Source organism: Sarcophilus harrisii, chromosome 3 (genome assembly GCF_902635505.1).
Source record: "Sarcophilus harrisii chromosome 3, mSarHar1.11, whole genome shotgun sequence".
Taxonomy (NCBI): Eukaryota; Metazoa; Chordata; class Mammalia; order Dasyuromorphia; family Dasyuridae; genus Sarcophilus; species Sarcophilus harrisii.
The window spans coordinates 154747485-154819573 of record NC_045428.1 but is presented as its reverse complement, the minus strand read 5'-3'; positions in this window follow the sequence as shown (position 1 = coordinate 154819573).

The following is a 72089-nucleotide window of genomic DNA, read 5'->3' as shown; positions in this document are numbered from 1 at the left end:
GGAGTGAAAATACTATGTTGTGATACATATTCAGTTCCCCAAAGTCCTCTCTCTGGGTATAGATAGCTCCCTTCATCACAAGATCATTGGAACTGGCATCAATCAACTCATTGTTGGAAAGATTGACCATTTATCAAATGGGGAATGACTTGGATTCTTATAAATTTCACTCAATTTTCTATGTATTTTAAAAATGAAGCCTTTATCAAAAACATGTCCCATAAAAATTGTTTCCCAGATTTTCACTACCTTTCTAATCTGGGCTGCATTGACTTTGTTTGTGTGAAAACTTTTAAATCTAATGTAATAAAATTATCTGTTTTGAATTTCATGTTTTCTATCTTCTATTTGGTCACAAATTCTTCCCTTCTCTATAGATCTGATCTTCTGATTTGCTTATCCTATCATTCTTTATGGGTAAATCAATCACCCATATTGACATTATCTTGTTATAGAATATGAGGTATTGCCTAATTTCTGTTATCCTATTTTCCAGTTTTCCCAGCAGTTCTTGTGAAATAGGTAAGTGTTGATCCCAGAATTTGGAGTCTTTGGTTTATTATAGTCATTGACTCCTGTGTTTTGTGGTCCTAACCTATTCCACTGATCCACAACTCTATGTGTTGGCCAGTACAAAAGATTTTTGCTGATTACTGGTATATAATATAATTTTAGATTGGTATGTCTAGACCTTCTTCTATTGCTTTTTTTTCTCATTACTTTCCTTAATATTTTTGATCTTGTGTTTTTCCAGTTAATTTTTCCAATATTAGTGGTGTATGATTCATCCCTGACCATATGGGAAATGCTTCTATTTTACAGGTAATATTTACTGATGATTTTAGATAGATATTGCTTATTACTTTAAGGGAATGTCCAATTCTTCCTACAATATCTAGTGGTTTTTAAAGAGCATGGATGCTGTATTTTGAATTTACTGAGATAATCATATGATTTTGGTTATTTTTGTTAGTGAGAGGGTCAAATATGGGGATAGTTTTCATAATATCAAACAAGTCTTGCATTTCTGGTTTAAATCCCACATGGTGGTATATTATACTGGTAATAAAGTTCTATAATTTCTTGGCTAACATTTTATTTAATATTTTTGCATTATAAGTCATAGGGAAATTGCTCTCTATATTTTTTTCTGTTAGGCTCTTCCAGTTTATGTATCAGTAGCATAATTGTGTCATTAAAAAAGAATTTGACAGCATACCTTCTCTTGTTTTTCTAAATAGTTTGTATAGTGGTAGAATTAATTATTCTTTAAAGGTTTTGTAGAATTCACTTGTAAATCTATTTAGCCTTGAAGATTTTTTCTTAAGGAGTTCATTGATAGTTTGTTCAATTTTTATTAATCTAAAAATGGGACAATTTAAACATTATATATATATATATATATATATATTATATACACACAAATGTATATATATACATTTATATATAAATGACAAATACACACATACATACAAAGAGTATTGATATATTTCATTATCCATAGTACTTTTAGCAGTAAATAGTTTCCTTTCTTGTCTCTTTTCATTAGACCTATCTTTGTTTTTGCTTTATTTAAAATCAGAATTGCTATTCTTGCTTTTTTTTTTAACTTTAGCTAAAGCATGACATATTCTATTTCAGTCTTTTACTTTTACTCAGTGTGTAGCTCCCTGCTCTAAATGTGTTTTTTGTCAAAAACATTTTTGTTTTTAATAATTTCTGCTATCTACTTCTGTATTATGGGAGTTCATCCCATTCACATTCACAGTTATGATTACCAGTGGTGCATTTCCTTCCATCCTATTTCCCCTACTGATTATACTTATTTGTTCTTTTCTCTTTTCCCTCCCTTCTCACCAGTTTTTTTTTTTATTTCTGTCCAAAGCTTCCTTTAGTCCTCTCTTCTCCCATCCCTTCCCATTTTTTATTTTGTCTACAACTTCTGTACATTAAAGTTCAACTATAAATCATCTCCCTACTTTTTTGCCCTATCATTTAATAGGGTTCTTGTGCCTTTTCATGTGATATTATTTAGCTCCATTTTATTTCTTCTTTTCTCTCATCTCAATATGCTCCTTTTTTCCCTCCTTTTAAATTTTTATAATATCACATTAAAGTCAACTTATATCCTTACATTCTATCTAAAAAAATACAGTTCTCAAGAGTTACAAATATTGTCTTTCTGTATAGGCATGCAAACAGTTTAAGCCTTGAACAATATTTTTTGTTTTGTTTTTCCTTTCCAGTTTATCTTTTTATATTTCTTATGAGTCTCCTATTTGATGATCACATTTTCTGTTTAGTTTTAGAAATGATTCAAAGTACCCTATTTCATTGAGAAAAAAATATTCTCAATTTTGCTAAGAGGTTGATTTTTTTTTTCTAATCCAAATTTCTTTGCCTTGCAGGATATCATTCTCAGTCCTCCTAGTTTTTCATAGAGAAATTGCTAAGTAATGCATAAAACTGACTCCATCTCCTTAATATTTGAATTGTTTCTTATTGACTGCTTGCAGTATGGCCTTCTTGTACTGATAATTCTGGAATTTGGCTACAATATTCCTTCATGTTTTCATTTGAGCACCTCTTTCAGGAGGTAATTGGTAGATTCTGTCAATGACTATTGTATTCTCTGATTTTAGGATATCAAGGCAGTTTTCTTTGATGATTTCTTGAAAGATTATCTCCAGGCTCTTAGTTTTTTGTCTGATTTTTGTTTGGTTTTTGATAATGGCTTTCAGATAGAGTCCAATAATTCTTAAATTATTTCTCCTGGATCTATTTTCCAGATTGGTTACTTTTCCAATGAGATAATTTGCATTTTCTCTTATTTTTTTCATTTTTTAAATTTTGTTTTAGTGATTCTTGATGTCTCATAGAGTTATTAGCTTCCATTTACCTAATTCCAATTTTTAAAGAATGACTTTCTTCAATTTGCTTTTTGTGCTTCCTTTTCCATTTGGCTAATTCTATCTACCTTTCATGGAATTGTTGTTGCTGTTGTTTTGGTATTTTTTCTACAGTGGATTTTCTTTTTTCTAATTTGCCAGTTTTCTTCAATCCATTTTTGTTCTTCCTTTTCAATGATGCTTATGTTCTCTCACATCTCATTCTTTTTCCAACTTTTTTTTTCCTTCTACCACTCTTATTTGACTTTTAAAATCCTTTTTGAGTTCAGTTTTTAGACAAATTCATATCCCCTTTGAAATTTTGCATTTAGGCATTTTATCCTATTCTGAATTTGTGTTTTGACTTTCCCCTTTTACCATAGTAGCTTTCTATGGTCCTTTTTCTTTCTTTTTCTTTTTTTTGTGGCTTTGAAAGTTGAGATCTGTTCTTGGGTTACAGGGGGCATTGCTCCAAGCTTTTTGTGTTAGGGTTCCAGGGTCTGGTCATTGCCTTGGACTACTGGTGTTGCAGATCTTGGTGACTTGCTCACTGAGCTGAGGTAACCTAAACTCATTACATCTTTTGTTTGCTGGTTTCCATGTCTGGCATTTTGTCCTGTGTGCTGGGACTGGATCCTCCATGGCTGATCAGCTCTGCCACTGTTCTCTTAAGCCATTACTTAGGCTCTTCTGTGCTGTGGTTAAAGAGTTTCCTATTTTCTTGTCCAGACACTGTCAGCAATGGACTGTGCTCCCCTTTTGTGGAAGTGATTCATACCTTTCCTAAAGCCCTTCTGAGTTATCTGAAGCCAGAAACTTATTTCTCTCCATTTTTAGTAAGTTCTTTCACTCCAGAATCTATTTAGAGGTTTGATTTAATGCTGTTCCCAAGAAAAACTGGGGAGAGCTTAGGCAACTTCCTGGTTTCTTTCTGCCACATGTTGCCCTTAACTAAGCTTTCAACATAAGATTATAAGAAAATCCTTAAGAATAATATGGAGAATAAGGAAGAATATGAGTTGGTTCATTTAACTTTTTTTGAAAATTTGAGAATATGGAAGATAAATGTTAAAAATAAGAGTCTCTTTTGCCTAGGAGAAGAGAACTTTATTTACTTACCCTTGCTTGACAAATTTTAAGGGTTCCTAACTTTCCTTGGATACTCACAGAAAGTCGGTATTTATGAAGTTAGAAATTCTCTTATCTGATCACAATTTACTGTCATTCCTTCTCATCTTCTGCCTTTAAAACCCAAATGCTGTTCTTTGTCCATATCTCTTTTTTTTTTTTTAGCAGTTATCTCTTAGGCCATTTGCTCGGTGTGCTAGAAATTTTTTTCTGACCCCTTTGGTGAACCATTTCAGTTCTACAATGTTCACTTATCTAGAGTCCTTTATCCCCTTTTCATATTGCTGTTTGTGCCCTCAATAACCTTGATTTGGATCATTTCCATTATTCACTGCCTTCAATTTTCACTCTTATACAGGTGCTGCTAAATGAAAATGGAGAAAAATCAGACAACCATTCTAATTTGTTCCACTACATATTTATATTATATAATTCCATCTGAGCCCTAACTACTCCAAGACAATAATTTTACACCAACATATTTAACTCACTACTGCCCTCCACAATGCTCTTTCAAATTGTTTCTTCCCTCCTCAAATGTCTCATGATATTCCCTACCCTCACCTTCTCAGTGAGAACCTTCCCTCATAACTTACCCTCATATTATGAGATGCCTCTTCTTTTTTGCTAAAGCAAACCTCTCTACCTAAACAAATGATTCAATTCCCTTTCATCTCCTCCAGTAAATTACAGACCCTGAGGAATTCCCCTCCCAGATTCATTCATTCATTTATTTATTTAGATTTTTTTTGGACTAGGTGAAAGAGGAGACTCTTTGTCTCAATTGCCACCCAGCCTTAATCATTGAACAGGTGCAGCCTTAGTCAGACTGATTTAAAAAGGTAGAGGTCCCCCATTGAATCCAGGGCCATCTCCAGCCACCTTGATTCATATCTGGCCACTAGATCCAGATGGCTCTGGAGGGGCCTATCTCTTAAATCCATCACTTAAATACAACTCACACACATTTCATGGAGTCACCTCCTGCATGTCATGCAACTCTTTGAGAATGAAGGATGAACAATTACCGCAAAACATCAGCCCCCTCTATCAACCCATTCTCTAATCTATTTTCAAATTCTTCCTGCTTTCCTGCTCCCTACACACATGTTCACAAGACCTTATCCAAATAAACCAAATAAATAACAACAAAAGCTCCTCACTTGGCCCATTCAGCCTTGCCAATTATTGTTTCATAGTCACCTACAAGACTAAATTCTTTGAGAATCACCTACAATAAATTCTCCAGTCCTTTTTCTCATACTTGCTTCTAAACTCTTTGCAGTTTGGCTACTAGCCTCATCACTCAATTGATTCCAGCATTTCCAGTCATCTTTAACCATCAAACAAAACTATATAAACCTATATATATATATATGTGTACATACATGTAATAGCTTACATATTTTTTTAAGTTTAAAAAATTTCCACGAGATCTTATTCAAGGTATTGCACCATGCTTTATAGTTTCTAGGAAATAGTCAGAATGAAAATAGAATGAAGAATAAAATGGAAGCTTTAATTGAAATACTGAAGAATATAGAGTCATAATACTGGCTAGATTTGTCATTATTCAGTGGGAACACAATTTTCAAGTGAGTCAGGACCACTAAATCACTAATAATGTAATGATTCAATACTCACATCAATCATCTCCAAATGAATCTGTACACAAACTTAAAAGGAGATAAGTATAAGAACTGTACTCCACCAATGTTTTTATTGATATCGAGAACTCCCTGAACTCCCTCTACCAATGCAAGTCAGCATCTCTGTTCCTTAGAGGATTATCTGGAACATGCATTAGTTAAATAACTTATCAAGAATTATTGCCAGGATGTAACAAAGGTGAAAAGTCAGCTTATTGTCTAATAAGTCACACTAATTCTCACATTCCTGTGATGCAAACAAAATGCCTTCTGTATCTTGTTTTTTCTCAACTACTCTACTCAGTATATTATTGTTGCTTTTCTTAGTTATCATTATCATTGTCATTAAAGACATTATGGTGTACCAGGTAAAAACCAGTCCTTGAACAGGAAAGCAGAGGTTAAAGTTTTATCTCCAACATACATTGGCTGCATCACTAGAAAAATAACAACTTTTTATTTTTAATGCAATTTCAAAATTATATATTACAGAGAAGTTCCTGACCTTCTGCAAGTACAAGTACCAGCGATTTCTTCAAGGAGTTCCTTATGTCGATGAAATCACATATTATTCACTCTCCATCTCCTAATATTAATTTATAATCAATCTTAAAAATATTTTTCATTAACGTTCATTTGCATTTTATATATCTTCAGCTACTGAAATGAATTATAGAGAACTTAATAACAATAAATAAATTATTTTTTTGGAGAACTCTCCTCTTCTATTTCTAAGATTTCTTACTTGCTCCTCAACATAACAGTGGAATAAGTCAAATATAATTTCTATCTATGAAGAAGTAATTTGAGTCTTTTCTACATTTCCCCAAAGTTGTTACTTTGCTTGTCAACACAAAAAAGCAGAGTAAAATGAATTTTTCATTGATAAATAATATATTTATATTTATAATATAAATAATATATAAAATGAATAAAAGTTGGTGGTCTAGGTTTTTAATATTACTGAATTTTGAGTCTGTTTCTTCCTATAATCCCACTGTACCTATTTTGTTGCATATTGTTTTAACTTTATTTTTAAGGGCATACACAGAATCAGTATTTAATAAATGCTTTTGACTGACTTATTTGCTGACTGGTGACAACAAAGAATGTTCCATCAATGTGGCAAGAATAAAATTGAAGGTAGTTAGAAAATAGGGATACACATATATAATCAAAACAAAAGGTAAGTCTTCTATCTACGGCAGATGAAAATTAAACTTCCTTTACATCAAATAGAACAATTTTTTTTCCCTAGTCTCCATTAGATTATTATACTTTTGCAACTATTCATTGCTCAATGGAAGGGGGGAAATTATTTATTTTTTAAGAACAGAATTTTATCACCTGCTTTGAATTTTGCTCATAAGAAGCAGAAATAAAATGCAAAACATTTGAAGCCAATTATGACAGAAAGTAAAAGGGTACTTAAAAAGGAATAAATCTGGAAACACTTGGTCACCCTCATAGGAGCATTAGACTTCGAGATACTCTAAAACTGTAAAAGCAAGAGTATTCTCTCAGGGCATAAGACTGCTGAATTTAACCAAAGGCAACATTCTCCTGGAATAAGATCATATGAATTTGGTAGGTGAATGGGAGGAGTGAGTTAAATCAAGAGCCACTTTGATGTAGGGAAGAAGATTATTGCTATGAAAATGATGGGAAATAGAGGTCTTGCTTGAAGAAATGAAGCTTTATATAATGTCTCTATGTGGAAAAAAATTTTAATTTTATATCCATTCTTGACCTCTAATCTCAGAATGTATTAAATGTTCTGTAAGTTAAATCATGTTTGCCCTTATTACACATGGTTAAAAACTTATTTAGTCTACCTCACAGATGTTAATTATATCTTCCAAACCAATATTAAAAGAAGATATATATGTACAGATTTAACATATGTATGTACACACATCCCTGCACATAAACATATATATATAACATATATATATATATATATGATGTTGACTGTGAATTATTAATTTTGAATCATATGAGAAAATATTGCCAATTTAAGTATAAGGTCGTAGAAACATATCATTTAAAAAGGTTGTTAAGAGATTATTTAACACCCTCCTACTGGGCACCTTAAAGGAATATGGACATTCCATATGTCTTGTCACAGATAAAGATTTAGCAAGTTTTCTCTGAAATTTTTCTTTTATAAATGAAAAAGAAACAAATTACAGTTCTATAGCTTCCCCCTCTTAGCTATGATGCTATTTATTTTTATTGCCATTCTATTCTTTGGATAGATCTTATGAGGTATTTATTATTTGGGGATACTATAGTAAAGAGAAAAGGAATTCCAGACTTTGAAACTGTAATATCTTGGTATAGTGTTAGTTTTTTAACAGTATATAATCCTAAAGTGCTGATTCTTATTAAATTTCAAACTTACTGTCTATTAATACTTTGATAGGTGTATTTCATTAGTGTAGAGTCAGCTGCTACCTCTGATGACTTCCATATTTCTTTTTGTCCTACAGATAACCTTAACTCACAATCACAGCTTTCCTGTCTTAAATTGATACTTTGAATTTAGTTAATTTTGTTAAATGATGAAAACATTTTTGTTTGTTACTTAAAGCCCCATATAGATTGGCTCTCTCTTAATTTTCTAAACTAATATTACATAACCACCAATCTCCATACTATAAATTTCAGGCAGACTTGCCTGATTGTTGCTCACTATGTATAATGTACTACTTCCCAATTCTTTTTCTTTGCATAAGCATTTCACAATGTGTGAAATACCCTATACATCTCACACACACACACACACACACACACACACACACACACTCTTTCACATATACCCCTAAGACTCCTTTTTGTGAATTTTCCATCTCCTGTCTCTGTCTCTGTCTCTTTCTTTCTCTCTCTCTCTCATTTGTCTCTTCTGTTTCTCTCTTTCTGTCTGTCTGTCTCTGTCTGACTGACTCTCTCTTTCTGTCTATTCTCTGTCTCTCCCCAGTATTTACTATCTCCTTCTCTGATGCTTATTATGGTTCTCATGTCTCCTTAAGAATACAAAAACTGCTCATTCAATAATCCCACCTAACTATTATCTTATGCATCTCTTCCATTTCAATGCTAAACTCTACTAGAAAATTTTGGTGCTTACACATTTTGTAGTACTTCTCTTCCCTTTTCTCTTTTTTTCTTCTTTAATTTTTGGTGATGTGATCAACAAGTGACTCCAGTGTATACATTTGTCATCTTTATGCATTTGATTCCTGGATATATGTATTGAACTTTTGTCATATTCCTGAGTTTCAGCACTGCAATATCAATTATCTTCTTGAACATTTTCTAATTTGTAGTCCCATAGAAATCTCAAAATCAACATAATTTAAAACAAACAAGAAAGCGAGCAAACAAACGAACAAAAAAACCTTTTGATCTTTACCCTAAAACTGGTTATGAGCCAGAACTTGAAACAAGGTGATAACTCAATTCCATTGAGAGTTCATACATTAGCTCACACATTAGTTCACAAGTTCACAAGTATATATATATATATATATATATATATATATATATATATATATTCCAAAATGTCTACCATTTAACCATTTTGCTATTTTTGAGATGTTTCAGTCATTTCTGGGGTTTTCTTGGCAAAGACACTGAAATGCTAAGTCATTTTTCTCTCTAACTCATTTTACAAATGATGAAATTGAGACAAAAATATTTAAATGGCTTGCCCACTTTAACACAGCTAGCAAGTGTCTGAACCTGTATACCTTTACTTCTTTTCTACAAACTCTATCATTCAATCATACTGATCTGCTTACAATTCATCTCTGAAGTTCACACCTTTGTCCTGGTCAGGTAAAGTGCAATATCTTCCCTTCCTAGCTCTATGTCTAAGGCTTATTTGTCTTCTTTCAAGATTCAACTTGTATCAGAGACCTTTCCTACTCCCACTCCTTCTTCTATCTCCATTAATGATTTTCAGGCCCTTGATTCTTTCCTTCTTAGATTACTGGCCATCTATTTTGAATATGTCTTCTATGGAAATAATTATTTTATATATTGCCATGCCAATAAAATGTGATGACTTTTTTACATCATGGGCTGTTTTTGCCTTTCTTTATATTCCCAAAACTTAACATGGTACCTGTCACACAGTAAAAGCTTAATATGTACTTGTTTATTCATTAAGAATAAAACAAATAGTCTTATAACAAATGTCTTACAACAAATAAAACTGCTTTTCTTAGTCTATTATTGTCAAGTACATTTGACCACCAGTTACTGTCTCAGTATAGTATGAAGGTAATCCTGGATTTGTGAAAATTATGCCAGCCGAATATGAGATTGGGCAGCTCTTCCAAAGCTAGAATATGATAACATGAAACTGCTGATGGACTCCACAAATTTCATCTGATGACTATGCCAGCTCAATTTAGAGTGACTGAGAACCAAACTGACCATAGAATAAGGCATTTTTTCAACGACAGAAACTCTTGGAGACAGTTTACTAATTTAAAACGGGCTTAAGAATTATCATTAGCCGCAGAAATAGTTACAGCAATGCAATAACAAAGGTCTTGCATATTAAAATGAGTTCTATTTCATCACTGAGGTATTGAATTGTTCTACAACAACAGATTACTTAGTGGTTTTCAATGGAATAAAAGAGTTAATTGACTGATAAAAATAATCAACCAGGTCACACATGGATCATAAAGCTTATAGATTATAATTATCAAGGTTTTTGCACTCTCTCATTTGCTTTCAGCACAGTAAATGACAATTGAACAATCAGTTACGAGTCTAAATATTGTATTAGTAATAAATATATATAGAATGTTTGATATTATTTTGTTGGTGCTGTCTCATGAAAAAGGTTCAGTGAATTTTACTGTTTAATTTTAAATTGGGAATCAATGAAATAATATATGGAAAGTACTTGGAGCCCTTGAGAACATAAAATCTAAAGGGGGGAAAAATACCATTCTTCTTGTTATTATTTCCAAAATGGCTATTATTATTTCTCAAATCTCATTGCAATTTATGGATCATTTTATTTCTGTAACCTGGAAATAGAGCAAAGTCTATTTGTTGTCTTCCCATAAAGAGTTTTACATGGTTTACAATTTATTTCAGAATGATCATATATTTTATGAATTATAAATTCCATTTTTCAAACATTGAAACTGAGGAATTGAAGTCAAAGTGGAAAGATTTTTCTCCCCTTGTTTGCTTAATTCTATTTTAATACTTATTAAAGGGATTTCCACTAGATAATTAGTTTGTTACTGTTTTCTTCATTCATTTTAGTTCATTATTTTAGATGATCACCATTAATTAGAATTACCTTTGTAATCATTCTCTTCCTTGTTGAAAGACAAGGCTGACAATTTAAAACAGTCAGTTGTCTTCAATTATAATTTCAAAACAGTATAGCAAATTGAACTTTATAAGCATTCAATAAATATTTCTTGAATGAATGGATCAATGAAAATAAAAATGAGAGTTCTGCTTTTTTTGATAAAAGTATATACTCAAGTCTGTATCATGATATTAAAATTTTATTCTCAGTTATTAAGTATATGATATGCTTAAGAATTTATCAGTTAATCCACAAGTATGTATTAAGCACATTTTATGTAACCAACATACAGATAGTCTTTAATATATTCTTATTTAGGTTTCATGCTAGGATTTGGAAAGATTATAAGAAAACTTTGAAGTTCCCTTCTTTTATCCTACAGGTCAGAGGTGTCAAAAATAAGGTCCAATGTGGCATACAAATGAAGCCTAGACTGAATGAAGCCTAGACTTTATTAATATGTACTTCCCACTTAATTTAATTTGTTGACATATTATTAAACTCCTCCCCAAAAGAAACATTTTCTAAATTAGTTTGCATTCTTCAAGGATCTTTAAATATTTTTTAGTGATCCCTGTTTCCATTTAAGTTTGACATGACTACTATAGACCAACTGAAACTCCTAGGTTTTATATTCAATTGTGTAGATCCCCCTCAATTTCTAACATCATGCACTCACTAGGGGCATGAACTTTGCCTACTTGTTCTAGGAGTCAGATCATAATAGATTATATATTGAAACAAACGAAGGGAAGAAGAATGGGAAGGAAATGAGTGTTTATTAAATAACTAACGTGCTCAACATTATGCTGAGAACTTGTTAAATATTATCTAATTTCATACAACAGCCCTGCACGATAGGTCCAATTTCCTTATTTTCTACTAAAAGAAAATTTAGCTCAAAGACTAAAAGAAAAAAAAAACTTTCCCTTAATACATAACCTAATGCCTAATATATAATATGCCTTGAATAAATATCAGTTTAGCTGAGTTAAATTGGATTTAAAAAAAGAATAAGTGCTTATTAAGGGAAATCTAAGGATTATATTAAAGATAAATTTTCATTTTTAGTTAAAGTTATATAACAACTTTCTGGCATGACAATTACAGAGAAAATATATCCTGAATCATTTCCTTCCCTTCTAAAAGCCCCCATACACACACACACACACACACACACACACACACACATATACACACAAGTCAAAGGTGGCACTGGGTAAGGAAATAGATCACATTTTGACACTCATGCATTTGTCATACTTTCAACAACTTGCTAAGAGTCCATAATAGGGCAGTTATTACATTAAGTATTAGAGATATAAGAAAAAGAAAGAAAAGAACCCTTGTAATTAAAGAGGTTACTTTTTATTGGGGGGGGGGCACCATATGGAGTCAGATAAGTAAATAAAAGCAATTCACAGTGTTTTGTTGGAAGCTGGAGGGAACTAACAAGAGATGTAGATGTAGAGGGATTACCAAGGAACTGGAAATTATATAATGCAAAGAGATGCATAAATCTCAACGAGAGGGAGAGGTGAGGAATAAGTAACAATCCATTTGTAGAGAACGTGGGTATCAAGGCATAGAATCAGAAGGTAAAATATCCTGTCTTGGAACTAGCAAGTTTGATGGAATGTAAAATGTATAAAGGGAAAAAATAATTTCAAAATACATGAAAAGTAAGCTAGAGTCAGACTGTAATTATCTTAAAATGCCAAAATGATCAAGTAGGGAGGCAATGAATCTTCTTAGATAGTGTGATGATAAAGATGACATATGGCAAAGCATCAGGAATACTAATATGACAGCAGGGTATGGAATGGACCAGAAAGGGAAAAAACTGGAACAAGACAGACTAATTAAAAAACTATTATAGTAGTCTAGGCAAGACCTGATAAGATTTAGACCTATGACTTTGGTTATGTTAGTGGAAAGAAATGAACATATGCAAAAATTACTGTGAAAGCATTTAATAAATAAATTATTTAATTCATTATAATTTATTAAAATAAATAAAAAGTATATAATGAGTTAGATTTAAGAAATACTACAATCTAGTGTTATCAGTTGCTACAGGATTTTTTTTAATGGATACCTATGGAAGGCTTCTCAAAATTTTTTGTCTTCTAATGCCATTGTTAACATTTTTTAAATACTAGCCTATCCTAGCCTATCCATATTATGAAGTAAATATTAGTTTTAATTCTATAGAAGCCTAATTAGATAAGGTGTTCTCAAAAGCAAATTATTCATTCAGTTTCCTCTTTTTCCATTTGGAATTCTGCACAAATAAATTCACATCTTCTAAATTTGTGCACTTTTTAGAATTTTCTTTATGCTTCACACTTCTACTTCTATAACTCTTTAGACACAATGAATTTATATTTGAATTAACTTCAGTATGCATTTCTGTGATTGGAAATAATAAATGAAATACATATTTGTAACATAGGCTGACCAAAAGGAGTTCCAGGTTTAAATAAAATGTATGACATTTTTTTGTCTCAGAGTGATAGATACCAAGCTAATATTATTGAATTATGAGCTCTATCATTATAATAATGCTGATGTGATAGAGTAAAAATTAATAACTGTCAAAGCTATTCAAAGAAGTCAATATCTAAACATTATAATTAGATAATCTTTGGTTTGCCTGACTTCTGATCCCCATTTCAAGATAATTTTACCCCAAAAATTGATACAGTAAGATATTTTTTGCAGACTGAAAGATGTTTTAGAGAATCTAACACAACTCTTTTTTTTACATATGAGAAAAATGAGAAACAAATGGGCAAAGGACACAGCTAAGTATTAGGGCAGAGAAGTAAATTCAGATATACTATGTATAAATTTTCTCTATTTTTCAATACATCAAGATTTAATTAAGGAGATATAATATTTGTGGGAATCAAAGTAGAGGAAAGGAGTGGAAAATAAGATAGTTTCTTTAAAAAATAAAATTTTGTAAATATATTTTGTTTTTTCATCTTTTTGGGTTTTTTTTCATGTATTACTCACTCCCCTGTGTCCCGCATACCAATTATGAACACCAAAGAATAAAGATATTTTAAGAGAAAAAATGCTGGGGAAAAAACAAAAATAACAACAATTTTGATCTACATATCAAAAAAGTCTGAAAATATATTCAATTTACCACATCTGTAAAGATAAGTTTTCATAATATTTTTAAAAAGTAATTTGTACTTATTTCATAGGAAATGCACATACACAAGCGCATATGTATATATATATATATATATATATATATATGTGTGTGTGTGTGTGTGTGTGTGTGTGTGTGTGTGTGTGTATTCATTGAAATTTTTAAAAATCTAAATCAGCACTTAGGTAGATAATTTGGTTAATCTTAGAAATAAAATTTTAGAGTTCCATGCCTTAACTCTTATTTCTTTACTGTCCCAGCTGCTGTTTCTTTTCCTTTTTTTTTTTTTTTTCATTTTGAAATCTGAATTGTCATCTTTCAACTCTTCTTACCCTATTTTCTTGCAACCCAATGTTTCAGATTATCAAAATGATTTATCAAGACTGAAAATCCCCATGCCTTGGCAAATTTGCATGATGAAAAGAAGCAGAAGTAAAATATTTGTTATTACCATATTCTACCCCCCCCCAACAGTGTCCTGCAAAATGTCCTAAGTGTCTACAGTCTTTGTTTACCTCCATACAAATAAGTTCATTCAATTACAACAGCATTTATGGATTGCAAGGTTGTAATGTATTAAGGAGATTTGGTTTGGGGGTGGGATATAACAATCACATAATGCTCATTCTCAAGGAGCATAATTCTTGATGAGAAAAAAAGAATGGAGAAAATTAGGAAAACATTAAATAAAATATAATTAAATTCTAACTTGGGTAGTTCAGATTTTGTATGAGGAAAAGATTCTGTGCTATAGCTATGAGGAGTTGATCAGATGAGCATAACCTTAAAGGGTAATTAAAATTTATGAAAGGAGTATGAAGTATATTTCAGGTTAAAGGCATAAGTGAAAGAAACAGAAATGAACAAAATTAGTTCAGGAGAAAATAGGGAATTAGTCTGACCCAAGTGGATGGATCTTGTGAAATAGTGAACAAAAATGTAGACAGACTACTTAGGATGAAATATTGGAGAGCCTTGAAAGATTGACAAAGGAATCATACTTGGGAAAAAAAAAAAACTGTTTCTTATAATGAGTTCTTAATGAGAAGAGTTTAATGCAAATAGTGTTTAAGATATGTAGTTCCTCCCAAATAAGCAATATAATTATAGCTTGAAATATATCATACAAATCTATTTCTAGCACTTTAAAAAAGTACAACTTCTATAGGGAAGAATTAAGACTATTTGTGAAGTTTTACAAGCTATTTAAAAAATCTTATTGTTGTTCAGTGTTCAATAACATATAACCTGTTTGAAGATAGCAAAGTACAAATAAAAATACTATATAAAGCCCAGATTATATTTGTCCCACAACATTTAAATGAGTATTTTAAAAAAGTATACTGTAGCATATGTTCAGGAGACTGATCCATCTTAAATGTTCAAATTGTTCAATGAAAACATGTTTATTAATTGATAAGATTAAATATTCACCAAATGGACTTTTTAAAAAAGTGAAACAACCAAGATGGCTAACCTTTACTTATGACTTAGGTCATGATACTAAGAGGTTAATGTCCACCAGGACTGATTGACAAGTATGGCTGATACAAAGTACAAAGACGATGCAAAATCCATATGGGTCAATGTCTGTTGATTCTCCCTCCTATGTATCTCTTACTCTATTTCTTCCTCTCTACATGTATCATAATCATTCTTCATTTATAGTGATCACATTTTGAATATTCCTGTTAAAAGATTAATTTTTAATATTTTTAAGATGTTAAAGTCTGCTCAACATGTATTGTCTTTTTTCCATTTAGTCTAAATAAATGTATATCAGATTGAGGTTTTTGACACAGTTTGCCTTTTCTGACCCTTGTCAATGAATCAAATGTCTAACACATTGTTTAGTTGTCTGAAAAACAACCAGCACTTAATAAATTTTTATTGATTGATAAATGATGGAAAGGAATGAATTCTGATTATAAATTGTTTGGTTTAAAAGTCTTTCCTGTGTTTTGAATATTTCTTTCTATCTTAAAATAAAGTATCCAGATTTATTTCTAATATTTTTCAATAATTTACACAATCATAACATTTCCTCCAGGAAATTAAAAATAAATGAAAGACAAATGGAAGTTATTATAATGTACATTTTAATAACGAACTGGACAAAGATTAAAACATAATGAATGAATTATTAATTTAGGGGACTTTTTGCCTGACTGGAACAATCAAATCTTGTTACTTTAATAAAGGAAATTTTTAAAAATGGATTCCTATATAACCACTTTCATCATATACTCAAGAATTTTTGGTGGCTATCAGAGAATTTCAATTTACTTGATAGACGTTTCCTAATTTCTGTGCTAAGAATCTTTTTGTAAAATGAGAACAAGTGCATTGTATATAAGAAATCTTCCATCTCAAATTCCTTCACAGAATGATAGGATTTAAAACCATGAGGTACTTTAGAAATCATCTAGTTCTTCCAATTGATTTTAAATTTGAGGAAACTGTTTCCCCCAAAGAAGTGAGATGACTTATTCAAGATAATAGATATAATATGTATATCAGAGCTGGAATTTAAGCTAAGTTTCTTCATATATTAAACCTATTAAAATTTCTAAGAAAAAAAAGTTTAACACATACTACATTTATTTTGTTTTCTGTTCATTTGCTATAGATCTTGAAAAGCATGCTCCTGTAGCAAATGCTAAAGAATCTTCTAATTGGAATAAACACAAACTATTGACAGTTGTAGGTAGCAATTGATATAATTTTCCTCCCTCTAACTATTCCAGATACTTCCTCCCACACTCATTTCTTTACCCCCACCTTCTCAGTTGTTAGTTTCCTCTCTCTGTTTCTGCCACATTATTATTATCTTCAACAGCCCCTCTCTATCGTAGCCCTTATCAAAGATTGAATCTCTGTAGATCCTGAGAAATGAAAGCTTATAAACATTGTACTCATCAAATGTCTTATCCCTTTGTTCTCTCATCTCTTGCATTTGTTAAGTCTGTAATGTCTGCTACTAAATAGTGCTCTACAGAGATAACTCTAGGTATTTAAAGTTAATTTTGTGAAACATTCAACTTCTGGAAAGTCATAAAATAAGTACTCATAATCATTTTTAAAATTAATGGTTATAAAAAAAAATGATGGTTATGGATTGCTTTCTGTCTGGTGGGGAGGGAAGGAGAGAGGGAGAAAAATTTGGAACACAAGAACATCTTTGCATTTATTTGGAAAAATAAAATTAATGGTTATAGCATGACTCATATGGAAATATGCTAAAAAATGATTTGTACATTTGAAAGCTACATACTAAGCTTTCCAACTAATGAAGGGTCCAACTAATTTAACCAAAACATTGGTCTTTTAAGCCAGCAATGGAGGAAAACTTCTTCCTAGTACACATCAAGATAGCCTATATGGGATTGGTTCTTTTCTTGGGGAGTGAGGAGGGAAGGAAGGGAGGAAAAATTAGGGAAAAAAACCTTGCAAAAATAAATGTTGAAATTCTCCTTACATATAATTGGAAAATAATATGCTATTTAAAATAAACTTTTTAAAATAGTTCATGATTATTTTGACAAGTGAAAAATCTTTCAAATTTAAATAAATTGAATAATTATTCAAATATGATGTAACCTTTACATGATGTTCTCTTAGCAGATGTTCTCTTATAGGAAACAAAGTGATGCAGTCAAAAATTCATTGAAATTGAATAAAAGACACTGGTGTTTGAATTTCAGTTTTACCAATGACTGCCTGTATTATTTTGGTTAAATCATTTTATTTCACTAGAGTTTGGTTTACTCATCTATTCTGTGGGGGCAAATGTATTCTGGTGTTGCTTTCAGTTTTAACTCTAGGAACTTATGAATTCTCCCTATACATGTATTTATGTCTCATAAAAATCCTGTAAATTGTGCAATATGTTATCTCTATTTTACCAATAAGGAAAGAGAAGTTCAAGAATATGAGATTTACCCTCAGGTAACAGAGATTAAATTTCAGACTGAGGACTAATAAATGTTTTTCTGCTCTACTAGTATATCACTAGCACACCTAAATATTTATTCAAAATTTATTTGAAACATGTTTTTAACAACCTACTAAATGTGGAACAATATATTGCATTCTGTTATATTTACTATATTTGTGTGTATCATGCTATCAAGCTATTATATTCCCACAGCAGTCATATAGCAGCTGGTACCCAAGAGGATTTTAGACTGTTACATAGTCTAAAGGATATAATATAAGTCTATATTTCTAAAACTAAAGATTATGAAACCCACCACTTAACTTAAGTTCAAATAAATGGATAGTAAATACAATTCATTCAAAGCAAAGATGTTCACAAAGATCTCATACGAAGTTTACCTAAAAAAATTCTTATCCCTCCAGATACATGAAGGAATCAGTAGGGAGAGTAGGAACAAACTTGGACCACATTGGAAGCAGTAGGGAGTACATGTGACAAAGATAATCAACATCTCCAGTACTGTGGAGTTTCAATGTCCCCGCTCTTTTCATAGTGACTTCACATAGCTCCTCTCAGAGTATAGTGACTTTATTAAGCACCTTGTGTCCCCACAATTCAAGTATTAACTTCCAGAGCTAGTTATCTGTTAAATCCCTTGTCTTCTCCTTCTCTTCAACCAGATATCATTTTCTTTAAATCTTTTTTCCTTCCTCAGACTTTCCATATTTCTGTGTATGCTCCCTGCTGAATTAAGTTCCAAATACAAAGTAAAATGTGATGCCCAATTGTAGGAAAGGGAAAAAGCACTACCCTCAATTCTGCTCCCTGCTAGGTATCCAAGGGACATGCTTTTCTTGCTTCCTGCCTCAACTCTTGCCATGGATAGTAGATTTAGCTTTTTAAAAGCCACCAGAACCATGGCCAAGTGTATTCATCTAATACCAAACTCTCATCAATTCAATCTATTTTTTTTTAATTTCATAAAAAGCAAAGAAAGGGAACACAAGTTTCAGTCATTTGTTTAATATAGTAACAGCATGCTATCACCTATCTCTTAATTTCTGTGAATATATAAACTCACATGTGTTTGTAGGGAACCAAGTCTCTTTTACTATATACGCTGTATTTTATCTAACATTTTTTTGCCTCTATCCATATTATATATGTTCCCTAAAACACACCGAAAGAAGCAATTATAAAATTTTTGAATACTCTCCACTCTAATGTCAAACAGCACATCATTATTATATTAAATAGTTTTCATTGAATTTATTCTGCCTTTCAAGCTGTCTAAATATTTAACATAGTGCTTGGCATATATGAGGCACTTAATAAATGCTTTTGCTAATTGAATTTAATATAAATTTAAAAAAATAAAAATTTCCTGAACACCATTATAGAATCATAGATTGGGAGTTAGAAGAATTAAGGTCTTATAGATTTTTTTAATCCATAGATGATCTGTCTTGAACTCTTTAAAATTACAAATATAGAATTTTGGAACCAAGGAGAATAAATGGTATGCAGATATCTTGACCCTAAAGACAATAGTCTTTCTACTTCACCATACTTTCTCTCTTCAAAGTAACTTTCAGAAAGCTTCATATAACCAAATTATTATTAAATGCTTATATACATATACTTGCTATATATTCCAAACACATATTCACATGTTTATGTACACACATATATGTGAATATGCATAGACATATACATATAGGTTTATAGATATACATATATATCCCTATGAATTGGATATGTGTATTGATTTAGAATATATACAAGCAGGTTTTATTACATTGCTTTTATTTCTATCCCCAGTAGCTAGCATAATGCCTGACATATTGTTATTATTATTTTCATTAATATAAATATTTTAAATCAATGATTTAAAATATACTTAAAATAAATCTATATTCCCAGAGGAGACATGAAATTTCCATGAAAACATTTATTGAAGGAAATATCTTATTTTCAGTGACAGATTTTTTCAGCTATTATTCTGCATTAACTCTTCTTTCACTTTCAAGTGGAAACTTTAGCTAATATTTATGATAGAAGACGATAATAATTAATGTTTAACCTATCTTTTTCAACATCTGAGTTTAAATATATTCCCTTGAATAAAAACAATTACATTATAATAAATCTATTGGAACTGTAAAAAAATTTCAAAGTCTGTTTGTTAATATTCCCAACTCTTCTAAAAGTGGATTTTTGAGACACAAGAAGTTTTCTTAACAGTTTTATTTTTATTTTGTTATTTAGGCAGATATAAAATCACTGAGTCCTGGATTTTATAGGGATATTAGATATTATTTGATCTAATTACCAAGCTAAATGATACATGAATACTCTCTGTATTATATCTGAGAAAGAATTTTGGATTTTTTGGTAGAAACATCTGAAAGATTAATATAGTCTTTAGAGGAAGAAAAATAATTAAATAATGAGAATGGAATTATTATATGATTTCCTTTTACAAAGTATGCTCTCAAGGTAGAAAGCAAACAAATAACATCTCTGCTCAAAAAGCATTTTCATAAGCTATCTAGTAGATACCAAACTGCTTACATTGCAGTATGAGAATCAAGATTATTGACCTATTTGCTAATTTTTTGTTATGTAAAATCCCTTTTCTGAGATATACAAACTTTTATATTATTTCCCCTATGGATATTTTCTCTTCATTCTCTGAAAGAAGGCTTTATGACTTCAGCACATAACTTTGTATCTTTGTTTATATTTCATAAATTATTTTCTTTATTAGTAACTTTGATTCTTTGTTTATCTTTCATAAATTATTTTCCTTATTCATTATAATAAAGCAGTACCTATCCTTACTTTCATTTTCTTTTCTGGTGCTATAGCCACACCAAGATAAAAATCTAGGGAGAAGAAAAAATAGTTTTTTTTTTCATTAAAACACAACTTTCCACACCAATTCTTTCATCTGTAAATTTTCAAAGGATGATGTTTAAGCCAACACAAAATTTTATGGACCTCACCTTTCTAATTTCATGGAATTGTTCACATCATGGGGCAATGATGTTGTGTTTTCAAGAGACTGTTTGCCTCTTGATTGATTCTTTCAGAGGACTATATAGCAAAAATTAAGATGAAAGGTTCTAAGAATCCATTTTTAATAGCATCCCCTAAGTGTATTGAAAATGTAGTCTGACATAAAGAAGCAAAGGGGTTATCTTGAAAGTAAACACTTACTGTTAGCCAGACAAACTTATTTGTCTTAAATTTATTTCTGATGTATATTAATAATATATGGTAAGCCAGTAAATATATATCCACATTTATTTACAAGACCTTTAAACATAATATTACTTTTTAAATTTTATCTGATTTGTTTGAACCTGAAAATGTACTTCCTTTGTGTATAAGATTGAACCTAATGATCTATTTTATATAAGGAAGATATTACTTTTTTACATTTTCCCACTTGTGAGGATGGGATTTTATTTCTTTTATTCATTCATTCATGCATACATTCATTCACAGCAAAGCAGTACATAATTATCATATTATGTCTGAGGGCCAATGTTTGGTGCAGTGTTGAAGGTGAATAAAATAGTAAATTTCATTACTCTTTCAGTAACTTACACTCTAATACAAGTGAAAGGAAATGCAGGCAAACATGCAATGTGAGTTAAAACTTAAATCTGGATAAATGTAAGGTAATAAAGTCAGAGACTCACCAGAGTTTTTCCTCAACTCTTCCAAATACTTTAAAATAATGACTCCTAAAAAATCCTAGTGCAATTGAATCCACAAAAAGATATAATAAAATGATTTTCCACTGCAAGACAACTTAAGAGTTTGGTAGGAAGGGTCTGTTGCACTATAGTGAGAGAGGAGCACAGCCCAATACTGTCCATGCCAGCCCAGAGCAAAGTGAGCCCCAGAAAACCAAGAACAAGTCACTTAATCAGTGATAGCAATGGTGATTTCCAGACCTCTCAGCTCACAGATGCTAAAAACAACTTAGGAGAAAAATTAAAGTAGCTGAATTGTTGAATAATTAACCTGTAAATTCTACCATTGAGAACCCAGTCAAGATTAATTATAATCAATTAATTAGCTAGGAACATTTTTATTCATTATATTTTATCAAGAAATAGAAAAATTCAGACTTATTCCTAACCTTTATAATCTAAATTTCAACAGGAATATAGCATTCGCTATATATTTTCTGCAAAACAATTCAGATATTTTGAGAGGAAAACATTATCATTGTATCTAAAGCATGATGAAGGGAAGCATCATAAAAATGGGCAAAATCTTAAAATTCATAAGAATCACAAGATTCCAAAACTAGGACGGAACATGTAGATTTTACAATGCAAGTTTCTCATTTTGGAAATGATAAAAAAAAATAAGATCTACAGATAGCAAATGACATAACTAAGGTCTTATTGCAAGTCAATGGGAGTCAGAATATCAAACCACATCTTCTGATTCCCATGTTCATATTCTTTTTATCAAACAATATTCATACAATGGACTTGTTTTAATGTAAAAATGGAAGTTTGCATATATATTGCTATATTAATTTTAATTAATAAAAGGTAAATAGCTAAATTACATTTTATTAATACAAATAATACTACACCTATTCTATTGATTCACATAAAACCACAGAGATCACTTAATTAGATGCATAATCACTTCAAAAGAAGACTAATAATTTGTACAGGGAAAGCCAAGTTGATTTTTTTTTTTTAAAAAAGCACATTTTGTACAGAATATAAGATAAATTTAAATGAATAGTGCATTGGTTTAATCCATCAACAAATACAACTTAGCGAGACAGTGAAAATGAACATATTGAACCCTGAATTGAAGAGTTAGGAGAGAAGTCTAAATGGCTTTTGAATAATTTGTCAGTGCTTTCAGTAGCAATGAAGGAAGAAGGAAGGAAAGACACAAGGAGTGGGGAGAGGAGATAAACATTAAGTGTCTACTATATTCCAGACTCTGCTCTAAGTGCTTTACAAATATGTCATTTCATTCTCTCAACAACCCTGGAATGTATGTGTTATTATATTCATTTTAAAGATGATGAAATTGAAGTAGACAGTGACTTGCCCAACTAATAAGTAAATTTAAACTCTGTTAGATTGCTAGTTTCTTGAAGTCAGGAGCTACTTTTTAGCTTTTTATATATTCTTAGTGCTTAGCATAGTATTTGGCATATAAGAGCCACTTAAATGCTAGTTGATTTGCCAATTGACTCCAAGCCCAGCACTCTAACTACTTCACCACTTATTCCCTAAGTACTTATTAAAGCAGCAAAGGAATTTTTTTTTATTTAAAACTTCTGTTGATATGATATGATATGAAATTATGAAATAATATAATCTATTAAATATTATTAGTGACCCAAAGGGAAATGAGTAATATTTTGTAAATAAACAAATGACAGAGTATTATATAAGAATCATAAAAATATTACCCAAGAAATTAAAAACTGAACATAGTGGAGGACAGATAATATAACAAAGACTAAGAATAAACAAACAACGATCATTCCAAATGTTGCAGTAATACCAACATTATATATAAAAAAAGACTACAAAATATCTCCCCTATACTATGTAGGGAGAAACTTTATGGAGGATTTATCAGAGGACATGAAAAAAAATGTACATTATGGGACTATACCTTTGAGTTTCTTTTTGTAACATCAGAGGGACAACTAACAATCTAGACAACTATGGACCCAGTGAAGTATAGCCTGGGCACAAATTTCACAATATGTAAATAAATTACTTGCGTGGGACCCAGATTACCTCTTTGTGAGATGTACAATTTTCTTAAACTCCTCAGGTTATCATATGATTAGGATATCATTGTGCCCCAAATCAATGACCTTCTGACGTTCCCAATAATTTCTTTCCTGATTTGTATCTCTACCATTAACTTCCTGTCTTATACTATTCTCATAAAATATTTTCTCATAACATTCTGCCTTTACCAACACCTGATATAACAATCCAGTTGCCCTGCCTTTCAGACTTTGTTCTTTCTGGTTAATCCCAGCTCCATAGCTTGAGATTTGTAGATGAAAATATGGCATGGAACATCAATCAATCTTGAATTTATTGCTATGATACAATAGAAAAGGATGTCTATCTTCAATTCTATATTATTTTTTGCAATTAGTTTGGTGACTCAACAGTTTCTAGGAAGAAATAAAACATAGGGTATCCCTTTGCTCTATAGTAGGATGATAGTATAGATATAAAATCCACTGAAGGAAGAGTTTGTGATAATTCCATTCATTTACTGCTCCACCTTAGACTAAGCTAATTTTTTTTTTTAAGCCTACAGTATACATAAATTACCTAGTTCTGGATTAAGATTAATTAGTGGTTCCATGAGAATACCCAATAAAAATGAATAGTCAATAGAAAGAGCAGGTTGAAATAAAAATGCAGATTACACTGAAAACTTCTGGGTAATATGAGAAATGAAATGAAATCGTGAAATCTCAGTCTGACAGATTCAGAACTTATTAATCACAAAGTATATCTGAAATTGAACAGACTCAAAACTTATTTACCAAAAAGTGTACCTGAGTAGAAATCACTTCCAATATCTCAGAATAAATAGGAATTCAATCATTCAATCTCTATTTTCTCATCTTTGGATCAATGGAGAGTAAATACAGAGAAACAGGAATACATATATATATATATATATATATATATACATATTTATTTATTTATCAGGTCATAATTAATAGAACTAGTTATTTCTGTGTTAACTAAGGAAAGATGACATTTAAGGAAAATAATTATTCACATAAAAATAAGTGTTGACTTCATATTTTGCCTCTAAGATCAGTTTCTTTATTACTCTGTACAGAAGAAATGTTGTTTCTTACACATTTCAGAAATAAATTTTCCATTCCTAACTGCCAGTCATTTCTTCTACTAAAAGGTTGCATTTTCAACTTCTAATTGTTATTTATGGAGTTGTCAGAGGTGTTAATAAACACATGCTAATAAAGCTCCTGTCTGAAAGAGAATACTGAATCTAAGTTTAGAATAGCAGTCACCTCCATCAACAGAACTGTGTGTATGTGTGTGTGTTTTGTAAGTCCTAGATCTTTTCCCCTCAATTAGTCCTCAATGCAGAATTTCTAGGGCTTATGGTAGGATTACAAAATGTGTACTTCCATGCCAACACCAACTCTAATGCAACCTGCAAATTTTTGACCAAGTAAGTCATGTTATGGAAAATGAATGTTCACAGACTTCATTATTTTTGCTATTCAGAAAATTAACCTTTTTTGTTGCAGCTTTAGTATTTTATGATGTTTTATATTTATATTTTATATTAATTCCATTTTAATTTACATTGATAAAGATAGAAATCCAAATATATGTGTAATAAAATAAAATGGCAAGTGTTCATGCAAGTTGAAATAAACACATTATTTTAATATGATTTTTTAACTAAACATTTCAGTACTCAAAAATAAGATTGAGATTTGTATTTGAAACAATTAACATTTTAAATATATATTAATTTTTAAAAGGTAGCAATAGAATTGCCTTTTGTGTACTCTTTCACATAGAGTTTTCTTCATACACATTTTCTAAAACAGGAACTTGTATGTAATTGCACATATATTGATGATTATAATCATTAACTTCACACCTAAAGCATATGGATATTGTCGTTAATAGTTATTGGTTAAGTCTTGTTTTCAACATCATCCTTTTTTTCCCTTTTCTTCTACATGTATAATGTGGATAGATTACTATTATTTTTACATTTAATTTCCATAGATGGGGCGGAGCCAAGATGGCGGAGAAGACACACGCGTCTTTCTAAGCTCTTCTCTTACCCTCTTTATCAATAATATATCAAGCCTCAAAAATAGTCTTGACTGCTACAATTCGTAAAGATAAGAAGTAGAACAACTCACCAGCCGAAAAAAATCTGCAGTCTCGCCAAAAAAGGTTGGTTCCGGGGCCAGGGGGGAGATCGGCGCAGACTGGGAGAGAAATTAGGTTCCGAGGAGAGTCTCAAACCGAGGGTGAAGGCACAGATCTCAGCACAAGCGCCAGCCCCAACCCGCAGTAAGGGGCTTTTCCTTGGGGCAGTTGTGATCCTGCACGGGAGAGGACAGCCTGGGTTAGCCTCCAATCTGCAGGGGAGCTCGGCTTGGGGCCATAGAGCTTTTTTTTCCAGGGCCGATTTGCATCAGGCAGAGACACTGGGCAGAGTTTGTGGCTGTCTGCGTTCTGCGGTCTGCAGTCAGCTGCTAATACTCACAGTCCCACAAGAGGCTCGGGCCTGGGCGGTGACACTTTCACCACTTAGTCTCTAGCCGAGGGCAATCGATAATCCACTGAGCCCTACTAAGCAGTTTGATAGCTCGGCCAGTGCTGAATCCACCTCCTGTTGGGGGAAGGGAAAACTCTCACCCAGAGCACTCCCATACCTTGGAGCGGAAATCAGTTTACATCTTCCCTGCTCTGCAGAGGAAGCTGGTAACCCCCTTGCCTAGGAGACCTACCCTAAAGGCTTTAAAACATGAATAAAAAGATGAAAAGAACGATCGACAGCTTCTATGCAGAAAAAGAGCAGGTCAGCAAACCTGAAGAGACCTCAAACAGCAAAAATGCATCAGACTGTCCTCCTTTACATAATGCTCTCATAGAAGAGGCCATTAAAAGTCTCAAAAGAGAGTTAGAAGATAAATGGGAAAGGAAAGAGAAGCCTTACAAGAGAGCAACAACTTCCTGAAATACGAATTGGAAAAAATAAAGAATTCACTACAAAGTAGGATTTGTGATTTGGAAAAGACAAAGAACCTCTAAGAAAGTAGGATCCATGAATTGGAAAAGACAAAGAACACGTAAGAAAGTAGGATCTGTGAATTGAAAAAGAAAATAATTCACTAAAAAAAATTAGTGAAAATGGAAAAAAATTCCACAGACCAAAACAATACATTCAAAAACTCAATTGGACATATACAGAAAGAAGTAAAAAAAGCTATTGAAGAAAATAATTCTTTAAAAATTAGAACTGAACAAATTGAAACTAATGATTCATTGAGACAGCAAGAATCAGTCAAGCAAACAAAAAAATGACAAACTGGAAAAACCACGAATTATCTACTTGCAAAACGACAGACTTGGAAAATAGATCTAGGAGAGATAATCTGAGGATTATTGGACTTTCTGAAAACTATGATGAAAAAAGAGCCTATATACTATTTTACAAGAAATCATCAAAGAGAACTGCCCAGATGTAATAGAATCAGAAGGTAAAATAGGCATTGAAAGAATTCATCCAACACATTCTGAAAGAAACCCTAAAATAAAAACCCCAAGGAATATTGTGGCAAAATTTCAGAACTATAAGATTAAGGAAAAATTTTACAAGCAGCCAAAAAACCATTTAAATACTCGAGGTGCCACAATAAGGATCACCCAAGATCTGGCTGCCTCTACATTAAAGGAAAGAAGGCCTGGAATATGATATTCGAAGGCACAAGAACTTGAGATGCAGCCAAGAATAAACTACCCAGCTAAGCTGAGCATTTTCTTCCAGGGAAGAAGATGGACATTTAATGAAACAAATGAATTCCATTTGTTTCTGAAGAAAAACCAGAACTAAACAAAAATTTGATCTCCAAGAATAGAACTCAAGAGATGCAGAAAAGGTAAAAATAACTCTTGAGAATTGTATTTCTGTTGTGGATATACAAAAAGAATACATGTATAATTTGATTGTACTGATATAACATAAAAAGGGAAGTAGATATGGAAAAGGGATGATGGCAGAATAAGGTGGGAAGGAGGGATAAAAGAGGGGAACCACATCCCACAAAGAGGCTAAGGAAACTTATCATATCTGAGGGAATTTAGAGAGGGGAGGAACATTGTGTGAATCTTACTCTCATCAGAGTTGGCTCAAAGAAAAATAATTGACATTTGTTTTAGAGAAAATTCTCCTCTGCCTCATTAAAAACGGGGAGAGGAAAAGAGAAAAGAAAAGAGTAATAAGGGAAGGAAGGGGAAAGACTCAAAGGGGGGAGGGAGGATTATAAAGAGGATAAGTATCGTGATACAAGAGGGGTACATAAGTTTAAAAGGGGAAAGAGGGTTGGGGAGGCAAGAATAAGTAAAGCACAATCTGGGGTTATTAGGATGGCAGGAAATACAGATTTAGTAATTCTAACCGTAAATGTAAATGGATGAACTCCCCATAAAGAGGAGGCAGATAGCAGACTGGATCAAAAGTCAGAACCCTACAATATGTTGTTTACAAGAAACACATTTAAAGCAGGGGGATGCATATAGAGTAAAAGTAAAAGGCTGGAGCAAAATCTATTATGCTTCAGGTGAAGTCAAAAAAACAGGGGTAGCCATCCTTATCTCAGATCAAGCAAAAGTAAAAATTGATCTAATTAAAAGAGATAAGGAAGGTAACTACATCCTGCTAAAGGGTAGCATAAACAACGAAGCAATATCAATATTAAACATATATGTACCAAGTGGTATGGCACTCAGCTTCCTAAAGGAGAAGTTAAGAGAGTTGCAAGAAGAAATAGACAACAAAACTGTAATAGTAGGAGATCTCAACCTTGCACTCTCAGAATTAGACAAATCAAACCACAAAACAAATAAGAAAGAAATTAAAGAAGTAAATAGAATATTAGAAAAATTAGGTATGTTGGATCTTTGGAGAAAATTGAATGGAGATAGAAAGGAATATACTTTCTTCTCAGCAGTTCATGGAACCTATTCAAAAATTGACCATATATTAGGACATAAAGACCTCAAAATTAAATGCAAGAAAGCAGAAATAGTAAATGCTTTCTTTTCAGATCATGATGCAATAAAACTACATTCAACAAAAAGTTAGGGAAATAGACCAAAAAGTAATTGGAAACTAAACAATCTCATCTTAAAGAATGATTGGGTGAAGCAGCAAATTATAGATACAATTAATAATTTCACTCAAGATAATGACAATGATGAGACATCATACCAAAATTTGTGGGATGCAGCCAAAGCGGTAATAAGAGGGAATTTTATATCCTTAGAGGCTTACTTGAATAAAACAGAGAAAGAAAAGATTAATGAATTGGGCTTGCAACTAAAAAACTAAAAAAAGACCAAATTAAAAACCCCCAATCAAATACTAAATTGGAAATTCTAAAATTAAAAGGAGAAATTAAAAATATTGAAAGTAAAAAAAACTATTGAACTAATTAATAAAACTAAGAGTTGGTTCTATGAAAAGCCAATAAAATAGATAAGCCTTTTGGTAAAACTGATTAGAAAAAGGCGGGAGGAAAATGAAATTAGTAGTCTAAAAATGAAAAGGGAGAACTTTCCACCAATGAAGAGGAAATTAGAGAAATAATAAGGAGTTATTTTGCTCAACTTTATGCCAATAAATTTGATAACCTAAGTGAAATGGATGACTACCTCCAAAAATACAGACTTCCCAGACTAACAGAGGAAGAAGTAAATTGCTTGAATAGTCCCATTTCAGAAAAAGAAATAGAACAGGCAATTAAACAACTCCCTAAGAAAAAGTCCCTAGGACCAGATGGATTTACATGTGAATTTTACCAAACATTTAAAGAACAATTGGCCCCAATGCTATATAAATTATTTGATAAAATAGGGAATGAAGGAGTCCTACCAAATTCCTTCTATGACACAGACATGGTACTTGATACCTAAACCAGGTAGGCTGAAAACAGAGAAAGAAAAATTATAGACCAATCTCCTAATGAATATTGATGCTAAAATCTTAAATACGATATTAGCAAAAAGACTACAGAAAATCATCTCCAAGATAATACACTATGATCAAGTAGGATTTATACCAGGAATGCAGGGCTGGTTCAATATTAGGAAAACTATCAATATAATTGGCCATGTCAATAACCAAATTAACAAAAACCATATGATCATCTCAATAGATGCAGAAAAGCATTTGATAAAATCCAACATCCATTCCTATTAAAACACTTGAGAGTATAGGAATAAATGGACTTTTCCTTAAAATAATCAGCAGCATCTATTTAAAACCATCAGTAAGCATCATATGTAATGGAGACAAACTGCAACCATTCCCAATAAGATCTGAGTGAAACAAGGTTGCCCACTATCACCGTTACTATTTAATATTGTATTAGAAACGCTAGCTATAGCAATAAGAGCTGAGAAAGAGATTAAAGGAATAAGAATAGGCAATGAGGAAGCCAAATTATCACTCTTTGCCGATGACATGATGGTATACTTAGAGAACCCCAGAGATTCTGCTAAAAGTTATTAGAAATAATCCACAACTTTAGCAAAGTTGTGGTTATAAAATAAACCCACATAAGTCATCAGCATTCTTATATATCACTAACAAAATCCAACAGTCAGAGTTACAAAGAGAAATTCCATTTAAAGTAACTACTGATAATATAAAATATTTAGGAATCTATCTGCCAAGGGAAAATCAGAAACTTTATGAGCAAAATTACAGACCACTTTTCACACAAATTAAGTCTGATCTAACCAATTGAAAAATATTAAATGCTCTTGGATAGGGCGAGCAAATATAATAAAGATGACAATATTACCTAAACTAATCTATTTATTTAGCGCTATACCAATCAGACTCCAAAAACTATTTTAATGACCTAGAAAAATAACAACAAAGTTCATATGGAAAACAAAAGGTCAAGAATTTCAAGGAATTAATGAAAAAAATCAAATGATGGTGGCTTAGCTGTACCAGATCTAAAACTATACTATAGAGCAGCAGTTACCAAAACTATTTGGTATTGGCTAAGGAATAGATTAGTTGATCAGTGGAATAGATTAGGCTCAAGGGATAAAACAGTCAACAAATATAGCAACCTAGTCTTTGACAAACCCAAAGATCCCAGCTTTGGGATAAGAACTTACTGTTTGATAAAAATTGCTGGGAAAATTGGAAACTAATATGGCAGAAACTAGGCATTGATCCATACTTAACGCCATACACCAAGATAAGGTCAAAATGGGTTCATGACCTAGGCATAAGAATGAAATTATTAATAAATTAGAGGAACATAGGATAGTTTACCTCTCAGACCTGTGGAAGGGAAGGTTTTATGACCAAAGCAGAACTAGAGATCATTACTGATCACAAAATAGAAAATTTCGATTATACCAAACTGAAAAGTTTTTGTACAAACAAAACTAATGCAGACAAGATTAGAAGGGAAGCAATAAACTGGGAAAATATTTTTACAGTCAAAGGTTCCTGATAAAGGCCTCATTTCCAAAATATATAGAGAATTAACTCTAATTTATAAAAAATCAAGCCATTCTCCAATTGAAAAATGGTCAAAGGATATGAACAGACAATTCTCAGATGAAGAAATTGAAACTATTTCTAGTCAATGAAAAGATGCTCCAAGTCATTATTAATCAGAGAAATGCAAATTAAGACAACTCTAAGATACCACTACACACCTAGTCAGATTGGCTAAGATGACAGGAAAAATAATGACGATTGTTGGAGGGATGTGGGAAAACTGGGACATTGATTCATTGTTGGTGGAGTTGTGAATCGAATCCAACCATTTTGGAGAGTAGTTTGGAACTATGCTCAAAAAGTTATCAAACTGTGCATACCCTTTGATCCAGTAGTGTTACTACTGGGATTATATCCCAAAGAGATTATAAAGAAGGGAAAGGGACCTGTATGTGCACGAATGTTTGTGGCAGCCCTTTTGTAGTGGCTAGAAACTGGAAACTGAATGGATGTCCATCAGTTGGAGAATGGCTGAATAAATTGTGGTATATGAAAATTATGGAATATTACTGTTCTGTAAGAAATGACCAACAGGATGATTTCAGAAAGGCCTGAGAGACTTACACGAACTGATGCTAAGTGAAATGAGCAGGACCAGGAGATCATTATATACTTCAACAACAATACTAGATGATGACTAGTCCTGATGGATCAGGCCATCCTCAGCAACAAGATCAACCAAATCATTTCTAATGGAGCAGTAATGAACTGAACTAACTATACCCAGAAAAAGAACTCTGGGAGATGACTAAAAACCATTACATTGAATTCCAGTCCCTATATTTATGCACACCTGCATCTTTGATTTCCTTCACAAGCTTAATTGTACAATAATTCAGAGTTGGTTCTTTTTGTACAGCAAAATAATGTTTTGGTCATGTATACTTATTGTGTATCTAAGTTATTTTTTAATATATTTAACATCTACTGGTCATCCTGCCATTTAGGGGGGGGGGGGGTAAGAGGTGAAAAATTGGAACAAGAGGTTTGGCAATTGTTAATGCTGTAAAGTTACCCATGTATATATCCTGTAAATTAAAGGCTATTAAAAAAAAAAAAAAAAAAATAATAATTTCCATAGATGTAGTCAGTGTATATTTGTTTTGTTTCTTTCCTCACTCTTCCTCAGTTCATATATACATATAATTTTTGTTTAAAATGTAATTTACATTATATTTTGTCAAACATTACCCAGTAAACAGACATCTTCCAGTTTGTAGTGGTAGTTGTAAGAAGAAGCAAGAGGAGGAAGATTAGTAAAAGGAGAAGGAAGAAAAGAAGTAACAGCAGCAGCAGCAGCAATAAAAGCAGTAGTTTTCCATTGTAGTTGTTACACAACCTGCCATGAGAAACATTTTTACAGTTGTTTTCTCCCACACTTCATTATTGTCATTAACTTCTTTGAGTTATTGTCCCATCAGTCATAACACCAGGTTAAAAAGGACAATTAAAAATGTGTCTATCATCCTATATTTCAATATTTTTCATTCGTGAAGGGAAAGGGACCAACATGTGCAAAAATGTTTGTGGCAGCCCTTTTTTTGGTAGTGGCTAGAAACAGGAAACTGAGTGGATGTCCAGCAATTAGAGAATGGCTGAATAAATTCATATAAATTGTGGTATATGAATGTTATGGAATATAATTGTTCTGTAAGAAATGACCAGCAAGATGATTTCAGAGAGGCCTGGAGAGACTTACATGAACTGATGCTAAGTGAAATGAGCAGAACCAGGAGATCATTATACATGGCAACAACAAGATTTTACAATGATCAATTTTCATGGAAGGCTCTCTTCAACAATGAGATGATTCAAACCAGTTCCAACTGTTTAATAATGAAGAGAGTCAGCTACACCCAGAGATAGAACTATGGGAAATGAATATGGACCACAACATAACATTTTCACTCTTTCTGTTATTATTTGCTTGCATTTTTGTTTTCCTTCTCAGGTTTTTTCTTTCTTTCTAGATCTGATTTTTCTTGTATATCAAGATAACTGAATAAATATGTGTACATATATTGGATTTAACATATATTTTAACATATTTAGCATGTATTGGGAAGAGGGGAGTGGGAAGAAGGGGAAAAGTTGGAACAAAAGGTTTTGCAAGAGTCAGTGTTGAAAAATTATCCATGCATATGTTTTGTAAATAAAAAGCTATAATAATAATAAAAATTTTAAAAATAATTTAAAAATCTATTTTTCTCTCAGAGGGTTGAACTATGTCACACCTTCCCAAGTGGTATAACATTGGGTATATTTTATCATGACAATGCAAGAAGGGAATTTTGTCATATTTTATTAAATTGGCAATTTTATAGAAGCATTAGATGAAGTTTCAATATGTTTTAATTCAGATTTTTGCTATAAATTGAAATCTTGAAAAACTTTAGATAGTTGTTGAGAATGTTTCTTTCAATAATCCTTATCTATATGTGTTCCCAATCATCAGCTGAAGAATAATTCTTATTTAAATCCAGTTTTGTTAAATTTCAAAGTACAAGTTTCATGTAAAAATGAAATAAGAATTTAACATAAAATTTTCTTTTCTGACATTATTCTGAATGCATTGCTTTTTACAAATTTTATAAAACATTTATTTTTATATGAACAAATTGAGGATTTTTTTAATCTCTTTAAATTTCCTGAAAGATAGTTTAACTATTAACTTGCTTTCAATATTCATAAAATAATAAGACCTTGAAGTCTGGGAGGACTTTTTTTTTTTTTTTTTAGAAAATTTGTCTATTTAGAATTTATCACAGTGCTTGGGATAAACTTTTAGCATCCCCCCACTAAACCATCTTCAAGGAATATCCAAATTATTTAGAACGATACATCCTGTCCACATTTACCTAAAGCACATAATAGTATGCATCTGACTCAAGGTAATTATTTTCTCATTCATTCCACTGAAAAATTTCTTTATTTTGAAACAGGCAATTTTTAAACCATTACTTTTTTTTAATACAATTAAAGAACTAGTGGCTATTTTTTTCTCTTTTTTTGACTTTTATTATTTTCATATAAATGATGTTTCCATTATATCTAAATTTAAATTATATGCTATTTATAGTTTGATTAGATCATGAAACTTATGGATTATTTAAAAATTATCATCATTTTTACTCAGCTCAAACCAATGATAAATCAAATTAATTCTATCTAAATATTTAATTTTATTTGTTTCTGGAAAAAAACCCACAATTTTATAGTTGATCTTTTTAAAAGCATATGTGCTTTAAATATCTGAAAATTACTGAAAAAACAGAAATATATGTGTATGTACAAATGTATACATATATATATATATATATAGAGAGAGAGAGAGAGACAGAGACAGAGACAGAGAGACAGAGAGAGAGAGAAATAGACACAGAGGGAGAGAAGGAGAGAGAGAGGAGGGAAGAGACAAAAAGAGAATGAATGAAACTGGAACAGAGACAAAGAGAATAATATATTAAGGAGAGGGGAAAAAATCAATAAAAGAAGGAGGAGGAGGAGGAAGAGGAATGGAGAATGAAGAGGAGGAAGAAGAGGAGGAGGGGAGAAGAAGAAGAGGAACAGGAAGAAGAAGAGGAGGAGGAGGAGGAACAGGAAGAAGAAGAACAAGAACAAGAAGAAGAAGGGAGGAGGAACAGGAAGAAGGGAGGAGGAGCAGGAAGGAGGGAGGAAGAACAGGAAGGAAGAAGGAGGGGCAGGGAGGAAGAGGGAGGAGGAGGAAAAGAAGATACCAGAAAGAAAATCTCCATTAATTTTCTTAAACCTTTCTTATGGCTTGACTAATCTTTCTAAAGGTGATATAAATCTAAGAAAAGAAATCTTGGGTCTCCTCCCTTTTAAGATCATTTGGTCCTCTGAAAAACACCTCTGTCTTTGGCCTATAAATATAGTCTTTTCTCTTAAGATTAAGAAAATAAAAGCCTAAGACTATGGTAGGTTAAAAAAAATCAGGATTTAAGGTACCTTGGAATCTCTGCATCCCAGGACCCACTCACTATTCAGTCCAGTATTGTTGAATTAATTTGTGAAGAGTGACCTTTAGGAATGACTTTTGGAACCAGCAATAATTGAAATGAAGATTTACTCTGTAACAGTGCCACAGTTTTGGTTTGAAATCAGTAAAATGAATGCTACCAATGAACTGAATTAATTTTTTTTCCTCACAAACCATAATGGAACTAGGAAGAGTGGGCTTTTGTTTTTCTTTCTTGTCCTTTTTTTCTTACCTTTTAGTTTTTCTCTGTATTCTAAGTAACAACATTTTGTAAATGTTAAGGGGTGTTAAGTAGAACTGAGGATTGTGTAATTAACAAATGTAGATAGAAAAGGGGACACATGACACAAGTAATAGATGCTTGATCTGCTAAAAATAGAAAAGACATACACAAAAATTTTCAGGGAATTTTTAAACCTCCAAAGGGGCAGATATAGCTTGTCTATATCTATGAGATTAATTCAAAATATATTTAATAAGTTTGCAAATGTGATTAATGTTTCAATACATGTGTTTCATGTGCTGCTATCTGCGTCATATTTGAATAATCTTGGAATGTGATGGCATTTACAGGTGGTAGATTTCTACATTCATAATCTTCTTTATGAAATAAACATTATGAATAATCTTTATGTTTTATATATATATATATATATATATATATATTTATTTATTTATTTAATAGCCTTTTATTTACAGGATATATGCATGGGTAACTTTACAGCATTAACAATTGCCAAACCTCTTGTTCCAATTTCACCTCTTACCCCCCCACCCCCTCCCCTAGATGGCAGGATGACCAGTAGATGTTAAATACATTAAAATATAAATTAGATACACAATAAGTATACATGACCAAAACGTTATTTTGCTGTACAAAAAGAATCAGACTCTGAAATATTGTACAATTAGCTTGTGAAGGAAATCAAAAATGCAGGTGTGCATAAATATAGGGATTGGGAATTCAATGTAATGGTTTTTAGTCATCTCCCAGAGTTCTTTTTCTGGGTATAGCTAGTTCAGTTCATTACTGCTCCATTAGAAATGATTTGGTTGATCTCGTTGCTGAGGATGTCCTAGTCCATCAGAACTGGTCATCATATAGTATTGTTGTTGAAGTATATAATAATCGCCTGGTCCTGCTCATTTCACTCAGCATCAATTCATGTAAGTCTCTCCAGGCCTTTCTGAAATCATCCTGTTGGTCATTTCTTACAGAACAGTAATATTCCATAATTTTCATATACCACAATTTATTCAGCCATTCTCCAACTGATGGACATCCATTCAGTTTCCAGTTTCTAGCCACTACAAAAAGGGCTGCCACAAACATTCGTGCACATACAGGTCCCTTTCCCTTCTTTATAATCTCTTTGGGATATAAGCCCAGGAGTAACACTGCTGGATCAAAGGGTATGCACAGTTTGATAACTTTTTGAGCATAGTTCCAAACTACTCCCCAAAATGGTTGGATTCGTTCACAACTCCACCAACAATGCATCAATGTCCCAGTTTTCCGCATCCCCCCAACAATCATCATTATTTTTCCTGTCATCTTAGCCAATCTGACAGGTGTGTAGTGGTATCTTAGAGTTGTCTTAATTTGCATTTCTCTGATTAATAATGGCTTGGAGCATCTTTTCATATGACTAGAAATAGTTTCAATTTCTTCATCTGAGAATTGTCTGTTCATATCCTTTGACCATTTTTCAATTGGAGAATGGCTTGATTTTTTATAAATTAGAGTTAATTCTCTATATATTTTGGAAATGAGGCCTTTATCAGAACCTTTGACTGTAAAAATATTTTCCCAGTTTATTGCTTCCCTTCTAATCTTGTCTGCATTAGTTTTGTTTGTACAAAAACTTTTCAGTTTGGTATAATCGAAATTTTCTATTTTGTGATCAGTAATGATCTCTAGTTCTGCTTTGGTCATAAAAACCTTCCCCTTCCACAGGTCTGAGAGGTAAACTATCCTATGTTCCTCTAATTTATTAATAATTTCATTCTTTATGCCTAGGTCATGAACCCATTTTGACCTTATCTTGGTGTACGGCGTTAAGTATGGATCAATGCCTAGTTTCTGCCATATTAGTTTCCAATTTTCCCAGCAATTTTTATCAAACAGTAAGTTCTTATCCCAAAAGCTGGGATCTTTGGGTTTGTCAAAGACTAGGTTGCTATATTTGTTGACTGTTTTATCCCTTGAACCTAATCTATTCCACTGATCAACTAATCTATTCCTTAGCCAATACCAAATAGTTTTGGTAACTGCTGCTCTATAATATAATTTTAGATCTGGTACAGCTAAGCCACCTTCATTTGATTTTTTTTTCATTAATTCCCTTGAAATTCTTGACCCTTTTGTTTTTCCATATGAACTTTGTTGTTATTTTTTCTAGGTCATTAAAATAGTTTTTTGGGACTCTGATTGGTATAGCGCTAAATAAATAGATTAGTTTAGGTAATATTGTCATCTATGAATAATCTTCATGAAAAACAATCTAAATCATGTTTCTCAGGAACATATTTTAATGACCAATATTATGATGATCACAAAGAATATCAAATTGTTGTTAAAATATATTGCATTCTTTTGAAAAGAACATTTTACAAATTAAAGCAATCTATCAAGTATTAATTAAGCACCTACTACATACAAGACATTGTGTTCATTGGACAAAATGTAACTATCCATTCCCAGCAAGTAATGGTTTCTAAGTTGTTCTTTAATACAGGATTTTAGCCAAACCAGCAAAAACAATCATCCAACTCTTTTTTCAATGTTTTCTTCTTATCAGGATATGGCCTTTATGATATATGTTTCTCTGTTTAATTTTATTTATCACTGCTTTAATTGAAATCTAACCTACATATGACTTTTACTTATCAATCATTTGATGTAAAACAAACTTCCCCCTCCCACCCTCAACTAATCAAGTTACTTTTTGCTTTAGAATACTTCTTCCAATCCTGAGTCTGGTATATTAATATCCTTTCCCCATAATCAAAGACTGGCATTTATTTTGAACTACACGGGACTAATCTGATCACTTTTACTCTTGACAATCAAATAATTGTTAATTAACACAGATTTCCAGTAAATTTAGAAAATTACTCTTTAGTTCTAGTGTGACACATTAAATAGGGGTGGGAAATAATGAGTAAAAGACTGAGGGAAAAGGGCCAAATTGTTAAGTGACAAGGACAAAAATTTACCTATAAATCATCATATATAATATGATTAGAAAAAGGATTATTAAAATATGCATAACACTAACTAGCTATGTGACCATTACCAAATAAACTCTCTGAGTCAGTTGCTTCAAACAGAAAGTGAAGAGAAAATAATACTCATATTGCTTTCCTTACAAAGTGGTTGTGTAATATAAGAAAGAAAATTTGAAAATTTTAATGATGTCTAAAGAAATACCATTTGTTATTTTAATTATTGTCACTATGACAATTATTATAATTATAATTTTTAAAGTAAAGGTTGCATAGAAAGCATTTATTTTGTAGGTTCTATGTCTTGTGAGCCAAGGAAAATAAAGTATATTTGAAAAAGCATGTGATGCAAACTCAATCATCTTTTTTTTTAAGATTCTAGAAACATTACAGAATGTCAAAAATAGATATTATTTTAGAGGTATTTGATAAAATTTTGAACACAATTAAATTTTTTAAATATTAATTTTTGTTCATTACTTTTTTTTTCCTCTTCTGTCCTCCTTTCCTTTCTTCTTCATTTAACAGAATTACATATTCTTCAGTACACTATTCTTATTATCTTTGGAACAAGTTGGATAGTTTTTAAAAACCAGATGACAGGTTTGTCAACACTTAGACAGCATAAGCTTCCTTTTTGTCATTGAATTTCTTTAAAAGAACATGTGTGCTCTTGGTGTTACAAGACAAACATAATTTAAAAAAACATATTGTATATAAATTGGTGTCTAAATCAGAGTTATCTATTGCTGTTGAAAAATTGTCATTTAGCTCTTCTTGAACCCAACATAAAGTAAGACTGCATTTTATGAGATACAATATTTTAAGCTGGAAGAAAAATCAGATGATAAGAAGAAAGTATGGTATATTGATTATTGGGATATTTTGATCTTGTAAGAAATGATAAAAGAAATAGCTTCAGAAAAGACCAAAAAAACTAGAATGAACTGATTCAGGGTGAAATGAAAAGAACTACTAGAACAAATTATAGTAACAATAATGTAAAAAATGAACAGTTTTGAAAAATGAACTACTTAGTATAGTGACTAACTTAACACATGGTGCTAATAATTAACACACAATGCTAATAATAATAATAATTATGTATATTTTACAAAGCTCCCTCTGCATGGGGTGGGAGTAGGGAGAGGAGAAGGGAGAGGAAACTAAAGAAACTAGATGCTTGTTAAATTTAAAAGAATTAAGACACAAATATCTAGATCTGTCAATTGCTGTTTGTATGATCTTGAACAAAATTAATTCATATCCCTATGTCGCCTCCATGTTTCCTCACGTATAAGATCTCAGATCAGACTACATGGTTTCTTGTGATATTGTTCAGTAGTTTTCAGTCTTGTCTGACATCTGTGACCCTATCTGGAGTTTTCTTTGCAAAGAAACTGGAGTGGTTTGTCTTTTTCTTTTTTTAACTGAGGCAGTTGGGGTTAAGTGACTTGCCCAGGGTCACACAGCTGAGAAGTGTTAAGTGTCTGAAATTGCATTTGAACTCAGGTCCTCTTGACTTCAGGACCGGTTCTCTATCCACTCTGCCATCTAGCTGTCTGGTTTATCATTTTCTTCTGCAATTCTTTTTACAGATGGGGAAACTGAAGTTAACAAGTTAACAAGTTATCTTGCAAATTAACTTGGAGTCTAAACTGGTGTTGTCTATGTCATTGACAAAATCAGTTATTTGCTGGCTGACATAGTGACTGGGTTTATGACACTCCCTTATTGTGGCAGCTATTTCAGATAAGTTAATCTTCACTAAGAAATGGTGGTAATTAGAATTAATTTTAAGGTTTTTATCCATTTTTCTTTTTAAGAAACAATAACTTGTATGAATAACTTGAGTTGGAGGTGTTGTATTTATGATTCAGTCTATTCTTACATTCATCTTTTATTCAAAATTGATATTGAGTTTGAAAAATTTAGACCAAGTTTTACCCATTGTGGCCAAAATCAACTGCTCCATTAGTTAGCTAGCAATATTTCTTGAATATCCCTTGTATTCTGAGAACTGCAGGTTACAGATAGAACTGGAGGATTAAAACAGGAGGTTAAGCTATTTGTTTAAAAAAAGAAACTAAAACATTTGAATATGTAAGTCATATTGTTCAAATTCCACTTTTTCAGACATGAGGAAACTGAGAATGAGACAGTTAAGTGGCGTGTCCAAGACCTCAGAGGTAACTAGTGAGATAAATAATTATTGAATAGCTGGAGTAGTCATTGTGATAGTGTCATTTTATTCAATAGTTACATATTACACATATAATATATGTACAACATTACTTTGGTTGCAGGGAATATAAAAAGCAAAAAAATAAATAATTCCTGCCTTAAGGGAATGCATATTCTTTTCTGTTAAAGCAACATAGGCAAATTTAAATACAAAATATATACAAAGCAACTTGGAAAATGAAGGTGAACTAGCAACTGGAAGGAGAAAAAGAGGATTTTGTTAGAATATGGAACCTTAGTGGGGCTTTGAAGGAAGTTAGTCATTCCTTGTTTGTTGTGAGGAAGGAATGTATTTCTTGTGAGGGGGCAATTTGATAACACGAGAAATAGAATGCTGGACCTTTAGTCAGGAAGGCTCATAGTTTTTTGACTTTAAATCTTATCCCCACCTGTTAATTTTTGACTCGGATGCTTACTTAGCTGTGTAACTTTACATGAATAAAATGAAATGGGGAAGAAAAATAACAAACTACTGTAGTAATTTTGCCAAGAAAACCACAAATATGATCACAAAGAGTTGGACATGGCTGAATTGACTAAACAATTTAATAAATTTAACAAAGACATAGAGCATAGCAGAGAATATCTGGAGCATAGGTAATTCAGTTTCTATTGACCCTGAAAAGGTAGGATACAAGCAAGTTAATATTAAAATCTAAACATAAGTTATTTTGTTTCTTATTCCAAAGGTCAGAGGAATCCATTGGAGTTTCTAAGCAGGCAAGATACATGGTCCAACTTGTGTTTAGGGTATGGTTTGGAGATTGGGTAGAAGAAACTGAACAGGATAGGAATCTGAAGGAGAGTATAAAATTTATGCAATCAATCATGAAACAAAATTGATTCTCATTCTTATTCTCCCAACTGTCTTCCTAAGTTTCTCTTGAATTTTGAACCAAGATTGATTCTCATTTTCATTCTCCCAACTGTCTTTCTAAGTTTCTCTTGAATTTGCAATCATTTCTTCATTTTGGAACAGTTTGTTGCACTAGACTCCCTATAGCCCAGTCTTCCTCCAAAAGTTTTTTCACCTTCTTTCTTCCTTTGATGAGTTACACCTTAAGATCTCAATTTGTGTTTGTAGCAGCCCTGTTTGTAGTGGCCAGAAACTGGAAAATGAATGGATGCCTATCAATTGGAGAAAATGGTTGGGTAAATTGTGGTATATGACTCAGTTTCATTGATCAATGATGGACAGAAGCAGCTACACCCAAAGAAAAAAACACTGGGAAATGAATGTAAACTGTTTGCATTTTTGTTTTTCTTCCTGGGTTATTTCTACATTCTGAATCCAATTTTCCCTGTGCAACAAGAGAACTGTTCAGTTCTGCACACATATATTGTATCTAGGATACACTATAACATATTTCATATGTATAAGACTGCTTGCCATCTAGGGGAGGGGGTAGAGGGAGAGAGGGGAAAAATCAGAACAGAAGTGAGTGCAAGGGATAATGTTGCAAAAAATTACCCTGGCATGGGTTCTGTCAATAAAAAGTTATTATAATAATAAAAAAATTTTTTAAAGATCTCAGTTTGTACAGAAACCCCAAAATCCTACTTTCATTCTCATCCTGTAATTGTTTCTAATTCTCTAGATTTCAAATTCATGTTGCTTTCAATGCTGACCTATCCTGGAAGTTCTCTCAGTCTCTAGAGGAGCCTTCTTTGCCTGAAACAGCCTATCTCCCCTACAGCTCACTCACCATAAAATCTCTCTCATAAAAACTATCTGCACTACTTTTATTAAGTTTCTCATAGAACTTCCATTTTGTGAAGGAAATCAGGACATTCTTACTATACTTTGTTCCTAGTCCAATTCTTTACTTCTCAAGATTTTAAAACCATATTCCCATACTGGCTATCTTCATTCATCTCACCCTTATTCCCACCTGTTAATTTTCTTTTAACAGTAATTTGATAGCACAGTGGATGAAATGTTGACCTGGAGTTAAGAAGACTCATTTTCCTAAATTCAAATCTATCCTCAGATGCTTACTAGCTTTGTGGCCTTTGGGTAAATCACTTAACCTAGTTTGCCCCCATTCTTCACTTGTAAAATAATCTGGAAAAGGAAACATTAGACCACTCAAAGAACTTTTTCCAAGAAAACCACCAAAATGGAACCAAAAAGAGCTGCACATGACTAAAACAACTGAACAATAATAACATTAGAATACTTTACTTATGGTTTCCTTGCTTGTACTTTTCCCCCAAATACTAAATAATTGCTTGCCTCCTTCTTTTTCTTATGAGAGATGTTGAATAACTGAACTTGGATAGTCCAAAAAAATGAAAAAATGGCAAGTTATTGGATATGAGAAATGAAAGGAAAAGGAATGATAAGGATGATTCTAAGATTGTACATCACATTAAATAGAGAAGTCAGTCAGGATAAGGATTCAGAAAAGACTTTCACACATGACAATTAGGTCATTCATATCTACCGAGAGACAAACTTCAATTGAATGATGAGGTCAAAAGCCAGATTGCAAAAGTTTGAGAAGTTTGAAGTGATGAAATGGAGATAATGACTAAGACAGTCTGACATTAAAATGTTGATTACTACTTTAGGGCATTATCTTCATACCTTGACTAGAAAATATAGTCAAAATGGTAAAACTAGTTTGTGCACAGAGATTGCCTCAGGGAATCAACATACTATAAATCTGAGAATTTTGTTGCATTTTTCAGCCTCTCTATCTCACTCTCATCTAGCTATGACCCAAACTAACAATTAGTCTAGACCATATACACCTTCAAGCTGTCATGTCCTGCATCTCTTTACCTGTTCTGTGTTTTCTTCAAGAGATTTATAAATCAGTCCAATGATAAATTTTTCAAAACTATTCCCAGAATCAGTTCTGCTATAGGTAAAATAATCTCTCCCAAACATAATGACTTATATTTTATTTCTCTCGTTATATTGTAATAAGCCTAGAAATTGATTATTACCTTTATATCATGACACTGTCATGATGACAATGCTGACAATAACATCTACATTTTCCTCTGTATCCATGTTAATTTTTTGCATTTCTCTGATCTTTAGTGTTAGGAGAGTCAGCTATTGTAGTATGTGAAAGATTTTCTGGAGGCAGCCTTAGTTTCAGTTGAAATAAATAATTACTCCAAAATTGCAGCCAGCTGGGCAAAAATGCAAACGTTTATTTCTCCTTCTAAATTAGCCTGGTTAGTTGAGGCCTATCTCTCTGTCTGGCTCCAAGAGATCTTGCAGCTTTGTCCTTGGCTTCTGCCTCTGCTTTCTTCAGCCTCCAGCTCAACTCCGACTCATGGCTTCTCAATCTCCAACTGAGGTGAGTACTCTCCTGTATCTCCCAGAGTGCTCTATTTATGCTACTTCTCCAAGAGTGGGATTGTGGGATATCTCCCAGCATGCTCTCTGGCCCTAAGGAAGGTGTGAATTCAGATATCTCTTTCTAGACCCTGAATCTCCCAAACTGTGAACTCCATTGAGTACTTAGATACTTATGAGCTCTCTAAAGGTGTGAACACAAGCATTGTTCTATCAGTTCTACTTAGTACCTTGTTTCAAGTTCTGGCCCAAAATAACTCTTTCTAAGATTAAATCAACTCCAATGGCTTAACACTTTGTAAAGATTCCAACAGTAGTATATAGACTCTGACTCAGAATCATCAAGACCTGGGTTTTTCAGATTAGATATTGCCTCTGACAGATATGCTTGTATGTGTGTTCATGAGCAAATCACTTAACTTTTTGACATGACATACAATGCTCTTAAGAGTTTAAAGTATGGAGAATTCAATTTTTATCAGTGGAGCAAGATTTTATATAAGTAGGTTCCATACTTAGGAAATCAAAAGTCATTGATATACAAATGTAAATTATAATATTATCCATTTAAATAAGGTAGGCAATTAAATTGTTCATTTTCCACTCTCTCAGTCCCTGTTGATTTCTCTGTGAATTATCATCTTAAAATCAAAGAGTTTTAAATTAAATGCAAATACATTTAAAGTAGACTTAAATTATGTCATCATGGTTTAAGGCTTAAATAAAGTTTATTTTATTCAAATTCTTTGGAAATTATTTCATTTTGTTATTTTTAATTCATATTTTCATTTGTTCATTTCAAATAGATTAATTTCTTTTAAAAATATTTTCTCTTTGCTATTTGCTCTCTTATTTTATAAAACCTGAGAGGAAATAGTAATAGTATTATAAATTTTTCTAATACTTTGTTTTTGTCAAATCTTTGAAAACTCTGTGTGAGATTATAAACACAAGTAATGATTTAAGTGTAAAATCATGTAAAATTTTTTAGAAGATAAGAATTTCAGTTCTTAATATTTTCACTTAAGTCACACATTCAGTATGACAGTTTCTCAGTTGACCAGTATCTGCTTGTTTTGTAGACATTGTGATAAAGAATAAGTAAAGCATTTTATTGGTATAGGCAATTCCATAAGTTTTATATCAATATTACTATGATTGTTTCTGTCAATATGAGATCAAGAAAAATCTACAAAACTTCAGCTTTGGAAATATATATATATATATAGTATCCTTTTCACTCCACCAAATATTAGTGAAGCATAATCTAAATTTTAGCATTCTGAACTTGTGGTTCATTCATTTGATCATTCATTTAATTGTTTTTTACTCATTCATTTAGTCATTTTAAAAGAATGTGTTACATGCTTTTTTGTAATAAATAATTATTTAGATAGGTACACTACCATTGTCATCTAGGGATGTGCTAAGCAAGACAGACTACCCCCTTCATAAGCAATAAAAATAATTATTTTCTATTAATGTCTAAACAACTGCATGAATTCCCAGCACCACCACCCACATTTTACAATTTGAATTTATTCATAATTTTTATATATTAGAATGGTGATGATGAACTGACTCCATAATCTTGGAAATCAGAGTTGATTGCATTGAGAAAATTCTGCTTTTTCCTCCTTTTATTTATTTACTTTCTTCTATCTTTGACTTATGATTTTTCCTACTCCTTTAAATTACACAAGCTGTTTTTTCTCTTATACTTAGTGATTAACAATCCTTCATATTCTGACAGAAATATTAATAAAAAATGGAAAATGGCAAAGTACTAGTCTCAATGCATTTTGATGGATTGTAATGTCAACAACATGGGCATTCTCTCCAGTAATGTAAATTGCTGCTCATTCATGTTTTTTTTTTTAAGCTTAAGTAACATTTCATGTCCTTCTATAAAACTTCTAAAGGGAGAAGTTTTACCTATTTTAGGAGTTTCCTTTTGGTACCTCATCAATGAATAAATGACAGTGTAGACTAGTCCATCAGGCTGTAAATCTCAAAAACTTTTTTTTTTCCTAAGAATGCTGGCCTAGACTCTGAAACACAGAGTTTATATCCATCTTTAGATAACTTAGTTATCTGTTCTTGGCCTGTGGCACTTTCTCCAATTGTAAAATGGGAATAACAAAATAACAATAGCACTTATCTCCTGGACTTTTAAGGATAAAATTAGTTAATATCTGTAAAATACTTAGTGTCTGACATATGGTAGAAAATAAATTATGTCTAGTTATCATTATTATCACCATTATTATTATCAATATGACTATTATGTTTTTCACTGTTCCACTCAAACCGTTCTTTACTCATAATGTATTTCTTTCAGCTGAGGCCTAAATTGTGCCCTTTGGGGTAACACAACTTTAGTTCTTCAAACACATTTGTCTTCTGTGACTTAAAGTCATATAATTTCAATGAGAAAACATTGATATTTTTTAAAAAAATAATATGGAATACATCTTTAGAGAGAAATTGGGAGTCATAAAAAATATTTCGTCATTTTCCAAAAGCAAATCCAAAAAGAAAATTGTGTAAATAAAATAAGATCTAAATTTAAAATAAAATAATACATGATGAGGAATTCCATTCTTTAGAAATCTAAAACAAATTTCAAATATGTTTAAAGAAAATTGTAAGGAACCTTGCCCTACTAAAACCTTTTTCCTATATACTAAAAGTTAAATTTGTGGATTGTCTGTTATCTTTGTTTTAGGAGGCAGCTAAGTGAGAAAAAATGAAGAGAGTTGGGACAGAACTTAAATTTAACCTCCAATATTTAAATAACTATGTTACCTTGGACAATCATTTAACTTTTGTCCTATTTCAGTTTCTTTATTGTAAAAGGGTATTTGGATCACACATATTCTGATTTATTCAATTTATCAACAATAAATCACCTTGCCTCCACTGATTCAGATCAAACTTCTTGTCTAGTGGAATTCTGATTCATTTTTAATCATTTTTCCATAGGAGATCTATATGCATGGCTTTTTTTTTCTTTTTTCCAAGAATTCTACCCCACTTTGGACTATCCATCTCCTCTATATGTTTTTCATTCTCTCTATAACCAACTTAATTCTTTACTGGTCATACATTTCTCCATAATTCCTTTCTTTCATCTAAGTCATTGAAATATTTTAGCACCTACCATCTGTCTTTCAGTTTCCCTTTGAGCTGTTTGCAGTGCTAATCTCATCATCTATTTGGTTTCATGAATTATAGTCATATAGTATTGCCTTTATTAGTTATTAAAAATGGCTAGAGTAGGCATTAAAAAGTTGCAGCAGTAGACAATGTGTATTTATACATAGATGCAGGTGTGCAAATATACACGTATATATATATACACACATATATACATATATATATATATACACACACACAGAAGGAAGCTAAATTTTATTTTTTATGATATGAAATATGATCTTTTTATTTCATTGAAAGTACTTTTTTGAACCCATAATACTATAAAACAATTTGAATCACCAATATTCTCCTGTTTTCAAACTAATATATAAAATTAGACAAAATTTTGCTTTGATTTCCAGAAAAAAAGTTTAAATAAGGGCTTAACTTCACATAAATTTAGTTTTTTTTTTCTCCTACAATAAAAGTAACAATTTTTAGAAAGTTTAGCTATAGCTATGAATCTTTAGATATAACGTCCTCCATTCATTGCATTATATGTATCTTATCCCTATTTACTGCTTAGAATTTGAATTCTGAACTATGTGGCATTTTAACTGACTTCAGAGTGATTTGAAATTAGTTGTTTATGGTAGTTAATGACAAGGGGTAAAGAAGACCTAACTATTGGCAATATTCACAATACTTAATAGTTAGAATGATTTATTTTAGCAGATTAAGGTGGGGGAAGGAGTAGGAGAAAAGGGAGTGTGAAAAATTGCCATCTTTCACAGCTTTAAAATGTTGGCTCTGTTGTCTAGTATAATTAAGTCAACAGTCTGCTGGTCGGCTTCCAGGCACTCTGACAACTGTTCTCTCCCTGCCACCAGTAAATTAACAGGACTATGCTGTTCCCAAGGGCTTTTGTATACAGAACCAGCATTTTCTGAGCTATGGTTTACTACTAGTGAAGTAGAGATAGACAGGAAAGCCCCATGGATAATAGAGGGGCAGACACTTATCTAGACAATTTATAATACGGTAGTTTGGTATGTAAAGTACTTCTGGAGAGTCCCTTCCATAAATATGCAGTTTAGCTGTCAAAAATCTCTCATGGTTAAAATACAATTTTCTTATATTTAGATGCACATATGCACACACATGGATGCACACACACACCTAGACATATATATTTTCAAGGTAGATAAATGTCTTCACCATCTTTTAATTATAAAAAAAGCTATTAAACTTTGGAAAACATTTTGAAAGTTTAAGGAAAACTTTCTCTGAAAGTTTTAAAGTTAGTTTTTACTGGCTCTTAAAGTAATGACAACAAAAATTGACAGTGTCATCAAATTGTATCTTTTTTGAAATTTTCTGTTTAATTTGACCAATAGAACATTGGAGTATAGTTATAATTTCTGAATGTACATAGTACAAAGTAAAAATATATCTAACTTCAAAAATATTTCTAAATTAATTCCATTATCAAGGGTACCTATTATGTGCCACACTGTGGCACTGATGACACAAAGAAAATTTTAAAAGAGACTTTTTCTGGTCTCAAAGAGCTTATATCTTATTAGGGGATACAATTTTTAAATGATAAATATCAAAAATATAGAATATAAATGTAAAATTAACATATATATTATAGTAGCTTTATTTTTGCTAAACATGCATAATATTTAAATGGTTTTTGTAAATACGTATGTCACCATGTAAAAGAAAATATTTTAGTTGGAATAATGTTACTATTACTAAAATTAAAACATAATCCTGTTGGTCTGTGGGACCAAGAAGACAGGTGTGATACAAAACCATAACTAGAAAATAGGTCTCTTTTCTATTTTTTTCAGGAAATAGAAAAAAAATAACAAAAATAACATGGAGAATAAGAATCTCTAGGATACAAACTGTTACAACCATTACAAACTGTTTTGTATGTATTGGATGCAGCACCAATCCTTTAAAGGTCTAAAAAGGGAAAGAAAAAAAAGGGTAATAGGAGTGAAAAATATTACAACTACTAGGTGTTGCTGGGCCCTTTAAGACTGTGTGCATGTGATTTATTTTAACAACATTTTCTTTTGAAATGTTGCATTCCAATTCTTTCTTTTCCTCATATCCTCCTTCCTACCCTATAAAATACTCTCTGGGGTTCTTCTTGTTTTGTTGGTGGTTGTGTCATTTGACCTAGGCCTGGGATTTGGATTAAGGTGACAAGAGCAGAAACAAATGCTTTGAGCAATCCTACAGAGGACTAGAGGGATGCCAGTGTGATAGTGGCTGTAAAGACCATAAGAACTGCTGGCTGGCTTCTTGTCGCAACTGCACACATTGCTATCGTGATCCCCTTTGGCCTCCGATTCCCCTTCACCTCTACTAAGAATAAAGATTGAAGATTTTCCCTTAACCTGAATTCCTGACTCCAGCTGATTTTAAAATACGCGGTTATCACTAGCTTGGCCTATCCATGAACAATTCACATTTTACTAATTATTTGGATCCACCTTTATTTGTGTGAAAAGTGTTTTGTAAGTGTGTACACATAGTTACTGGGTTTGTCTTGGCAGGTAGGCTCCCAAATATTTTAAATGGAATTTCACTTTTTATCTTTCTGCTGAGGTTTGCTGGTAATCAATAGAAATGCTAATGATCTTTGTGATTTTGTTTTATATCTTGCATTCTTGCTAAAGTTGTTAATTATTTCAAGTAATTTTTAGATGATTCTCTAGATTTCTCTAAATATGCAATTAGAACAAATATAAAGATTGGTGATTTTGTTGTCTTATTGCCTATATTAATTCCTTCAACATCTTTTTCTTCTCTTATTATTAGTTATCTAGTACAGTGTTATTTTATAGTGTGAATATTGCATTCTTGTTTCATGCTTCTAAAATATATATGTCCATTTCAAATAATGCTAGCTAGAGATTTTAGATAAATATTATTTTTTTAATTAAATTTAAAAATTAAATAAAAATAAATAAAAAATGTTAAGGAAATTCCCATGATCTGTGGTGTTTGTTGTTGTTATTTTTAGCAATAGGTGTTTTATTTTTTTCTTTTGTCAAAAGCTTTCTCTGCATCTATTAACATAATCATATAATTTCTATTATTTTTTATATTGATAGGATCTTAATAATCAACCAGCCCTACATTCCTGCTATAAATTCCATCTAGCCAGAGTGTACTTTCTCAGTGATAAATTCTTGTAGACTCTTTATTTTATTTATTTATTTTATTTTATTTTTTATTTTTTTTTTATTTTATTTTAAAATTTACATAAAAATTTATTTGGGAAAGTGTTCTATAATTTTCTCTGTTTTGACTCAGTTTTGTTTTCTAGAAAAAGGGTTTTTTGTTTTATTTCCTTTTCCATTAATCTGATCAACCTATTTTTTTTTTGTAAATATTCATTCATTTCTCCTATTATCTGATCTACTGACAGGTAGTTAGACAAAATAGCTCTTAATGATTGCTTTAAATTTTTCCTCCATTGGTGGTGTTTACCTTTTTCACTTTTGCTGCAAATCATTTGGTTTTCTTCTTTCTTTGTTCTAATCAGATTAGCTAAAGGTTTATCCATTTTATTACCCTCCTCCCCCAATAAAGCCAACTATTAGTTATATTTATTAATTCAATAGTTTTCTTACTTTCAATTTCATCAATCTCTCTTTAATCTTCAGAATTTCTAATTTGGTATTCAATTGGAATTTTTTAATTTGTTGTTTTTCTATTTTTTTTTGATTGTATGCCCAATTCATTTATCTCCTAGATTTTATTCATATAGGAATTTAAAGATATAAAATGTCTCTTGAGAACTGCTTTGGCTACATAACAAAATTTCATATGTTATCATAATATTGTTTCTGTCTTTGATGAAATTATTGTTATTGTGACTTGTTATTTTACCCACTCTTTCTTAAGGATTAGATTAGATCAATTTATTTTTAGCCTATTTTTCAATGGCCATTTATTATATGTATTTTTATTACATCATTATCTGAAAATCTGCATTTAATAATTTTTTTTCATTTGATTGTGAAATTTTTATACTCTAATACATTGTCAGTTTTTGTGTAGGCACCCTGTGTGGAAGAAAAAAAAGGGATATTCCTTTCTAACCCCACTGAATTTTCTCCAGAGGTCTAATAGTTCTAACATTTCCAAAATTCTATTCACCTCCTTAAGATCTTTCTTGTTTATTTTGTAATGAAGATGTATCTAGTTCTGAGAGGTGGGTGTTGAAGTCCCCCACTAATATTGTTTTGCTGCCTATTTCTTCCCATAATTCACTTAATGTCTACTCTAAGAATATGGATGCTATGCCACTTGGTTCATATATATTTAATTTTGATATCACATCCTTGTTTATGATACTTTGAGCCTGATATAGTTGTATCTATTTTTATTTCTTTTTCTTTTGCTCAGAGCAGCTTTGCTACCCCAGCCGTTTTTTTTTTGTTGTTGTTGTTGTTGTTGTTTTTTTACTTCATCTGAAGCATAATATATTTTGCTTCAGCCTTTTAACCTTTTTTAATATATATTTATATATTTTATTTCTGAAAACCATCTTCCTCAATTGGCCCTCTCTTTTTTCATCCCCTTTTCTTCCCTCTCCTACTTCTGCTCTCCTTTTTATCAGCCATTACTTTTTCTTTTTATTTCCTTTTCATCTCCTATTTTCCAATAGGGTAAGGTGCATTACTACATCTAACAGAACATATATATTATTCCCTCTTTGAGTTAATTCCAATAAGAACAAGGTTCAAATGATACTCACTCCCTTCTATTGTAATAGATCTCTTGGGCCACTTCAATACTCTATTCTGGTTCCTCCTTTCTCCTTCTCCAGTATAATCCTGTTTTTCATGCACCTTAAAGTATTTTTTTTAATGTCATTACATCAAAGTTATCTCATATTCACATACTCTTCTAATTGACCAAATAGAGATAGTTCTCAAGAGTTACCAGATCATCTTCATGTGTAGGAATGTTGAATAGCATAGGTTTTTTTTTTTCCTTTCCTATCTACCTTTTTATATTTCTCTTAAGTCTTTTATTTGAAGATCTAACTTTCTGTTTACCTCTGGTCTTTTCATAAGGAAAGTTTGAAAAATCACTTATTTTATTAAATGTTCATCTTTTCCCCTGAAAGATTATGCTCAGTTTTGTTGGATGATTGATTACTGACTATAATCCAAGCTCTTTGACTTTCTGGAATATCATATTCCAGATTTTCTTATCCTTTAATTCAGAAGCTGAATTCTGACTGGGGCTTTTTTGGTTTTTGAGATATTTCTTTTTCTAGCTGCATGAAATATTTTCTCTTTGACCTTCTGTTTCTGAAATTTGGCTACAATATTCCCTGATGTTTTCATTTTGGGATCTCTTTCAAGTGATCAGTCAATTTTTTTCAATTAGTATTTTACTCTCAGGTTCTCGGGACAATTTTATTTGATAAATCCTTGAAAAATGCTGTCTAGGATATTTTTTTTTCATCAGGACCTTTAGGTAGTCCAGTAATTCTTAAATTATCTTTCCTTGAACTATTTTCCAGATAAATTGTTTTTCTAATGAAGTATTTTATTTTTTCTTCAATTTTTTTCCTTCTCTCAATTTTATTTAATTTATTCTTGATGTCTCATAAAGTCCAAATTCTAACATTTAAACAATTATTTTCTTAAATTATTTTTGTACTGACCTTTTTCAATTTGGCTAATTCTATTTTTTTTTTAAGTTTTTTTTTTCCTTCAGTCACTTTTTATGTTTTCTTTTCCAATAATGTTTTTTTTTTTTCATAATTCTCCTGCAAATTCCTTTTCAGAATTTTTCTACTTCTCTTGATTTTAAAAATCATTTTAAGGCTCTTCCTAAAAGACATGTTGGGCTTAAGACCAATTCCTATTTCATTTTGATGCTTCATATGTAAGCATTTTGAAAACTTTATCCAAGTCTTCTGAGTTTGTGTTTTGATCTTCCCCGTCTCCATATTAGCTTACTATAGTCAGAGATCTTTTCTGTTTCTTGCTCATTTTTAATCTATTTCTGACTTTTAATATTGAACTATGCTCTTGGGGTACAGAGAGCATTGGGAGCCCCATCTCAACATCTTAATGTTGGACATTGCTGTCTCAATGACTAATGTTGCACAGAGGGGCTGCAGGTACTGGTGGTTTGCCCAATACACTGAATTGTTGGATAATTTCAATTTTTATTTTGCCCTCTGTATTTAAGATATCAACAGAGTTTTCTTGATAAAAATTTCTTGAAATGATATCTAGGTTCTTTTTTTTTTTCCTCATGGATTTCTGATAGTCCAATAATTCTTAAATTTTGATATTTTGATTCTTTTTCCTTCTTTTCTTTCTCCTCTCCTTAGAGGAGAAAAAACCTACAAGAATTAAAGGAGGGAGAAGACCTCCTCTTTTCCTTCTCCTCCTTCTCCTCTTCCTCTTCCTTCTTTTCACTTGGTTTTATTGTTTCTCCTTGTTCCATGGAGTCATTAGTTTCCACTGGCCCAATTTTAATTTTTAAGAATTTGTTCAACAACCTTTTGTATCTCTCTTTATCTTTGATCAATTTTGCTTTCTAAGAAAATATTTACTTCAGTGAATTATTTTACTTCCTTTCCTGTTGGCCTATTCTGCTTTTTAAGGAGTTCTTCAGAATTTTTTGAGCCTCTTGTGACCAAGCTGTTAATTGTCTTTTCATAACTTTCTTGCATTATTTTCATTTAATTTCCTCTTTCTCTTTCTATCACTCATCTCTTTAACTCTTCTTGAAATTACTCTTTTTGTTGTTTTGTTGTTGTTTGCTTGCATTTTGTTTTCTTTCTCATATTTTTTTTCATTTTGGATCTGATTTTTCTTGTACAGTGTATTTGTGGAAGCATGTATAGAGGAATTGTTTTGAGCAATTGGGATGTAAAAACAAAAACAAAAATGTTGTGCAAAAAAGGCGAATGTCAAAAATTATCCATGTATATATTTTGAAAATAAAAAGGTTTTGTTTTTTATTGGCAGAGGCAATTGGTGTACATAAGCATATATGTATACATATATATTTAAAATAAATATTATATAATGAAATAAAAAATTTGAATAATATTTTTATTTGTTTTTAAATAAATATATCATTTGATCTTCACAACCACTCTGCTAATTAGGTACCCATGTTAGAAAAAGCAAAACAAGCAGAGAGTAACTTGCCAGGGCAATACAGCTTATAAGTTTTTGAGGCCACATTTGAACTATGATTTCCTGATTTTCAGGTCAGAATTCCATCTACCATCCCACCAGCTGTCTGATACAAGAGAAAGTGCACGCTATGTCATACTATGGTAGAACAATGAGGTTTCAGGAGCCTCAGGAATCTTTGTCTGTTTCTGTGCTGGGTGACTATGTGTGTGTCCCTAGAGAAGCCTTGCATGTGGAGTAGTTTGATAAAATCTTATGTTTGGAGCACAACAAAGGTTTGGGTGGTAACAATATTGTATAACAAGATGATTCACTTGTTCCTCTGTCCTCAACAGTGTCTGCATCCTTTCAAGTCTCTCAGGCAAGCCTATGTCGGAGTTTGGAAGACTGGCACTAAAGACTTTGATAGAACTCATAACAGAGACTGAAGTACAACAAAAATCATGACACTCTGTAGCTCCCAAATCAACTAGGTAGTTTTTGCTGTGACAATATTTTAGGTCTAATTTTGTGCTCTTCACAGTCCAACTAAAGGTCTGATTCCATTAGCAGACTCTCATATAGATAAGACAAGCTGACTAAATTAAATTGGAGCTTTCAATTCTGAAATTATCCAGTCACCCTGTGTAGATATAACCTTAATCTCTTTTTTAAAAAAATAAATAAAGGATTAGATTGGCAAGTATACTACAGAGTTTAACACCACTCCTCAAACTTTTCATAAGCTTAGCCATTAATACAGCCATACAGGGAAAGCATCAATAAAATTTGAAATAGCATGAAGGTGTACATATCTTTGGCATAGTGAGTAAACTGACCTGATCCATATGATTACTGATAGAAGTTAACATGGAATGGTTTTGTGATGGGAGGTCAACCTCATGTTTAAATTTGGTAAAACATAAAAAGAAGAGAAAATGACCTTTGAGCTATAGTGGGTCAGGCCCAAGGTCCATCTCTCTCTCTCTCTCTGTTTTTCTCTCTCTCTCTCTCTCTCTCTCTCTCTCTCTCTCTCTCTCTCTCCATACACACCCACACACACTCACACACACCCACACACATAATGTGATGACATTTACCTCCACACTTTCTTTTCCTTATATAGAGACAATATGATGACATTTATTTCCATGTTATTCCTTATACATGATATTCTGTGTGTGATATAAAGAGAGACAGACAGAGACCGAGAAAGTCATAGAGATAAATATACATATATAAACGTTACATTTACATACATATACATATTTTTTTAAAGAAAAAGTTTGACTTAATTCCAATGAGAAGGAAGGTCATGTATTTGATAGGAAAGTGGGAAGGTAACAGCATGGGGTTGTTTTCAGTGGCTTGTTGTGAAAGCCATTCTGTGAAAATGTCACCTAGTTTTTCATTACGTACCATTAGTAATATAGTACAGAGAATAAATTCCAGAATGAGTGATTAATAATTTGAATGTATTAAGTGCTTAGTAAATGCTTTCTAACTTGATTTGGATTCAGAAGGATATTACTTTGAATTGTACCTCTGAACCTTAATTTCTTCATCTGTAAGTTAGAGGGTTGGACTTCATAACCTGTAATATTTCTTCTAACTATAAATCTACGACCAGATTTGAAATTATATACTCTCAGTTGTGTTACTGTAATTGTTTTTTGTTATTTTTTAAATAGGGGTAATCCTTCCAATAAACATTTTGATAAATTGAATTTTTAAAATATTAGAAATGAAAACTCTTTGGCCATCTTATCCAATAGACACCAGAATTTGAATATTTTCTACATCTACAATGACTGGTCATCTAGTCTTTTAAGTCTTCAACATATAATATTCAACATATAGATAGTTGTTTATTTTTTCCTTCTATTTTACCTCAAATTTTTCCATCTGAACCTTCTATTCATCATTCCTGGTTCTGTCTTCCATGGCCAAGAATATCAAGGATAATCTCTCTTCAACACAATAATTTTTCATAAAATTGAAATAAACAGCCTTGTTTTCTCTTAGTCTTCTCTTCCTTAGGTTCAATTTGTTTCAATCAGTTATCAAAAAGCATGACTTCAAACTCTTTCACAATTTCAATAGCTCTTCTCTGGACAAGCTAGCTTAATAATGCATTTCTTAATTTAATTAATTAATTAAAATATAACGTACAGAACTGACCATTGTACTTTCAATCTGATAGATCAACACAGAATGTATCCAAACTGTCTTACTCTTCTACTAGGAAGGGGGAAAGTGAACAAAATTGCATCTCTTTATGGAACCTAAAGTTGACAAGGTTTTTGTTTGTTTTATTTTTGGCTTTGTACTAATTCATATTGAATTCACAGTCCACTAAAATCTGCTGGTCTTTATTCACTGTATTATTTTAGCTGTCACTTAAAATTGGTTGCAAATTTCTGTTCTTAAAACCATATCATTACTCTTATCCACTCATTTAGCTACTATATTTCTCTTTTGTTTCCAGCATCACACACAATAAACTAGTTTGCTTCCCAAGCCCCTTATAATATGGCTTCTTTTGACTTTTCCAGTCTTTTTCAGTCTTCTTTCATATACAGTGTGATGACATTTACCTCCATGATGTTCCTCGCACATGATAGATACTCTGTCTCTTGACTGCAAGAATTTCCCACCAATCCTACAGTACTCATCTCTGACGTTCAGTTTTTCTGGTTTCCTTCCAGTTTCATCTAAAGTCTAAACATCTGTAAGAAGCATTTCTTGATTCTCCTTAATCATAGTCTTTCCTTGATGATTACACTTCAATTTATTCTGTATATACCTTGTTTATACAGAGCTATTTGCATATGTTCTCCTCCACTACCATGAGTTCCTTGAGGACCAAAACTACTTTTGTAATAATTGTTTGTTTAATTTTGCTTTTTTTGTATCATTAGCATTCAATATGGTGCCTCATCTATAATAGATGTTTAATAAAAGCCAGATGATTGATTGATAAGTATTAAATAATTCATCAACACTTATTCCTATTTTGTTTATTTAGTCTTGTCATCCTTTATTAGCTTTTCCTTTAAAAATTTATGTTAAAATATTAATAATTATCAATATTATTAACTAGTAAATTAAATGATTGAACAGTTACAGCACCTTTTAAAGATAGTATGTTCTCAAGAAAAAAGGCTAGATCTAATCAAAATTATGTAAGTTCAATGAGGCTCATGGTACTGGTATCAAACATAAATGATCAATAATATATATTTTAAAATAATGATAATTATTCAAATAAATCAATATATTTTATTCTGAAGGCAATATATAATTGATCATTAGAGATATTTTCATCATTGATACAATGAGTCACGCATGAAGCATCAGTAAAATTCAAATTAGTTAGCAAGAATATATTTCTGGGCTCAGCAGTCTTGTCACATCAGTAGAAATAAAAGTTCTAAGTTATTATAAAATTTCCCACTTTAGTTTAAACTTATTACCATTTACTGAGTGGAAGCTTAGTGGTACAGTAGATAGAGTACCAGGGCTGGAATCAGGAAGACCTACATTCAAAGGTGGCCTCAGGCACTTAATACATGTGTGACTCTGGGCAAGTCATTTAACCCTATTTGCCTCAGTTTCCTCATCTGTAAAATGAACTGGAGAAAGAAATGGCAAATCACTCCAGTATTTTTGCAAAGGAAACCCCAAATAGGGACACAAAGAATTGGATCTGACTTAAATGGCTAAACAACAACAATCATTGACAAAGACAAGAAATGTGACTACTGAAATCAGGCAAACTTAACTAGTCAGCTATGTATCAAGCCTAGGACTAAAAGTATAATAAAAGAGTGTGAAATAAAGAAAAAATAGTGACTCAAAGGGTTGCAGAAAGTATTTGCATGAAAAGATTAGTATAATATGAACTGCTTTGCATGCATTGTAGGCTTTCTGATTATAGAAGAGGGAATGTATTGCTTTGAGATTGGACTGCAGGTGAGGAGTCCCATGAAAAAAACTGAGTAATTGAGTTATAACTTGGTTATAGCCTGGATCTATAGGTGCTGTCAAATTCAAAGATGCTACAGCAAACTAATGAGGACAAACTTTCTCCTTCACATACAGGAACTATAATGAATTGTGATTCTTTCACAAATCCTCACAAAATCATAACCTAAAAACTTTTTATGTTTCTTGAAAATCTATATTTCCAGATATATTATGAAATTGTTTACTGATAGTACAATTTTAGTTCACTCCTCGAGGTGGTGAATGGTTGGTAATAATAAGAAAAAAAAGTATATATTTTTTTAAATTACCAAGAAATTGAAAAGATAAAAATGAACTCAAAGTTTGCAGAAAACTGTAAATGGTAAATCCCACAAAAAATGGCATTTCATAAACACTGGAGGAAATTTTCTTTTTTTCTTTCCTAAAGAATCAAAGCCACTGGACAAGTCATTTAACCCCAATTGCCTCAGCAAAAAAAAAAAAAAAAGAAAAAAGAAAAAAAAAGAAAATTAAAAGAAAATTGAAGCCAAACTCTGCCTAATCTTGAAGATTCTTTAGAAGCTGAATGTTATTCATTTTCTTCATTTGTCTCTATTCCCAAAATGAATAACTCAACATATTTACTTTGACTTTTAGTCTCTCTTCACTCCAAAATGTAGCTTACAAGATTTCTTCCTCTATGCCCTTTCCTTCAGAGAAAATGTCGCCTTTTTTCTTTCTGCTTCCTACACCTTCATCACTGAAAGCCTAGACCATTCCTAACTCCTCCAATAAGCCTCGCCAACTATTCCAGCCCATTTTAGTTTCCTTTTTCTAAAGTCCTACCAATATTTATAGCAGAGGTGTCAGAGTGTAGCAATAAACTATATGCCACAATGAATCATTCCTCAATTACTTTATTTAGGCAGTTGGAAGTCTGGAAGACATGAGTTCAAATATGATCCTTAACAGGTAAGTCACTTAACCTTTATCTGCCTCCATTTCCTTATCTTTAAAATGGGGATAATAATAACATCTATCTTTTATGCTTATTATGAGATCAAATGAAATAATATTTGTAAAGGTCTTTCTAAAATTTAAAGCCTTATATAAATTTTAGCTGCTATTGCTTTATCTTCTTTTAAGCATATTAGAGAAAGGAAATAATGTATAATGAAATGTCTTTCACAAATTCTGGGGACAAATTGGTCATTTTGTTGAAGAATTGTTTTCTTTGCTTTTTTATCCTTTTTTTCCCCAAAGTAAATAAAGAAGTGGGAAGCTAAATATCTCTAACTCTCCCTATCTCTCACCTTTCTTCTTTCCCTCCCTCCCTCTTCCCCTCTCATTCTGTCTGTTTATCTTTCTGTCTCTTCCTCTTTCTTTAAACAAACAAAAAACAAAACAAAAAAAAAAAAAATCAGCTCTTTAATTCATACCTACCCCCCCCCAAAATTTCATCTTTGCCACCAATTATTTCATAATTAGATTAATTTTAATTTGCTTAGGCATAAAGCCAATTGAATATTACAATTTCCTTAAATGAGAATATTTTGAGCTTTTAATTTTTTGGTTGTTTTTTTTTTTTTTCTAAAACAACAAGATGTTGGTCCCTGTTCAAAATAATTTCACAAACCTATTAAATGTGAGAAGAGAGGGCATCTTTAGCAATAATTCTTTGCATTTAATACATTCTAGAGCATATGTTCATTCCAATGTAACTTTTGTACATGCATTTGCAAAATAAAAAAGAAAAAGGAAGGAAGGAAGGAAGGGGAGAAAGAAAGGAAAAAATGGAAGAAAGAAAGGAAAAATGGAAGAAAGAAAGGAAGAAAGAAAGAAAGAAAGAAAGAAAGCTAATAAAAATAATAATCTCAAACTAGCTTATAAAAGATAAGAAATTCTTAAAATCAGAAATAAAATATACTGCATTATTAAGCAAAGACAATTTAAAAGTTCTAAAAAATAAAAAAAAATATTAAATAAAACCACAGCTATTAACTAATATAGCAGAGTGTGAAGGAAATAAATGGATACTATATCAATTATCAAAAGCGACAAAATTAATTTTTCCCTATTGAATTATTTTTTTTTTAATTGTAGAAATGTTATTAACGATCATTTTCATTTATCTACTGTTCGGTCAATCTCTTATTTCCTTTTTCAGCCATGAAAGACCTTTGGCCTTTACAAAGATGCTTGAAAGATTAGTATCAAAGATATTGCCCTTGACATCTTTCACATAAACTACCTCAAAGGAGGCAGATCTGATTTGACTCAGATCATCACCAACAGTTACCATACATGGGTACCAATATGTGACTTAACAAAATCAGAACCTTACAGTCTCCAAGTCAATCTGGATTGTACCATTTACTGCAATTAGAGAACCTGGGTAATAGATATTATTGATCACTAGATCAGGATGCAATATCATTGTGAACCTTGACATGAATCTTGATGAACCACTCTATGCATATTTCTTTACCTAATCTTCTGTCAGGGCACATGCAAGTCTATTTTTAAGAAAGATAACTAGTTAGAAGGATTATTTCAGTTTATGAGTATTTACTAATAATTTTTAAAATAATTTTGGTCCATTTAACCAATGCTTTGCTGTGCCATGTACAGCAGTGGTTTCTTGGGATAAACAAACTATTTTACTGGGCAAAAAATGAAAAGCTCTCACAAAATGAGTCTTGAATCTAACAGGAAATCCTCAGCAAGAAGAATGAGGTTTTACTAATTTTCTAATTCAGCTTATTTAATGTGAGAGTAACAATACTTCTTCCTTCCCTTCTTTCTCCTTTCCATTTTCCCACAGGGATAGTTATGATTTTTTTAATAAAGGATCCCTATTTTTAATAACCCTATTGTTCAATTCCCTAAGCTATTTAAATAAGGGCACAATACAAGATCCTTGGGTGTTGATGGTAAAATTTGAAGCCAGTTATTTTTTTAATTCATAACCAAACTGTTATTTTGCTGTACAAAAAGAATCAGACTCTGAAATATTGTACAATTAGCTTGTGAAGGAAATCAAAAATGCAGGTGGGCAAAAATATAGGGATTGGGAATTCAATGTAATGGTTTTTAGTCATCTCCCAGAGTTCTTTCTCTGGTGCTAGTTCAGTTCATTACTGCTCCATTGGAAATGATTTGGTTGATCTCATTGCTGAGGATGGCCAGGTCCATCAGAACTGGTCATCATATAGTATTGTTGTTGAAGTATATAATGATCTCCTGGTCCTGCTCATTTCACTCAGCATCAGTTCATGTAAGTCTCTCCAGGCCTTTCTGAAATCATCCTGTTGGTCATTTCTTACAGAACAATAATATTCCATAATATTCATATACCACAATTTATTCAGCCATTCTCCAATTGATGGGCATCCACTCAGTTTCCAGTTTCTGATCACTCCAAAGAGGGCTGCCACAAACATTCATGCACATATAGGTCCCTTTCCCTTCTTTATAATCTCTTTGGGATATAAGCCCAATAGTAACACTGCTGGATCAAAGGGTATGCACAGTTTGATAACATTTTGAGCATAGTTCCAAACTGCTCTCCAGAATGGTTGGATTCGTTCACAACTCCACCAACAATGTATCAGTGTCCCAGTTTTCCCGCATCCCCTCCAACAATCATCATTATTTTTTCCTCTCATCTTAGCCAATCTGACAGGTGTGTAGTGGTATCTTAGAGTTGTCTTAATTTGCATTTCTCTGATAAATAATGACTTGGAGCATCTTTTCATATGACTAGAAATAGTTTCAATTTCTTCATCTGAGAATTGTCTGTTCATATCCTTTGAGAAGCCAGTTATTTTTAAACACACATTTTGGAAGCAGTTGTTGGAAATGATAGATCACTAGGTAGAGAGTCAAAAAGACTCAAATTCAAATTCAGCCTCATCATATAACTAGATATTTTGCAACTTATTTTACCTCTGTTCGCCTCAGTTTCTTTAACTGTCAAATTGGGATAATAGCATTTTCATTGAATTAGATATTAGAAATTATAAATCTTTAATCCTTGGGCTATTTTATTTTGGATAAGGAGGAATTTATGGAAATAATGATAACAAGTGTGTCTAGTATAAATATCAGCTAAAATTGTCATATCTTTATTTCTTAGGAACAAATTTCTTAATGAATACATCAATAATGTCAATAATGCAGTTATTTGTTAGGAATGTTACAATGTGTTTTCACAATATAATTTATTAGAAAAGAAATTCACATTAAGCATTTTCCTCGTAATAACATTGTACTGCCTAACCAATATACACTGACAATTTTTATCAAATCAATGTATAATAACATTAATCAAAGTTTTCATTGAATAAGCAATACTACTTAAATCAAATAGATACACCTATATCAAGAATGTTCTTCTTTCCTAAGGGATATTTTCATTCTATGAGGTTATATTTTCTGTGGTGAGGACAGTGGTGAAAAAGTGAAGCCATTATCAGAACCCCAAGAATCTGTGGGTTAGTTATATTCACAGAGAAAAAAATCTTTCAAGTCACAAATCATCTCTAACCTCAGTCAACAATCTGATAAATGTTTATTTTTGACTGCAGAGATGATTGAGGTAGATTGTGCAAAATAATGTTTACAGACTAAAGAAAGTAATCTACAAGTGAGGTTTTTTTCCTATTAAAATTGGGCAATTTGTCAAATCATATGTGTATGTGTGAGTATTTGTATGTGTGTACAATTAAATTTCTTTTAAAATGGAAAAAAATTGGAGATTATGTTACATAAACATAGTATGTACAATTAAATTATTCTATTACAAATGTACCTAAATATATATAAGGATATATATATATGTATATATATATATATACATATACATATATATATATATATATATATCATTATACCCTGCAATTTATGTCTATCTGTATTATATACATGTATATAATATGAATGAATATACACATGCATGTGAAAACACACACATACAAATGACAGGTTTAATGATTCAAATTGAAAGAATTCTTTTACATCAAAAGTTTGAAAAGGGTACTAAATTAATCTCCAAATAATACAATGTAGGGAATGAAAGAAGTCTTAAATAAGGGCATTATATGAGCTCATCAACATCTCTTTATTAAATATATACTTTCCAACACTGTAACACTTGTTACTATACAAAGTCAATATAAATGATTTAATCTTTCTTATCAAAGAAAAAGCAATTTGACACAATGTCATGGGTAGAAAAAAAGAAAGTACCAAAATAAGTATACTGTTATTATTACTATTAGTGTTTATTTTTATTAATATTATATATTACATATATACGCCATATTATTACTAATTATTAACAAGTAAATATTTTCACACAGAAAGTTAAGTATATAAAGTGGTGTATAAGGAAAAGTTGTGATATGTATATACTGTGATTTGAATTGTTTATTTAAGGAAATTAATCTAAAATAATCCAGAACTGATATGAGGGCAAAGATCTGAGAGAGAGACAAAAAGGCAAAGTAGCTCAATGTGAGTCATAAATTGTCTATATACCTGGTTCTTTTCAGATTAAATCTAAGAGCAGATTCTTTAGCTATCTTCAAGTGCCTCTTAAGTCTGTTTAATTCACCCTATCATATTTAAAATTTGGAGGCTTAATAAATTTGAAAAGTCCTTCAATGAAGGTTTTCTAATAAGGGATGTTGCAGAGATTCTTATTCAGATATATATATATATATATATATATATATATATATATATATATATATATATAGATATATATATATAGATATAGATATAGATATATAGATATATAGATATATATATAGATATATATATATATATAGTTCTTCCAACTTTGAAATTCTACTTTTTTAATATAAGTTTATGTCTCTAAATAACCAAATTGACCTGATTTTTAACTTGCTACTTTTTGTCTTGAGGCAAGTGCAGAGACATTTATTGTGTTTCTGTTTTGTTTTTACCCAAGTAAATTATCATTTTAAAATAAAATAGTATGAAACAAATAGATTTTGTGTAAGGGAAACCTCTTTATCATCAAAGGCATAGCTCAATTTCTAAATAATTCAAACCAGTTTAATTTATTTATTCATTTCATTAATCAATTTATTATCCAACTTCAATTAATTACTCTTTTGGATGGAAATTTTGATATGCTAGTTTGATATACTAAGATAATCACACTTGATGTTCATGTCATACTTTGGTTAAGAAGTTTGTTGTCTGTTTTTTCCCCATCTATTTTTACATCTAGTTTGTTTTTCCTTTATGTATTGTTACTTTTAATTCTGTTGAGACTTACTCATGGAAATGATTGAGATGGTTCTGTAATAATTGGAAGCTTGGTATATAATATCATTCTAAAAAGAGAATATTTTGATTATATAGAACATCCTCCATGATGTTGACAAATAATGACATGCACACATCTTTCTGTTTTGAGTGTCACTGAACAATGTTACTTCTGTGTTCCTAGAAAATGAATCAGTGGCAGATGTTGGAGACATATAAATAAATGAATAAATAATTAATGAAGGTTAGAGGACAGTGGTTATTGATGGATTCTTCTCCTTTTGGGGAGATATGGTCATATAGTTATATATCATTCCCTTGCTCATCTGTTTTATAAAATGTGTTATCTTCATCTAGATTTCCTAGAGGGCAATTTCTTTTTCAGCACTATTACAATATGAATTTCTCTGGTATATACTAGGGATGATGTAGCTACTCTTCATTTTTTATTTCCTTAAATTCTGTAAGCCGTGTATTAGTAAAATCTTAGTGAAATTTCAGGAGTTAGCATCTTAAAACTACACTAAGACTTTTGGGACACTATATAATACATTAGGCAAAAAGATGTTTAAAAAGTCCTCCTGCAAAGTTCACCTGTAAAGACTCTTGTAACAATAGATCTTAGTTGGTTCTTAGATCAAGTTTTATTCAGATTTTTCAGCCTGCATTGCTTTGTTGTTATATCATAATAATATATGCTTCTAATGTTTGGTTATTTTTATTTATTTGAATCATCTTATGAAAATGCATTTGTAAGAAAAACTGATATTGGTTGTGATTTATCTGAAACCAGACCCACAAGTATATCAAATTGTTTTTAGATAAGCTTTTAGTCTCATTTCAATAACTACTTTATTTTATTTGTATATAATTTTTTAATTATCATAATCAAAGGCAATGTCTTTACTTCTTTTTTTAAAAAAAAATTCCAATATTTTTTAACAACAGTTTGTTTGAATAGGTCGTTAAAATATTTGCCCTTCTATCTAGCAATTCCTCATCTTTCACCATTTCTTCTAATATAATGTTTTCTTGTTATTATTTTTGCCTTAACTAGATTATAGTTGCTGCTGCTGAGCAAACTACTTCTGAAATGAATTTGCCTGAAGATAAACATCATTCCCTGAAAGTTAAAATAGTAAATTTCTATCTTTTATTTTCTGTGATTTTGTGCATCACACAGTGCTTTCTGACTGTTCTACAAGAAAGTAGTCTTACTACAAATATCACTTTCTTTAGGAAGCTTTTCCCAATCAGCACCTGCTCTGCAAATTTAAATTCTTAGTGTTAATTGCCTTAGGCCTTGTGAGGCTAAATAACTTGTCCAAGGTCACAGAGCATTAATGTATCAGAGGAAGAATTTAAAACCTATAAATTTGTGACTACAGATTTGGCTCTCTATTTACTATGCCATATTCCCTCTTATATTATATGTGTCAAACATTATTATTCTCATTTTACTCACCTGTAAAATGAGGTTAGACTTGATTACTGCATATTACCTCTTCTATATTTAAAAATATGATCCCATCATTTTGTGATCATTCCTCCGACTCCTTTGTTTCATCTTTCTAAAGTCTCAGCATTTTTTTCCTTCAAACCTCAGTACTTCTTTCTCTTTCTCTCTCTCTCTCTCTCATGCATTCTTTCTTGGTGCATTAATTCATTCCCATAACTTTAATTATCACCTCTATTCATATGACTAAAAAAATCTATATCTTCCATTCCTATATCTCTCATGATTGTCGCACTTAATTATTCAGCTGTTTCAAAATATCACCATATGTATTTCCCACAGCAACTCAAATTCAACTTATCCTAAGAATTTTTTATTTTTCTCTTCTAAACTTCCTTTCATTTTTAATTTGCTATTTTTCTCTGAGATAAATAATTTGACATTTTTTTCAATGCATGACTATTCACCTTATATTTCATGTCTAAAATTCCATATTTATGTTTATCTCTTCTATTGTGCTAACTTCTCTAAAATCTGTTACAAAGTGTGTCAATTCCATCTCTTTCCTTTTTGTTCTCATCTCCAATGTGCTGATATAGATCCATACCATAAGGAACTTACACTCTTGCAATGGAATCTGCAAATATCGCCCTTCATTCTCTACCTTTTCTTGTCAAATTAATGTTTATGTTACTCCTTCAAAAATATTTTATGCATAGATTTGGTTATACATATTTTTGCATAAATTCAGTAGTTCCCTATTGCCTTCAGAGTAAAGATCTAACTTCTTTGACTGACATTAAAAACCCTATGAAATGTGAAATCGCTTTACATTTCCAATATCCTCGCTTATTATCTAATCTCTATGTACACTATGCTTCAGCCAAATGGACATAAAACATATACCCATTTTGACTTTATTTTGGTATGGGGTGTTTCAGATATAGGTCTATGCTGAATTTCTGATATATTATTTTCCAGTTTTTCCAACAATTTTTGTGAAATAATGAGTTCTTATTCCAGAAGCTGGAGTTTGGTGGCTTATCAAATACTAGATCACCATGAAGTCATTCACTATTTTGTTATGTGTGTTCAATCTATTCCACTGATCCACCACTCTATTTCTTAGCCAGTACCACATGGTTTTGGTGACTGCTGCTTAAAATAAAGTTTAGATCTGGTACTGCTAGGCCACTGACTTTTGTAATTTTTTTTTATTAATAATCATTAATTGATATTTTTAACCTTTTGTTCTTCCAGATAAGTTTTGTTATTATTTTTTCTAGCTCTATAAAATATTTTTGGTAGTTTTATTGGCATGGCACTGAACAAGTAGATGAATTTAGGTAGTATTGTTCTTTTTATTGTATTAGCTCAGCCTACCCATGAGCAATTGATATTTTTCTAATTGTTTAGTTCCCATGTTATTTGTGTGAAAAGTGTTTTGTAACTATAGTCATATGGTTCCTGAGTTTGTCTTGGTAGGTGGACACATAATATTTTATCTTGTTTTACAGTTATTTTAAATGGAATTTTTCTTTCTCTTGCTGCTGGACTCCATTAGTAACATATAGAAATATTGATGATTTGAATGGTTTTATTTTATATCCTGCATGATTTTTCTTTTTCCATTAATTCTGATACTTTTTGAGTCCTTTGTATTCCCTTTGACTCAGTCTTGATAATACCTGTTATGTGTTGTCCTCTTTACATTTCTATTTCTCTTTAAGCCAATTCAGGAATTTTTTTCTAAGACTTTCTGAATCATATTCTAAGTGTTCTATATCTGAATCACATCCTAAGAGTTCTATACTTCATAGTCACTTTCCTCTCTTATCTGTATTTCATATTGTGACTAGAATAATCTCATATTAACCTTCTTGATTACATCAGTCTCTGTTCAAAAAGAGAGAGTTCAACTGACTTCCATTACCTACAAAATAACAAATTGCATAGCATAACACTCAAAGTTCTCCAGAATTTGGCCGTCCAGTAACTTTTCAGCTTTACTTGATATGAATTATCTCTATGCTCTCCAATTTTAACCCAAAGTTATCCAGATAATTATTCATTTTCACCTTATTCTCTCTGTTTTATATTTACTTGCTCACATCATCCTATTGGAATGAACAGTGTCCTCTATATCTCATTGTTCACTATAGCTTATGCCTTGCTCATTTCCATCCTTTCTTCCTTCAAACTCCAAGAGAAATAAGGCATCTTTTCATAAACTATCCCCTGATACTTTCATCTAGAAATGATCTTCATTTTTCTCATGCAATTATTTGAATATCCTCCATTCATTTATGATATTGTAATACAATAATTATACAGACAAATATACATATACATGTCTATATCACTCAAGATGTTTGAAAAAATTCTTAATTATTTTCACTTATTAAAGTGCACATACATATACATGTATGTAGATACATGTATATTGATTGAATAAATGACATAGGTGTACATAAATTTAAATAATTACATATAAAGCATGTATAAATTTATAAAAATCAAATATAGACATAGATATACAGATATGTTCAATCATTTCATTTGTCCTATCTCTTTGTGACCCCATGGCTTTTTTGGCAAAGACACTGGTGTATCCATTTTCTTTTTCAGATCATTTTACAAATGAGGAAACTAAGGCAAATAGCATTAAGTGAATTGTCCTGGGTCACACAATTTTTAAGTGTCTGAGGTTATGTTTGAACTCAGTTCGAAGACTCTAGAACTGCTCACTAGCCAATTCACCAAGTAGTTCTCTAGAGAGATAAAACATCAATATAAGGATAATTCTTTCCATTTAAAGTTTTCTTCTTTATAATCTTTTTTAGTTTTAATTTTATTTTAATCATTTAAAAGCATTATTTTGAGAAGAGTTTATAAGCTTTACCAGACTGCCAAAAGAGTCTATATCAAAAACACAAATTAAGAATCTCTGTTCTAATTGAATGAAGGCCTTACTTTTGTATTCATTTATATCCATTTCAAAGGCAGAACAATGTTTTTGTATTACCATTTGGTATTTTACAAGTGCATACTATATTAAACTGAATTTTCAAAGGCATTGAAAATATACAGCTACTGAAGTAAATGTGAATTTCTGTAACATGTGTCATAGTGCATTTATTAAGTTTATGTGATTTTGAATTTTATTTTTAACATCCAAAATAGAAGATCATATAAGCCCTTGAGGAAACATTTATATCTTGTCCTGTTCCTAAATGTTTTACCCTACTCCTAAAAGCAAAAAAAAAAAAAAAAAAAATCATGATATGGGGTTCACAGGCTTAACACTGAAGATATATTGGGGGTGGGGAGGACAGGGAAGAAAAGGAAAATGAATTCTGGAATTTTACCAAGCCAATACCATGCAAAAAGCAATGTGGAACATTTGTTAAACTTATATTATGGGTAGCTAAGCACATCTCTGCATCTTATAGAATTATTTTATGTTTTCTAGATGTCTGAGACCAAATATTTTACTGACACTATTCCACTAATGCTAATAGAATTTTTTTTGAAATAGGATCACAAATAGATAAGACAGTATATTCAACATTAGAAACAAATGGAAGGGTTTATTTTCCCTCCAATATGAATGTAATATTAGGGATTTAGTTCTGCTTGTTCAAAATGCTATTATAATCCTACCCTAAAAATATTATCAGAAAACACTTACTAGGCATCTATTGTGCTCAGTGAACTATGCTAAATATTACATTAAGTCTGTGTGATTGGAATAAGACATTTTTAGAAATTTATTTTCCCCTCAAAATCTCTATTTAATGACTTGACCAATTTTTAATTGTTTCTTTGTCTAGGGCAAAAAAAAATATCAAACTCAAAACAAAAATACCAGATGGGTATAATACCAAATTTAAGTAGCTTTGCAGTTTTCATTATGTTGACATGCTCTAGTCAAGAGCAGTGAATATCTTTATAATGATTTAATTGTGATTTTTGTGTTATATAGGATTTTTGTATGTACGCATGTATACACATACCTTATATGCATATATATGTCTACCTAGCTATACATTTACATACACACATACATACATGGGCATATACCTATATACTCATACACATATGTGTGTGTATGTATGTGTATGGGTTTTAACTCATTTTCCCCTGTCTTTTTTTAGTATTTTATAGAAGTGTTAATGATTTTTCTGAAAATATTTTCCATTTTACATTATATTCATGAAGAGAACATAAATTAGACATATTGACACATTCAGGTTGATCATTAGAATTGATTATCAAAGAGAAGACCTTCCTTTTCAAAGAAGAGGAACAACCAATTGTAAAGCTGTGCTGATACTCATGTATGTCTATGTCTTCTTTCTTACTTGAAAATATTAATCATTCAAATTAGTTTTTGTGCCATTTCTTTAGGGTTTTGTAAAAACAGAATATGCTGTCTGTGGAAAGGAAAATTTTAGATACTTTAAGTTGATCTTCATATATTTAATTTTTTTCACTTATGATAGATATTTGGGCTAATATTCCTAGAATTATGTCAATTATAAGTGAATCATTAGATATCTTGTTTCTAATGTATTTGTATCAAAAAGAATGTAAATATTTGTAATCAATTTTTGTTTGTTTCAAAAGTATATTTTTGTCATGTTAATAAAAGATTATTTCATGGTTGTTATATTTTAGGCTTTTATTATAAATGAGTAATTCCTCCTCCTGAAGAATTTTTCAATATCAGTTGAAATAATCATATAGGTATTTTTATATTTACATAATTATAAAGTTTTATTTTTATTAATGTTAAATAATCTTTATATCCCTACTCTAAATTCCTCTTCTGAATTAAGAAATCTTTTTCTGAGTATATTGGTTTAGTCCCCTTAAGATGAACTTTATTTGCATTTTTATCAATTTCATGAAGTGGCTTAATAGCTTAAAGAATAGAACCATGAATTGAGGCAAGTATATACTGAGATCACATCTAGCCTCAGACACTTGATAGTTATATAACCATGATCAAAGCACTTAACCTTTCTATGACATAGTTGCCTCATTCATAAAATGGGGATAATAATGTTGTGAGATTACTATAAACTAATATGTGTAAAATGCTTTGCACTATGTAAATGATAGTTTTTCTTATTGTTTTCTTCCTCCCCCAACCAACATAGTTCTCATTATATTCCTTGTTTTTCTCTGGCTTGGGTATGATAATTGTATTTATTCCATAAAAGGTGTTTAATAGAGTACTTTCAGCCTCTTTGTTTTAAATCTATTTTTTGTATATAGCAAGTTGTTGTGTTTATTTTTATATTCATCTTGTCATTTTCATTTTAATGGGGAGATTTCCAGTCACATTTAGGAAACAATTATTGTTTGTGCCTTTCTTCTATCTATTCATCAGCTACAGACTTACATATACATGTAAACATGCACACCAAAGGCTTGACCATGTTACTTGTCTTTTTAGCCATCATATATACTTTTTGGTGTCTTGTACAACCTGTTCTCTACTAAATTTTCCAAATTCTACCTCCCTGTGGAATTGACCATTTCTGAGTGAAAGTTAGTTCTGAGACACCTAGCCCCATCTAATAGAAGATGATTTTTTGAGGTGCTTTTACCTTGAATAGATTATTCCAAATATCCTTGTTTTATACTCTTCCATATTTTTTTCTTTAAGTTTGATACAGCCTCAGGGGCTTGCTAGAGCTAGTTCAAACTGAGTTGAGAGAGCTACTTGTAAAATTTTCAGTATTGGTATTTCCATCTCAGAAATTGGAAAACATTAT